The 71,837-nt window shown below is 42.8% G+C and overlaps 3 protein-coding genes across 8 annotated transcripts in view; all 3 read left to right on the top strand.

The window, feature by feature from the left end:
* LOC311028785 (uncharacterized protein) overlaps positions 1–2,712 on the top strand; it is a 5,471-nt gene extending 2,759 nt beyond the window's left edge. The window contains exons 2-5 of the mRNA XM_084033548.1: positions 157–374; positions 766–978; positions 1,161–1,367; positions 1,824–2,712. Of these exons, the coding sequence (XP_083889674.1) occupies positions 167–374; positions 766–978; positions 1,161–1,367; positions 1,824–2,203 (1,008 nt within the window). The 5' untranslated portion in view covers positions 157–166 and the 3' untranslated portion in view covers positions 2,204–2,712. The remainder of the gene's footprint in view (positions 1–156; positions 375–765; positions 979–1,160; positions 1,368–1,823) is intronic.
* A 10,750-nt stretch (positions 2,713–13,462) lies between these two features.
* myo3a (myosin IIIA) lies at positions 13,463–55,458 on the top strand. 6 transcript variants are annotated; one of them, XM_084034234.1, is made up of 37 exons: positions 13,463–13,571; positions 14,349–14,532; positions 15,917–16,051; positions 24,940–25,044; positions 25,212–25,311; positions 28,776–28,852; positions 30,908–31,053; positions 32,821–32,886; positions 33,029–33,184; positions 33,559–33,600; positions 34,715–34,817; positions 35,671–35,787; positions 35,918–36,022; positions 36,214–36,297; positions 36,499–36,701; positions 37,429–37,527; positions 37,624–37,738; positions 38,273–38,399; positions 38,725–38,935; positions 39,619–39,766; positions 41,099–41,252; positions 41,496–41,584; positions 41,673–41,802; positions 42,270–42,352; positions 42,532–42,573; positions 44,387–44,467; positions 44,718–44,923; positions 45,006–45,117; positions 45,340–45,502; positions 45,574–45,660; positions 45,740–45,863; positions 45,945–47,187; positions 47,267–47,411; positions 50,400–50,491; positions 51,758–51,798; positions 53,341–53,586; positions 54,802–55,458. In XM_084034234.1, coding segments are annotated over exons 1-37 (5,478 nt in total). In that variant the 5' UTR covers positions 13,463–13,569; the 3' UTR covers positions 54,917–55,458. The 6 variants fall into 6 exon arrangements, with proteins under 6 accessions (XP_083890360.1, XP_083890359.1, XP_083890362.1 ...); XM_084034233.1 differs by lacking the exon at positions 13,463–13,571 and having other exon boundaries at positions 34,721–34,817; XM_084034236.1 differs by lacking the exons at positions 13,463–13,571; positions 33,559–33,600 and having other exon boundaries at positions 34,721–34,817.
* Positions 55,459–56,897: 1,439 nt separating this feature from the next.
* gad2 (glutamate decarboxylase 2) lies at positions 56,898–70,203 on the top strand. Its single transcript, XM_084033141.1, has 16 exons — positions 56,898–57,132; positions 57,324–57,386; positions 57,508–57,654; positions 58,308–58,541; positions 59,738–59,828; positions 60,686–60,798; positions 61,308–61,423; positions 61,841–61,920; positions 62,214–62,268; positions 62,434–62,550; positions 63,100–63,164; positions 63,265–63,343; positions 63,430–63,579; positions 64,353–64,460; positions 65,190–65,279; positions 66,752–70,203. Exons 1-16 carry the CDS (start codon positions 57,057–57,059, stop codon positions 66,923–66,925), a joined length of 1,758 nt encoding a protein of 585 aa, XP_083889267.1. The 5' UTR covers positions 56,898–57,056; the 3' UTR covers positions 66,926–70,203.
* Positions 70,204–71,837: the final 1,634 nt, after the last annotated feature.

The raw sequence follows: 71,837 nt of genomic DNA, 5'->3' as shown, positions 1-71,837 counted from the left end.
ATCCATGTTTCATAATTATGAGATCTTTATCTCTTAATTATAAGATTCAGGTCTGTGTGTCCGCAAATGCTTTTCCACGTGATGTCTGGCTATACCAACGAACAGCATTCCTATATTACAGAACCCGTACTAACGGCCCTTCTGGTCCGCTCCCAGGTCTGAAGCGATGGCGTCCGTGTGGCAGCAGGAGCCGTCAGGTTATTCCTCCTGCTTAGAGATCGACTCCAGCTCCGTGAGGTGCAAAGACCGGCTCACCTCTCCGCTCTGGTTGAAGCAGGAACAGGACGACCTCCGCATCATCAAGTGGGAGAACTTTCAAACGGGAGCCTCGGCCGATGCTGTCCAGGACAACACGCCCAGCAGTGCCATGTCGGGTTAGAGCACTTTATCTGCTGCCTGATGCAGACGTTTTATCAGTTGGTGCAATGACACAATGAGGGAGTGATTGTGTGGCCTCGGCCTTAGTCGGGGTGTAACCTTCAGTAGATGGCGGTCGGCACACGCCCAGTTTGGAGAAAGTTACCACAACTAATGTACTTCTGTGGAGCAGCAAAACATATTTTAGACACCTATTAAGACAACCCATATATTTAGAATATTTTAACCCGTCTCTTTGGTATTGCATTTGTGATTTATTAATGTTTTAATACGTTGTAGGTTTTCTTTTCATTCACCACCAGATCGTAAACTGATGCCAGTGTAATTTGAAGTTATTCTTCACATAACGGAGCGATCAGCTGTGTGTTTAAATGTCTTTTTCTCTAGCTGCCTCACATGCAGAAACCCTGCCCCCGCGGGTGCTGCTGACCATCACCAAGCTGCAGTGCATGCTGGAGAGCAAACAGGAGCGCATCACCGCACTGGAGAGGCAGGTGGAGGACCTGATGCAGGACCGCAAGTTCCTGAGGAGCCAGATCGAAAACCTCACGAGTAACCGCTCCATGCCGACCTTTGCATCACCCAGTCCTCCAACGGAAGGTCAGAGTCTGAAGTAGGGCTTCTTTCTCTTAGTTGATTAGTAGACTAATGGGTCGCTGTGGTCTGAAGGTACTTTACTTGTTCAATTAGTCGACAAAATAAAGTGTCATGGAAGAATCTCCGCCCCTCAGCTGTGTTCGATTCATAATAAATACACGTCGTATTTTGTTGTTCCTACGCAGCTCCTAAACCCAGCAAAGTGCAGCACTCGGAGAACAAGTCTCGGAAGAGAGAAAGAGGGTCTTCTTGTTCGTCCGACAGCAGCGGCAGCGGCTCCGAAGCGTCCGAATCGTCAGAAGTGTCGGCGGCCTCGAGTGAACACAGAAGGAAGAAACACCACAAGGACAAGAAGAGGTCGAAGAAAGGGAAGGACTACAGCAGGAAGAGAGGTAATAATCCTGTCCTGTATTATGAAGGGGCTAAATGTTTGTTTTAATGCTCACTGACCGTCTGTAAATGCACATTCATGATAATTCAAGTCAATATCTGCTCTATTTTTGAAAATATGTCAGTTGTTGTGACAAAGAAACATTAGATGGATGTAGATTACCTCTTCAAAATGTGTAAGAAATACAGACACAAATAGTTGATACTTCGATTGACCAGTGAATTAGAGCAGGAAATTGGCTAAATTCCTATTTATATATTCACATTATGTTCATTTTTTAAAAGGTTTTTCTGACCTTTTGCTTATTTTTTATGCATTTCGTCATATATATTCTACATTATAAACGGTGGAAAAGTGAGTTGTTGGTGTTGTGTTTGTTGTGTTGAGTACAGGAAGCGTATATCAGTGTCATCTTAAAGATTTCTGTAACAACATGCCTTGTCATTCCTTCCACCAGCCACAGGCGTCCAGTACGTCATCCACCGCTACAAACAAGTCCTGTCAGCCTTCATCAAGAAGAAGAGCATGAGCGAAGCCTTCCGTCACCTGGGAATCGACCGGAACACCATCGCCAACACAGCTTCCATCGCAGAGCTCCACCTGGCCGGCAAAGACATGGTCCCCCTGGTGGGCTTGTTCCGCCAGGGAGAGGAGACTCTGGTCAGCTACGCCCACAGGTGCACCCTGGTCATCGACAGCGACGCCGACCTGTCCCGGAAAATAGACCATATGAAAGCTAGTGGCGAGCTCCTGCCCATCTCAGGGAAAAGGCAGAGGGTGATGCATTCTCACCTGCAGCAGCTGGGGGGCGCTGCGGAGAGCATTTTAATAGGTTGATGATTATTTTTATTGCATGGAGCAGGGTAAAACATAATGCCTTCAAAAAAAAGATTTTGCTTTGTTTTTATCTGAACTGCTGGGTTTTTAATTTTTGATTTATGTCCCAAAGGGAACAAAATGTTTATTATTATTATTATAATAATTATTATTATTATTATTATTATTATTATTATTTCCAGTATATGTATTTCAGTATATATGAATACACATTTAGGACATATATTTTCTACTTGATTATAGACATAAAAAAAGGTTTTTATGACGCTGCTGTCACTGATTTGTTTGAATTGTTTCAGAGCAGAAGTGGGTGTAGTGTTCATTACAACCACAAGATGGCAGTGCATTCATATTGGATTATTTACTAATAACACCTCTTGTCATTCACTCCAAAATGGTGGATAGTCAATTTTCCATTTTCCAGCAGCATATTTTTGTTGGTGCTGTTAAGTTCCTGTTCATAGAAAATAATTTGGATGACATGATCCCGTGTTTTTTTTTATGCTGTAAATGTTAACGTTTCTGAACTGCCAACAAATGAAGACACTGTTTGATCATAGAGGTTCCAGTGAGTTATGTTGCATTTGTTTTTAAGAACAGCTGCATCGCATCAACAACCAATCATATCACATCATAATGCAATTCAGCACAACTGCTCTGGGAGGCATGTTCTTACTCCGTCTCTCGACCAGAGGAGAGGGCCGCACCAGTTGTGCAGACAGATGGAAACGCTTGCCAAGACATCCTTGGGCGATGGTAAGTGTCAGCGCAAAGTGTTGCCATTGCCTACCCTGCTGTTTGCTTTCCACATGGAGTGACAAATTACTCGTGCAAAGCCATTACAGGGGGGGGCTGCACCCAGGCTGTTTGTCTTTGCATGGGACTCTGTCACTGTCACTCCCATTCACACGCTGGCTATCTGCTATCACTATTACATCCCAATCTGTCCGTCCATAACCCCCCGCCCTCTCCTGTAGTGAACTCATTCAGTTATTTCTCTTTTTCCATCACTTCTCCGTCATTCTTTCTGTCTGTCTCATCTGCCCACCCCAAACTAACAAACCCCCCCCCAAAAAAGCTGGGTTCCATGCCAGCAGAAGCCACCTCAAGTTCCTCTCAGCCTGTTTGCAGCCTGAGGGGGCAGGTGCATGCTGGTCCGCTCGGCTGCATGAGGTAGAAAAGGGCGGGGTGCATAGCTCTCTGCCAGCACTCGCGTCTTCCCGCCTCCTCAGGCATGAAAACGTCAGTTCTGTTCTCGTCGTCTCCCGGCACGAACCTTTTCTGCAAATCCAAAACAGAAAATGGATGCTGGGAGTAATACAGGATGTTATCAAGGTATATAAGTTAAAAAAAAAAGGGCAGCAAAAAGCAGCCCACTTGCTAATACTCAGTGGCAGCTGTGGATTTGGTGTTAATGACTCAGGGTGATGGAGCTCAGAGCTGAGGATGGAGATAGGATGAGGGCCTAATCGAGCCTGAAGCATTCTCTCCTCCTCCCCCGGCCTTTTGACTCACACTGGTTTGGGGCCAGCTGGGACTCCATTTTGGAGCGTTGCTGGGTGCAGGTGACACGTCATTGCGGAGGCTCCAAGTGCCTGACTGGTACAAAATCAGCCCCCTCCTCCTCCTCCTCCTCCTCCCCTCTGTCCAGCTTTGATCCCGACCTTGACAAAAAGAGCATCTGGATGTTCTCACAGAGAGGAGCTTGTAATAACCACCCATCAGCCTCTTAATGATGCAAGTCAAATGAGCTTGAACTGGTGAGGCAAATGGGCCGGGGTCACGTTTTGTTACACTACCTGCTGCCTCAGACACATTATATAAAGGATTACAAGGCCGGCAATGGAGCAAAAGACCTCCGACTTGAGCAGTTGATTGTATGCTCTCTGCGGGAAAATAGTTAGCTTGAAAAAGTGTAATGTCACTTTTTCCACAATTATTGATGTTGAGGAACCAGTTTCGTTGGCATCTCTTTAGGTTTGTTTGCCCTGCAGATTTTTATTTTAGTGCCGTATCATTTGGCATTTCTGTTGATGTGACTTCACCTTTCTTTCGCCCTTGGTCTTCCAGCTAATGAAATCTTAAAATAACCTGCTCGCTGCTGGGTGGGGAAAAAAGTGGGTCAGAGCACTGGTCACAGCACACCAGTTCAGTACAAAAGCATCAAGTGGTGCATTATGGGTATTTCCCCCTGTGGTAGAATTGAGGCGGGGGGCTGGCATCTGCGTACTGGTGGGCGTCTATTCTTGTCCTTTTTTTTTCTGCAGATGACCGTCAACAACAGCCTTTGTGTACGCGGCAGCGTGGTTTCGTACTCTGGGAATGAAAACACACTCTGACATGTTTTCGGTCTTCGAGCTGCTGTCTGATCCACGTGCTCATTTACTGCACGAGACCGCTGGATAACAGCAGGGCTGCGTCTGCGTGGAGCTGCCCAGAGCTGCTCGCGGTGAGCGGCACTAGAGGACAGTGTTGCATCCAGTTCACTCTCGTCGTGTACTATTGTTTGTGGCCAGACGCATCATGCACCCCCCCTCCCCCGGATGCACAGTGTGCTGATTAGATCCGGTCTGATGGGTTAACAGGCTTCCACTCCAGTGTAAGTCTTAACATAGATGTTTAAACAAAATGTTGACCAATTAAATAATACTCATTGATGAGACTTTTTTCCTGGCAATTATAAAAATGGAGTCGATGCTAATCTGGAACCACAGAACCTCCCTACAATGACAGCGTTTCTGCCAGCACAGCTCCATCAACAAGTCTTGAGGTATTGCTGGTGTGCTCTCCATCTGGCTGCCACTGATAAGAACTTACTGGGGGGCTGCTGGATAATAGTCTCAAGCTTAAATGTAGGAGGGAGGGGAGGAGGGGGGGCATAATGTATTCTGGTGGGGGAATCCAGCAAACAGGACCCTATAAACCAAACCTCATCTCCCCCCCTTTTGAGCACAAACCCAGCAAAGACGGTGAGATCCAGCGGGGGTGGGGGGGACATCATGTCGTCCATAGTCATGATTTGCCGTCATGGTGATTTAGTTCTTGGAAAGACAAGATGGCTGCACTCGGCCACGACGCATGAGCCACATCCCCGAGCAAGTGCTATCACGTTCACAGCGTCTGCACTAGAGTTGATCCATCGCTCTGTACCTGCGTGGCCTCGTCTCTCTGCAGGTTGGAAATATGTAAAGCTGGTGCAACCTCTATTTTCAGGGTCAGAGGAACTGACTGTTTTTTTTTGCTTTGTGCCCCCCAGGTGTCCTCAGACTGACAGTGGTGTCTTGTGGGAGATGAAAGAGCAAAAAGAAATGATGAATGGTTCTGGTGTAGGCTGGTAAATGTTGTATAATATCTGACCAACTTGTATTGTATATATTTTGTGGAAATATTCCAAATCTTAATATTTTCTGACAACCTCCAAGGCAACCAGTGGAGAGAGGGAGAAAAAAAAGAAAAATAACTCCATCTGTGAAAACGTGTCTTTGTCTGTCTCCTCCCCAGAAACGAGCAAACTCATGTGACAGCTATGTCCATGAACGCAGCATTTGGTCACAGAGGAGATGATGGGATGTGACGAGGAAGGATACGCAAGATGACAGCATGAAGCACCCCCTCCCCAACCCCCCAACCCCCCCGAACCCACCCTCAAATCCTGTTGGTTAGTCGGTTGGTGACGCAGGACAAATCAGACATCTTTGGCACAAAAAAAGGAAAAATCATTTGAAGGGGACTGGAGGTAGAAGAACGCCTCACAATGTGTTCCAGAGTATTCGCCAACAACCAGGGATGAATTGTTTAATTGTGACCCAAACACCTAAGTATTTATGCGTATGCATCGTCACAGCGGTGGTGTCTATTTCCTGATTCAGTCATGAAAGTAAAGAGGGGGGAAACTGGGAGAGTGGAGGAGCGAAATGACTAAAATGCTACTGGACATTAACTGATAATGTGACAACAGAGCTGTCGCATTATCAGTGTGCAGACTGATGGGAGGTTTGGCAGAAATGCTTTTACTGTCTGCCATAATAATAATAATAATAATAATAATAATAATAATAATAATAATAATCTAGGAGCTGGAGCTTATGCGTTGGAATGTTTCTAAAAATGATCTGAGGTCTGGTCTGGTTGTATTTCTGTTTAAATTCTGGGAAGGAGGGATTCTGGGAGATTAAGGGATGCTGGGGTTTTCTGTGTACTCTCTTCTATGACCTCTATTACGATAACCGACGTTAATTACACCGTGCTGGGTTTCCCAATGACTCTGTCAGTCCTCACGCTTTGCTCGTCCCTCCTCCTTTAGCTCAACTTTGCAAACCATGTACTGCAGCCGTATGGAGCCAAAGCCGATTCAGTTTAATCAGAGTGTTCAATATGGGAATTCCAGCACGACAGACTAAAGCTGAGGAAAGGGAAACTCAAGAGGAAGCACTTAAAGTCAACACGTATTTAAGTATTTTGCATCGGTTGTTGATCCAGCACAAGCTGAGGCAGTCTACAGTTTTTGACCGTGAACTCTCCTATTTTAAGCCCCTGAAAAACACCACATCTTTTACAAGGACGAGGCTGAAAACACACGGACGTACGTACTCATAAAATCCGTGCAGAGAAATGAACACTGAAGAGCAACAGAGGGCATTTCGAGCAGCATGTTATACAACTCCTCTCCACTGGGGGGGGAGGACAAACTCTTTGATGGTGAGTCACTGTTGGGACGGTTCAGTCTCATGTGATGAGTCGTGATTGTACTTGATGTGGGCCGGCAGGGGAGGAGGCGGGAAAAGGTCAAAATCAGATTGTTCATGTGTTTCATGCACTTACTGACTGGATTACCTGTGCAAGAGGTATTCTTTAAAAACAATCTCCAGGGCCAGACGCAAATATTTCATTCTTTGCCACGAAACTTTGTTATCATGTTCACGGTTCCCAGATGATGCATCCTAATGATGTAAGGTTAACATGTAACAAGGTTAAATGTGTTCGACTGTATGGTCCTCTGCTCAAAAGAAGAAAAAAAGGGAAAATAGACGAGAATACAAATGATTGACTTTTTATTTAACTGCTCCACCAAACAGCAGTAAAGTGCAGCGAAAAATGTCCCAAAATGCTCTTTTAAACGTGAAAAAAAGGTGTTGTGAGTGTTGTGCATGTATACGGTCGAGCCACTGATATCCTAATGACCCTTCTATCAGCTGCACAATCCCAACGCTCATTTAAGTGGCTCGTGATATGCTACACACACCCCAGCTGGGGAAGTCACGGCCCAGCGGATCGCCACAATGGCAGCCAGTCATTGACGACGGCCGCAGTCCTGTCAGGCATTCACGCCACGTACCTACAGCCACAATAGCCTCATCAGTAGCCTTATTCAATCAGTCTTCCGGGTGCTGCAGGGGCCCAGCCAGCCGTCCGCCGATCTGCATCACGGAGGCATCAACAATCAGTCAAAATCTCCTTGAAAATCTCTGATTTGGCCTGATTGTGCCCCCACACTTTGCTGTTATTCCACTCTCCAGTACGAGGACACACACGTACTGTGTGTATGGATTGTTTTAACAGCATTGAGGGCTGTGATTGACAACATTCAGCCCACGTAGGTCAGTCTAGGACATGCACGGTATTTACATGTGGTTTTGAAGACTGCAGGATAAGATGAGGAAGATAAAACCACAGTGAAGTAATTCAGGCTAGAATTAACCTTGTGATGGCGGTAAGGGCAGAGCGGCGTCCAGTCGGTTGGGGCTGATTGGAGGCGGGGTATCGATTCCCACATGTGCACACACTCACAGAGGGAGAGAGAGACTGTGTGAATCAATTCCCTTATCAATCAAATCAATCAACCTTCATGAACTGCAGCTTGGCCTTCAAAGCCAGTGTATCACCACTGCAGCAGATTGTTCATCCGCTTTCTAAAGCAAACCGGCTCGGCCCGAAGGAATACAGGAAGTGCCAATCTGTCTTTCTCTGTGCAGTGTGAAGCCAATTCCGCCAAGAAAATTGATTCTCGAGCGTACATTTCGTAGCCTTTTGATGAAATGTAATGCAATTATACCACCCGGGTTTATGCTTTTCATGTGGATTGTTAATTACTTTTCTCCAAATTCCGAGAAGATTTACTTAGTTTATGACACAATGCAGAGATGTTGATAATAACAACACAGGCAGGGCATCAGCGAGTGGGCGAGAAGAGGCTGAATGACTTGTCATTCCAGTGCCACTTAATTTTCAACAACATAATTGTCCTTCAACCACTTACATTGTTCTGAATCCTCACACATTTTCACAAATGAGTCGTCGGTGGAGTTGCGTTTGAAAACAGCCACTTTAATTTCAGGTAAGACAGCTAAAGGTAACCTTTTATATTTAAGCATCTGGCTTTTTGATTTGATGTTCATCTGGGAAATTATTATTATTATTATTATTATTATTATTATTAACAACAAAATCCGTGTCACTCCGATAGATATGTTACCAAAAGGAAAGGAAACCAGCTTCTATGCTCCCAGATTGTATTTGTTTTTGTGTTTGACCAAAGTTTGTTGAGATTTCCATCATAATTATCACCAACAAAACGTATTCTTTTATTTATACTCTATGTAAATAGATAACATTATCTAGCCACAAATCCACTGCTCTTGATTCGGTAGAAAACGCTGTGAATTATTGGGCTTTTATTCGGTCAACATGCATGAAATGAGAAGACTAAAATAAGCACATCAAAGCAGGAGGATGTACGGAATGTGAGGAGGATTATTCGATCACGCAGCCATCTCATGTGGTTCATAAGATGAGATATCTCATGGGTAGTGTCAGTCGGAGAGGATGATTCTTCAGTGTTGAGACTGTAGCGGCTGATCGGTGCGGTGCAGCACTATGTAGGTTACCTGTCAGGAAATTAAGCCTATTAACTGCTTATGGAACACGTCACACATTTTGCACGTGGGGGTTCTCATCCAGTATTTCATATGTGGCAAAGAGAGGCAGACTTTTCTCAATTGTGTGCAGGAAGCAGCAAGGCCAAGAGGCTACAGTTTGCATGAATTTTGAGCAATTTTGAGAATGAAAGAGGACAAAAAAAGCAATAATTTTGAAAATGATCATTTTGTTTTTGCAGAAATCTTCCATCATTTGTATTTTTCTGTTCACAATCTGGTCTAAATAGCGAGGCAGGGAGTGGGGAGGTGTGTCCAGTCTGCACGCTGAGCTGGACCTTTGCCCGCTCTAATCATACGGCTATTATGGCCATCAGTGCATCCCCCCCCTCCACGGTCTTGGTTCAGCTTCCACGAGCCATTTGTAAAGCAGCGGAGCAGGAAATGAGGTTGGTTTGCCGCCGCCGTTTCAAGCCTGGAGGACGAGCTCGAGGGAGCCACACTTAAGTCTCCACGTTGACCACGCAGGGTCCCTCCCAGATGGAGAGCGAGGGGGGGGTTATTGGTAGGAGGCGGGGGTGAAGAGAGAGAGCGGAGATTCACAGGGTGTCTGTAATGGACAGAGACATCAATGGCCCCCAGATTTATTATTGACTAACACCAGGGGCCCCAAAGCCAGCTGATTGATGAGGCTGTATACGGCCAAAGCTACTGGAACTATTGCAGTTCCTATTTTATAAATGAAAAATTACATTCTTCTCCTCTTTCTTCTTCTTTTCATCGAAAATAAAAACTCATTCTGAGTTTAAAAAAAATAGACAAACACAATAAAACTGTGTGTTAGCTCTTCCTGTCACAGTCTGGTGGTAAAGGGCAAAAAGCACAGCAGGGGCAGTCATATTAGTTATCCTGAGGTGATAATCAAGCAGCTGCCATCAATATTTCAGCTGAGTTCTCCATAAGAGTTCAACTTGCTACCCTTTCTGGCAAATTGGAGTCATGTTCCACCGTACTGTACAGACCTGAAAGGTGACTTCAACAGACTGACCAACTGGAGTGGGGTTGGCTTTCAGTGGAAGGGACTGGACTGTCTCAGCAAGAGAGATCTGAGAGGTTCAGTGCATGTCTGACAATAATCACTGCATATTAATACTTATAGTAAACAACAGAAAATGACTAAATGTACCTTTTCATTTTTAATTCTAAAGAATAACATCAAGTACCCTGAGTTTTGTTATTATTATACATATATGAATAGTTTTTACTGCTTTTTTATACAACATTTCTCTCTCTCTCTCTTTCTCTCTGATGGATACATGCCTCTGAGTATTTAGGGGAAAACAATCACTGCGCCATCTGTTCCTTTGCATGATAAAATTAACAGCTTCACTGCTTGAGCAATTCGTTTCTGACAGTTTGAGTAGAATCAATAATGTGCAGTGAAAGTTACAGCAGCATAAAATATCACTTTTCAACATGAAGAGGTGGATAGAGGATGCATTTTTTTTTAGATTATGTTATAAGTATTAATAATCTTAAAATTATAGACGACAACATCCCTTACTTACATTATATTATATATATTATATTTTTTAGTTAAATGCACCGTTTTTTCACTTAACTTGTATAGAGACATTTTATTCATGTTATAATTGTCATTAGTAAATGCATAGTACAAGGTGTTGAAACGCAGTTTAGCTGGTGGTGAAATAATGCTAGTGGTTTAGCTAGCAGGTTAGCATGCTAACGGCTCGCGCGAAGCTAAATGGTGCGGAAACAGCGGTTTGTCTTGCTAATAGCTCGCGTGTTAGCATGCTAAACGGATGTGGGTGTAGTTCAGATTAATAACAGCTCGTTTGTTAGCATACTAAACGGATGTAGATGTAGTTCAGATTAATAACAGCTCGTGTGTTAGCATGCTAAACGGAAGTGGATGTAGTTCAGATTAATAACAGCTCGTGTGTTAGCATGCTAAACAGGTGTATGGTGGTTTTAGAGCGCGTTTAGCTTGCTAACAGCTCTTATGTGTGGATATAGTGGTTAGCTTGTCAATAGTTTCCATGTTAGCAAGCTAAACAGATGTGGAAATAGTATATGTTGGGGAAATGCAACACGTTTTTTTGGATGTAGGGATGACATTTCATCCAATCATCAGATATTGTTCTTTAGGGAGAGTGCCAGGCTTGTTTACAAATACCTCAAAGCTAGTGGCAATGATTTATTGATGTAAAAAAATAAATAATAAATAATTTGAGCCGAGCTTCGGACGCCATCATACGGGCCTCTGAACTGAACTCTCAGTCCAGCTCTGGCTCCGGCCCCACAGCGTCTCTCTCTCCCGGCCGTGGCCGTGTAATGGGACACCGCTGAACGATGCCGAGAGGCCGAGCACTCCGGCGCAGTCACGGCCTGTTGCACATGATCGCTCCTCGCTGCGCCCGCCGCCCGCTGTTAGCTCGTCTTCTGCGGGCGAATTCATGACACCATCAGTCTCTCTCTCAAACTAAATACTCAAACAAGTTATCTGAGCACATCAACTTTTGGTTTGCTCTGCGACATAGCGCTGCTTGTGCTTAATGTATAACACATAGCAGAGAGGGGGGTTACTTGGAGGAACTACACTTTGCTCCTGCTCGCTAATGCTGTCATCCACGACTGATCCCCCAGCATGTCAATGCACACAGTAAGTATGACGGCGACTATTGGTTGACCTATTGATGTGCATATTCTACTGGCTTCTCTGGGTGAAAGCATGGCTGCTTCATTTGGATTCATTATTTGCACACGTTGGGAGTGGCTCTTTGCAAGTGTGTGTTTACCTGTGCATACAGCACGTGTGTGTGTGTGTGTGTGTGTGTGTGTCTGTCCATGTTTCTATGTGTCTGAGTCTATGCTTTGTACCATCCATGTTTCTCTGTTCGTTCACCTCCCTCTCACCATCATCCATCAAAGGTCAGTAAATATAAACAATGAAATAATTATTGAGCATTGCAATCATTTGCCAAGATTTAAATCCATACAGAGCGGTGTGGCTTATAGTTACTATGACTTTTTTGGCAGCAGTAAAATCCTAACCAGATTTGTCTGGTGAGGTTTGTTGTTGCCTTTTAAGGTTGTTGTTTTTTTTTTTTTATCTGAAACATGACTTTTCCTAGATCTGAAGTGCGATGTTGTAGAAATACTTAAATGATTGTTTTTACCAAAACAATAGATAGGATTTTGTGCTTGAGGTATTTTTATCTTCTATTAGAAACCAACAGTTTTTTTTGTTGTTGTTTTTTTTTTTTTTTTTACAAAAGTCATGCACTCCAAGTGAAAGTATTTTTCACTCTGCTGTGTCCAGCGAGCCAGATTATCCTGGCTTGTAGACCAGCAGCCTTCTTGTGCCAAGGTTAAGCCGAAACCTTAACCCACTCATCAGCGTCACAGATTAGTCCACGCCGGTGTCCCCTTTTGCAAAAAGGATCTTCTGTTTCCTCAAAGAGCTTCGAGTGGCCAAACCTCCACTTACACGTCAGTAACGTGGAGTACATTTCCAGTTTTGCATGTAATTCTTTGCTTGTTTTCAAGGTAAACAATGACGTTTTTTCAGAGATTCATATACTCTACATCAGTAACTACATATAAAGATACATCTACATCATTCTACTTCTGTTAACGCCACATCCCTAAACAGCTAACAGAAAGTGACAAGCAGCCAGTGCTCCCGGCTGGACAAGGTTAGATAACCCAGCGCAGGCAGGCACACACTGTCTGTCCGCCGGGGTCACTTCCTTGTAGCCCGCGCTCCCGTTGGAGGTGTCCAATGTGAGTCCTTAGGTTTCGCCCTGCCGTCTCATGTGTCACAGTCTGTTTTCACATATAGAGGCAGCGATGTTTTATTGAAGATGTCTGCAGGTTACTTAGGCACCGTACATTAGGCGAACACGAGTGCAATTACCTACACATCGATGCACATGTAGAGGAGTCCAATTGCTCTGCATGGATAATGACTGATAATATCTCTGCAAAAATACTGTACGTGTGCCGGCTTTATGTTCCTCTGCTGTGATTTTTGTTCACAGTGACTCAAACAGATTTATATCATGGCAATAATCACAACTAATTTAGATAAATAACCTTGAAAATAAATAAAGTGACAACTGCTAATAATAAAAGGAGTGGCCCGCTGCAGCTCTGTGCACTTAGGCCCTCTAACCAGCTTTCCTTGTGTATGAATGGGCGTCTATTTGGAGAAAGGCTCACGCTGCAACAGTGGCTAATTCCTGCTAATCCCATCGTATCTCCGATCGCTTAGAGATGGTTTCCAATGGCAGGCCCTGGTGCAGGGGGGGGGGGAATTGCTAGTGAGATTAGCTCGCGTTAGCTCCTCCTCTGTGGTTTACACTCACAGTCCAGGCCAGGCTGGACCAACACCGCTTCCATGCTAACCTTTTGCACAGATATGGATCAGCTATTTCCCCCCCAAATGCTTCAGGTCTCATTTAGAGAGAAATGTAAGTTTCTTTCAATTTATTCTGCTTTTATTGTGGTTTTAGTTTTCTGTGTTTTCAGTTTTAATGTACAATTGTGAGCAACAGGCACCCTTATGTCGTTTATGAACTGTGTGTTTAGAGGTGTTTTTATGTAGGATATAGCAGTGCTTTCCTTTACTTGAAAGGTTTGTTGGCTATGACTAACTTTACTTTGCACATTTCCATGCAAAGAAACAATCTTGCTTCATCTAATTGCATTTAATAACCCCTGAATACAATTCTCATGGTTTATATGCCAGATATAGAAAGCTAGTGGTTACTATATACACCATAATGCGTCAGTGATTAATATGCTTTTTAAATATCCCAATAATGAAACCACATGTCACCATGACATCAAGTCCTGCTCCAAAAAGTTCAAATCCAGCACCTAGTTCCAGTGTGTTAAATCCAAATGATCCATCCCAAAAATAACTATTTACCCAGTCTTTTGAGCCGCAGATGAGCTCTTTCACATAAAGCCATTGCTGAGAGTTGGTTGTGTCTTTTGTTGTCAAGAATCCAGTGCAACATAACACTCTCTGTCAGGGATTTATTGACTTTGAGCTCAAACCAGCCTTTGAAATGTACATAATATCCGGTTACACGTCTGTTCAGTGTAACCAAGGTTGTTTATTTAATTGAGAATCCAAAGAAAGGTAGGTTTTTGTGTCCTGACAGATGTTACTGTTTCAGGTAATGCTGCAGGTTCTCCACCAGCTCTTTTCTAACTGTGACCCGTGTGCTTTTCCCTCATAGGAGAACCCTCCTGAAGATGTTTCCAAAATCAGGGAAATCGCTGGTCTTTGACAACTTTCCAGATCCCACCGACTCCTGGGACATCATCGAGACGATCGGGAAAGGGACCTACGGAAAAGTCTACAAGGTCCTCAACAAACTTGATGGGAGTAAAGCGGCTGTAAAAATACTGGATCCCATCCATGTAAGTTGGCTTTTCTTATCTGGGACTTGAATGCATTAGTTAAAATGACTTATGCTGCCCCTCCATATATTGGTGTAGTCTATCACTGCATGACTGCGCGTCTTATAGCAAAGACTTGTGTTTATGCCTTTGGTGGAGGAACGGGGCCGACAAGTTACTGTCTTGTGGCCCCTCTGTCACATTTATAGCATCTGTATATTAGAGACGGAGACACCGACACAGATTAGATCCTCCCCAGATTAGCTGTTTGTTAACTTAACGGTTTGCTTTCAGTCGCTACGTCAGGATATCTTTGTACTGAGAAGATTTATTTAGCATTAATTATGCTGTTTTGACATGTCGTGAACGCGATATCTGTGGTAGTTCTGATAGAGCCGACATCATCAGCTCAGTGAGTGACTCATCAGCTCAGTCATTCACAAGATTATCATCATGCTGCTCTTCTTTATTCCTGCACAGGATATTTAGAAAAGCAACTACAAGTGTTGCCTCAGCAAAGGGCCTCTGATGAATTTACATTACATTTGGCCTAAAGTAAGAACTTTTTGACGCCTAGGGATACATGACGGCATGCCGTGCCATGTGGGTCTCATCCGTCCTACAAAGCAGAGATCATTTTGTACAGTGACAGAATTTGACCATTAGGAAAGGTCATTATTTTCAGATAAAAGCAAAATAATAGAGACTAATGAACGTTTTTTAGAAAGAATCACTGAGTTCATGTTGTGGCACCATTATAACTCCTCTGGGGTTCCTTTTAGGTACAGTGAACTATATGGCTTATTTAACAGCTGTAATGAGCAGCCATTTTCTATTACATCCAGCCTTCATGCTAATAAAAGTTTCATTAGTCTTTTGTGAATTTGTTGCCCTTTCTCATTATTGAGAAATGATTATCCTCGGTCCACCAGCCTGTGAGCAACATCATTACCATCATTTTAATCACTGGAAAAACATGTTTCTTTACACGCATTTATATATATAGTATATACACACACACACACACACACACACTAATACTTCCCCTGAAATACTGGAGGATTTTATGGTGTCAACAAATCTATTTGAGAAGCGAAAATCACTTTGGACTCAGGTATTTAAAGGTGTGATGAAAGGTGACACGTAGACATCGCTTTGTTTTAAGGGAATGGAATAAAAATCGACGCAGCAGAGTACCCGACGTGATGTCACTGCTGATATTTTATGTTTTTACTCGACCCTTGCAAAAACCGAAACTCCTAAAAATCTCACACTACCTTATAATGCTGTGTTATCATGTTCCATTTGCATCCTGCAGCGAGAACAGTTCCTATAAAATGAATGTAAAGTGCTAAATAATGTCAAAACAAGTGTCTTTTAGCTCCTCTTTGTGCTTGTTTTCCAGGATATCGATGAGGAAATCGAAGCAGAGTACAACATCCTCAAAGCTCTCTCTGACCACGCCAATGTCGTCAAATTCTACGGGATGTACTACAAGAAGGATGTGAAATGTGGAGACCAGCTGTGGCTCGTACTGGAGGTAGGAACACATATTTGTATTTGAATAGAAAAGCCACTATGGGTTTTGCCACATGCAGTATATTTGACTGAGACCTGAAATAGCATTCACCTGTGTGTGCATGCGGCCGACCCGTGCAGACAAACAGAGTATACGTGCAGATTAAAGGTCTGGCTGTACATCACGCAGCGTGTCTCGCCAGGTAAATGCAGCGGTCACCAAACATGGTCAGGGATTATGTAACACTTTTAGCCATCCAGGGCAGTCTAGGAGTTTACTTATAGGCCACCTGGGGGATTTGGACGCAGCCGAGCAACATGGATGTGTTGTGGGGGTGGAGGTGAGCCTGCGTGTCGTGGGCTCCCTGCTGAGAGCTGTAGAGCAGGGATTTCTGTTCACTAGGGCAGCTGCAGTGCATTAGTTTGAATGTCTACTGTAGCAGGTGGAAACACAGCCACAAGCATCTTCTCTGGATAATTTCTGTTGTTTATATTCTGGGCAAACTCTGCTGAATGTAAAAAAAAGAATTTTCAGACCACAATAAAATGCTGCATTTGGCATTTTATTGTGGTCTGAATCTTTACTGAAACCCATGCCAATGGCTTTTCAGATGGCCAGAGTGTCTGTATGGGAATAAAAAGGACTGAAAAGTTGAATTGCTTTGTATTGAACAGCCAAATCTGATTTGAATAAATAAAAAAAATCCAGTTCCCGGGTTAACTCTACATTTGTGGAAAGTCAAGGGGACCTTGCTGCCTCTGTACAGCTCCCCGCCTCTCTGCCTTTAATATTTCATTGCCTGCTGTAGCCCTTTCAAATGTCAAACTGCAGACAGAGATGTAATGGAGGTCAACCTGGAGGGAAAGGATCTACGGGGCCCAACATGGTGGCGTGTGTGGGGTTTTCTTTGCCTTTTGATTTTCCTGACCACGTCATCTGTGTCCCTGCTCTGATAGAGAGCAAACCTGGCAACCATGGTGGACAAACATGAGGAGGGTTGATAAGACAGAGCGCTGGTAAAGTGTCAAAGCTGTGATGCTAATGTGAAAGCTGTTGGTTGATCCGCCACACTAGTCTAACAGCTGTTTTCATGAGATGTTGTACAGACAGTCAGTCCCCAGACTAGAATGAATCCAGATCACTTTGGGGGTCTAGCATGGGCCTGTCACCATAATAACAATAATATTGACTTATTGTTCGAGGACATGACCTTGATTGCTGACCTCTGTTTTGTCCGTTGTGTTTAAATGCACGTTTGTTTACAAAAGTTGCCAACATGAGGCCAGAGTAAACAGCAGGATTTAGGAGTCTATTATTATTTATTCTATTTATGTTTTATTTATTTTGGATGGATTTTGGATTTAAGAATTTAAAGTGCATTGCTTTTTTAATAAGGTGTATTTGTATTATTATTTTTTTTTATAATCATTATATCAGGGATATAAAATGGTCCTATAATGACGATAATATCCTTTTATCACAATTATTTCTGGGAGTATATCATCTAACAAAAGTAGATGCTGTGACAGGTCTACACCTGCACTATCATGCAGTTGGCCTTTTTGGATTTAAGTTTAATGTCTGGCAACAGTTATTGCCATGAACTTTGGTACTGATCCTGTATCCATGGTGACCGGAGGTCGAATTGGTGATGCCTTGACTTTGCGTCTGTTACAACCATCTGATTGTTACTTTTGGTTCAGTGTCTATTATAAATTCACATTTCACACTTGACACATTGAGAACTTTCGTCACTTGACTTTTCCTTTAGCATCGTCATGTCTGTGTTTAGTGCTACTCAAGTTTAGCATGCTGACATGCTAAACTATAATAGCGACCAAGGTGAACATTCGCTGTTGAAAATTAGCATGTTAGCTTGCTGATGAAAGTATTTGGTTCAAAGCACAGCTTTGCCTAAGTATTGAATTTGCACCAATGCATTTAAAAATTTAATTTGAAAAATATAAAAAATCAATGACCTGTGCTGTTCCTTGCTAAAACAGTGTCCATATTTCTGTAATCCAAGCTCTTTGCATCAACAGCAGCAGTGTTACGCTAACCCAGTAGATAGTTTTCACCCCTCCAGCTTGTGTTTCTTTCCCTTTTCATCGCTGTCCTCCCACCTGACCTTTGCAGAGGACCCTGCAATTACTCTGCACGGCTATCAAGCCCAATCTAAGATGTTGAATAATCAGGAAAATAAAGACCGTTATCTGATAACACGGTTCTTCATTTTGCATTAAAATGATTGTTGGTTTTGATCTGTTGGGACTCATTTCCTTTGAGTAAAAAGTACAAACCTGGTTAGAGGAGTTCACTCAGCTTTGCTCCTTTGTTTACTCCTCGGGTGGTTTGCATAACCATATTGAGAATTTCCCTTGCAAAAATCTGCAACCGGCAGTACAAATCTGTGGGCTAATCCTGAGGCTGAAATCACTGCCTGACAGTTTAGTGTGTGTGTGTGTGTGTGTGTGTGTGTGTGTGTGTGTGTGTGTGTGTGTGTGTGTGTGTGTGTGTGTGTGTGTGTGTGTGTGTGTGTGTGTGTGTGTGTGTGTGTGTGTGTGTGTGTGTGTGTGTGTGTTCACACTCTGAAGTAGATGCACATGGGGTTTTAGCAGTGAAGGGACAGGAAAGCAGGCAGTGAGGTGGTCATTCACCATGGTTACTGCCCTCTTTTTTTTCTGAACTGTAATTTTCCATCCTTTAGCTCTGAGAGGAGCCTTTTCTCTGCTCCGCTCTGACTGCAGACTGCTCATTATGAACAGAATACATACAAATTGCATCCTTTACTTTATTAGCCTCTCATCAGGGTCTGGAGCTCTTGGCTTCGCCTCTGTAGTGCAGCTCCTTTATGACGGCGGATGTGGGCCGAGACGAGCGAGCTTTCATGTGTGTCGGTCTAATTTTGCTGCCGCAGAGCCCAAACGTACTTCAAAGAATAGCGACGACGGAGCGACTTTTATTCTCTAACTGGAAATAAAAACCTGATTTGGATGTGCATATCATTTGCGACCTCCAGTGTTTCATCCAACGGCCCCGTTAAATTAAGGCTAACGATAAGTGCAACTTTTAAAAGCCCTTCTTAAAGATGCGTCCCATCTTCCATAACGCAAAAATAAAATAATAATACATTGAAATTGCATTTTGTCTGAAAAGAGTTGTTTGCAGAATTAAACTGCTAATTCTTCGGCTTCGATTTGTTGCTACCATTTCTAAAAAAATAACGCATGGAAACATGGAAAAGCTGATGTTTATATTTGTCCAAAAGCTACTGATCTCTACTTTGACTTATCATAATAACTCCACATAATGATAATAATGACTCAGGACACATATATCATCTTTTTCTGTAGGTTATCACACCTCACATCAGCTTCATCACCATTTTTAACAAATCATTTGTAAATATATCACTATTTTATTTTTAAAATGTATACATCAGAGTTATAGAGACAGCATATGTGTGTGTGTGTGTGTGTGTGTGTGTGTGTAAAACTGGGGCTCAGTCATTGGAAATGGAGGAAGTAACTGGGCATGAAGGGCTTTTATCAGGGCCAAAATTGCATCTTTAGGAGTTTCCGTTTCCCTGCAGAGATGGAAGCACTTGTTAAACGGCCTCCGTAGCACTACATTAAACATGGCTTTATGGAAGAGTGGCTGTAAAGAATCGTTCCCGAATAACAAGCCATATGACAGCACACTCAGAGTTTGTCAAATGGCACTTAAAGCTCAAGTGCGGAACTTTTGTCTCCCCCTCTGGCAGTGCGAGTAATTATGGGAGAGGCCATAGGAGTATGGCGGAAGATAAGTTTGTGCAGTGGTTGCTCCAGATAAAAAGACTTCAAAAAGAGCACTCCCGGGGGGGCGGGGAGATGCAGCGAGCTCACCCGTGGCGTACGTTCTATGGAGTTAGTTGTACAGGTCGCCGCCTCGGTTGGTGCACGCGTGAGAACGTCCGCTCGGGTCCTGGCCTTGCATCCTCATGTCGCTCTGTCCCTGTTGCACATGTGCATAATCTATTTGGCCGTATCGTCCAGCAGTATTTCACCATGACAGTGATTAAAGGTTGCAAAGCTGGTAGAGTAGACGTCAACATATTATCTACCGTATATTGTTTTTCCTTAAATCTCCATCTAAACCAGAGACATTGGTTCTTTTTTAATCCTAATCCACATTGATTTTTGATGTTTCTGAAGTAAAACATTAACCACAGCGGCCTTCATTAGTCTCTGTCCTGACTCGTCTCGCGCTCGCACCCCAACCTTTACACTACGTTAATTGACAATGAGGTTTAAATTGTTATTCAGTGTTCGGACTTTTCAGTGAACGGTGTCGGAAAGTAGACACCTCAGCTATTGTGTCTGTGAAAACGATAACCCCACACTAACAAAAGGAGTGTCTTTCTCTGGAGACGATCCAGTGTGTAACACACACACACACACACACACACACACACACATACCATTGTTCAATGCTGCAGACATGATGCAACCACATCCGTCCAACACTCTGCCAATAACTTAGAAATACAATTTATATTTCCATTAAGGAAACGTGCATCAAAGGTAGTGACTAAAAAGTCAGCACCTGTGTGTATTAACGGCCGCGGTGGTTTCTCTTTACTGAGGCAGTTTGTTTCATCTTTGCATTTGTTTCATCCGCTTCTTTTGCCCTTCTTTGATCGACTACTTTCATTTCCATCACTAAACAAGCACCTGACCTCATTTGTAATGGAGAGTATCCCACTCAGTTATCGGTCTGTTCAGTGGTTTTTCTTTGAAAATTAATATTTATTGTGGAAGTTCAAGATTAAGATGTAAGACATGGATCTTAAAGTAGAAATAGTAGCTGAAATAGAAAAATGTATTTTTAAACCCTTTTTATATCTAATCACCAAGCATATTGTGCACAAGCTTAACAATATCTGCCGTAAAAATGACAAAGAATCTTAAGATTTTAAGTAGATTGGTGGCGGGAAATAGAAATTGAGCAGCTCTAAGAATCATGTTAAGCAACAGTCAGTTATTTGTGTGATTTGTTGCATTGTACAGGTTTTCAGCAACAATTTTGCAGCCTATATTTGGAATATTATCTAATAGTTTGGGAATGGCAACCCGTGAATTTGGCTTTGACTTTCCATATTTGACGTTGTTGTGTTTACTGCTACCATAATCTGAAGTTTCATTTATCGTTTTCACTCTGCAGAGGTTTGAGTCTTCACCACATCTCAAATAATTAATGCTGACGTTGAGCATCACTTTCCTGAAGTGGGCACTGTGGCTGAGGTGAGGGCGCTAGCGTTTAGCTCTGCTAAATCTAGGACGCTGCACATCTCATTAATATGCATTCGTCTGTCTGCCCCGTGTAATTTAATGATGACAGGTGATATGGCAGCAGTGATATGTGGACTGACGTCAGGGGCGGCTCGTTGTCAGAACGCCGTGCTGTCTGTGGGAGCCTCGGCGGTATTCTCTACTTAACTGCAGTTTGTCTGCACGTCTGACAGTGGGGAGAAGGAGTGATTAAGCTTCCGCGTGGCAGCTGAGATACCTGCCATCCATCCTGCACCAGCCCTCTGGCCTCCTGATGGATGGTAGATTGATAGGCAGCTAGAGATCACATACAAAGCATGGCAGTGGAAACTTATTCAATTGCTTAGTCAAGGTCAAAGACTTGCTTCACTCCAGTTGCCGAATGGGTCTACAGGTCTACGCTGGACCTGAGTGCTCATGGGGCCCTGGGGCAATGGTGTTTCAAGTGACTGTAAATATTTCTTGTTGGGAAGTCAAAGTAATGACAAGAGAAAAAAACAGCACGACCACACACAGATGGAAAACTACTACAACAATAGACAAAACCACTGCAAATGGACACAAAACTACTTCTACTAGCCGTAAAACAAGATACAAAACAACCATGAAGAGATACAAAACAAGCACGAAGAGATACAAAACATCCACGAAGAGATACAAAACATCCACGAAGAGATACAAAACAACCACGAAGAGATACAAAACAACCACGAAGAGATACAAAACAAGCACGAAGAGATACAAAGCAAGCACGAAGAGATACAAAACAAGCACGAAGAGATACAAAACAACCACGAAGAGATACAAAACAAGCACGAAGAGATACAAAACATCCACGAAGAGATACAAAACATCCACGAAGAGATACAAAGCAAGCACGAAGAGATACAAAACATCCACGAAGAGATACAAAGCAAGCACGAAGAGATACAAAACATCCACGAAGAGATACAAAACAACCACAAAGAGGTACAAAACAACCACGAAGAGATACAAAACATCCACGAAGAGATACAAAGCAAGCACGAAGAGTAACAAAACAACCACGAAGAGATACAAAACAAGCACGAAGAGATACAAAACATCCACGAAGAGATACAAAACAAGCACGAAGAGATACAAAACAAGCACGAAGAGATACAAAACAAGCACGAAGAGATACAAAACAAGCACGAAGAGATACAAAACAAGCACAAAGAGACACAAAACTACTACAACTAGCCGTAAAATAACCAAGAAGAGATACAAAACAAGCACGAAGAGATACAAAACAAGCACGTAGAGATACAAAACAAGCACGAAGAGATACAAAACAAGCACGTAGAGATACAAAACAAGCACGAAGAGATACAAAACAAGCACGGAGAGATACAAAACAAGCACGGAGAGATACAAAACAAGCACGAAGAGATACAAAACAAGCACGGAGAGATACAAAACAAGCACGGAGAGATACAAAACAAGCACGAAGAGATACAAAACAAGCACGAAGAGATACAAAACAAGCACGGAGAGATACAAAACAAGCACGTAGAGATACAAAACAAGCACGTAGAGATACAAAACAAGCACGAAGAGATACAAAACAAGCACGAAGAGATACAAAACAACCACGAAGAGATACAAAGCAAGTATGAAGAGATACAAAACATCCACGAAGAGATACAAAACACAAGGAGGAACAAATTGACTACCAAGAGACATAAATCAATAACAATGAGATGTAAAACGACTGTGAATAGACACACTACAAAGAAATGGGGTGTTGGTCTTTTTCATATTTGTGCATGTAAAAGGGGCCTCATAATCCATCTATGATCTAATGTTGAATATTTTAGTATTTTCTGATGAAGAAAATAAATCATTAGTGCCTTTTTAAAATCAATTACAGCTGAAAAAAGTCACAGAGTACACATAATATAATTCTACATATTTCTTTGTAGTTTTTTAAGTAAAAATGCCAAACACTTGCTCAGTCCAGCTTGTCAAACGTGATGATGTGCTGCTTTGATCTGTTTATAATTGTTGTAAATGAAATCTGTGATATTTTTCATGATTTAGATGGAACAAACAATCCGAGGACGTCCCATTGGGCTCTGAGAAACTGTGATGTATTTTTTTTTTTTGCTATTTTCTGATCAAGAGTTCACTGTTAGGGGGAAGAAGCCATGCTGTAGCTTCCCGTGGTCAGCTCACTTAGCTACAGTGAGTAGCATAGAAACACTTGATGTTCAAGGCAATCAAGCCCTGTTGGTGGAAGTATAATGAAATGATAAAATGGTTCCCTAACTGAAGATTTAGCCACACAGCCGCAGATATTGCAGGATGTGCATTTGATGATGCTGCTATTGTCCCAGTCAGCAAGTTTTTTCCCTGGGATTGCAGTGGAAGATATTCATAAATGTCATAACGCATCGTTTATCTGTCTAGTGCCACGATACGACATTTTTGTCAAAATGTACTGTTTCCCTTACAATCTTAGGGAAATAAATATTGCATCATTATCTTGTACCCTGTCATTTCGAAGGCGCGTTGCAAAAATCGTATAGATTTCTTAATGACGTTTATTATTGGTAACCTTTTTCTGATACATGCTCTCTTTAGTGCGATCGCTGCAGGGGACTGATTCTTATCCCAAATAACCACGCACCACCGAATGTCTACTGCCTAATTAAGCCTTCATTTTACAAGTGTGGGGAAATTAGTGTAATCATACAAGAACACAAGTTCAATACATAAAAGGAATACGATGGAAACTTCCTGTCGACGGGAATTGAAATGCTAAATATTCGCTAGTTATGATGAATGACAAAAAAATGCGTTTGTGTGTTTAATGCATGTGTAGATGATATCTTTTACCACAAAGACGTCCCTGTTTACAAACAGAATCTACCATTTCTGTTCCCTAGCAGCCCCCCCCCCCCCCCCCAGCGCTGCAATCTTAGAGCGTCTCATTTTCTGTGTACCTCCGGCCTCTACCTCTGGCATCTCCCAAAGAAAGGCCCAAATTAAGGGTTATTATTGTTGCCAAGGCAACCCACTGGGCTGTAATCTTCTGTCATTTTCCAAGAGGGACTGCTATTGAAGTCCACACATAGACGCCGTATACCATAAGAAGACGCATACAAACACATTTTTTTTTCGCTATGAGAAGGAGAAAGCTGATTTTAATCTTGTTCCGTTTCCAGTGTGAAATTCTCCGCTATGGTGGCATTTCATTTCTAATCGAAATGTTGGCATTGTCTGAAAACATAAGAGGATGTACTCCATTTGAAGATAATGTGTGCATGTTAAATATTTACCCTGCTTAGTCATCGCAGCGTAGATTAAACCCTGCACACATTCTCCTCGTGGGCACGATTTCTCTTTTTTTTTTTTCATGTCTCACTAAGCTGCTTCAGAAAGATAAGCTGCTACAGATTGACAGAATTACTTCCAAGCATCTCTTTTCTCACAGTGAAATCTCAGGATCGAAACTTTTTCATCCTCTGAAACTGTGAATATCATCAGATGTCGCAGATTTGGACGTATTATATAAGCTCCGCTATAAGTGCTGACTCATGTTGAGTTTTTCCTCTTCTTCTTTGTCTGCCGCAGCTCTGCAATGGCGGCTCTGTGACCGATCTGGCGAAGGGCATGCTGAAGAGAGGGGACAGAATGGATGAAGCCATTATTGCCTACATCTTGCATGAGGCTCTCATGGTAAGTCAGGCCTCTTGAATGAGCACGGAGGGAGACAATGATGTACTGTAGAGCTCAATAGGACAACCTCCCCCTGAATATGAAAGGAGCTCGTACAGGATAATTTTCAAGGCAGGTGCTTGCCAGAAAAAGCTGTTAACCATCTTCCCCCCCCCCTCCATCCACAGGGCCTCCAGCACCTGCACATCAACAAGACCATCCACCGTGACGTCAAAGGCAACAACATCCTGTTGACGACGTATGCAGGGGTCAAACTCGTGGATTTTGGTAAGCATCCTTTTGGGAGCTTTAGCACCACGTCGTGTTGTTTTTTTTTTGTCCCGTCCAATCAATGAAAATCATGTTATGGCTTTAACACAAGAGGGTCAAATCCATTACCCGCGGACGCTTGCCAGATAAATTGTACCACTAATTTATTTCCTCGAGAGGTTGGAATACAAACCCACCGACAAGGCGGCAGACGATTATACTTTTCCATTACCGCCCCGGCGTTTGCGTTCTCCGGCAGACGGCGGCGGACAATGTGGCCATTCACTCTGTGTTTGCACGGATTTCGTCCGTGTGGGTTTTTCTTAACCAAATGAGAGCAGCACAACTATAGTTCTGGGATTGGTGGCTCACATTAGGCAAAGTGATTCTGACTATTTCCAGGGGATGACTCACCCCTGCTGGAAAAAAAATACCGGCTGCGTGTTTTCATTACAAATAAAATCCCCACTCAACACGTGTGTAGGTTTGCATTAAGTCTGCTAATTGTGGGGCTTCTCTTAAAAGCCTTTTTCTAACCATGAAGCACAAAGTGCACAGCTCTTATGTGAGGAGGAGGAGGAGGAGGAGTGGATGAGGGCTGTATTAATGGATTGGTTTGCCTTCGGAGCAGCTTCTTCATCCTCCACGAGGCTGTGAGAGATTCTCAACACCTGTTTGTTGCACCTGTTTTGAAGAATCCTCAAACCTGGAGGACTTTGGGAATTAAAAAGTTAGAGATGCAATTCAAACTGTGCTTTCCAAATCATTCCATGAATATATAGTGATGTCTACATTAGAGGTGGGAGAAATCATCCATTCTATGATGCATATGATGCTTTGTTGAACGATTCTGCATCGATGCAGTAAAGTCTACAATATATATATATATATATATATATATATATATATATCAAATTTGGAGGTGACTGATGATTCCCTACACTAGTCTACATCTAATAGTAGTACCATTGTAGGTTAAAAAAAAGAATAACAGACATGGGGGAGGGAGGTAAAGTTCTGAGAAAAAACTCCATGTGTTCCTAAAAGTGTGTTAGAAGGAATTTAATTCACTAATTTCAAAATAAAATCAATCTTTGAAACGTTTTTATGGATCGTTTTTTCTGACCTTGCTATCTAAAATCTCAAAAAGAAATGGTAACATCTATTTTTTTTAAAGCATTTATATGTCTAATTTTGTGGATGTGATGCTCATTGTTAAACATTAGCACGTTAGCATTGTCATTGTGAACATGTGAACGTTAGCATTTAGAAAAGTGGGGAAAAAAAGCGTTAGAGATATGAGAGATATATGTGTGAAATAACTGGCTGCTGTGAAGTAAGATGCTAGATAGCTTTTGGGGGGAAATTGGAACATCAAGCATGCAACACATGTGTGACTTGCATTTAAGTGGAAAAATCTGACTGACTTTCTGCGACTCCGAGTAAATGCCATGTCATCCACCTGAGACCAAGCTGGCAGCGAACTGAGCAGATAAGACTCGGACGTCTGTCTGTTATCATCTACCCAATTAAGTATTTGCCAACTCAAGAATATGAACAATCTGACGTCCATAGTGGAATCTCTCCTCGTGCAAACAACATCTTTTGTTACAGCTTGTTCGCAAACGCTGACAGCTGAGATTTCTATCAGAAACCGGTTGTGACGCCATCCGAAAAAAGGAAGAGCAAAATAGGAGCAGCGGTTTAGAAATAGCCGGACACACACAAAAATAAAAACTTGCAGAGTGACGAAAACGGCGACTCGTTCTTGCCTCGGTGCTCGGCGCAGGCACTGCGTCACGCTGGGATTAATGGTTTTTCATGTGGAGGGGTGCACGCCACACTAAGCAGCTGAAGAGATAAAGCCCCCGCAGTGACTCATCACCGACGAGGAAACAAAATAGCGAAGAGATGGCCCCCTCCCACCCCCCCCCACCCCCCCAAAAAAAAGCAGCGGAAGAACGAGAGGCGCTGTTCGTTCATGGGTCTCTCATGAATATTCTAATTGATGGCGTTATCTTTGTGATGATTATTAAGTGTGGCCCACCAGGCTCCTCTCCGGGCTAATGTAGTGGAAAGAGAGCGGCTGTGAAAGCTTTAATAGGGGTCCCTTTGTGTTTCTGTATCCGCACACGTTCATATACCTTATATATATACTGTAGCACACGTGTGTGTCTGATTGGACGACGGCTTTGTTCTCACTAACGTGGAGTGAAGTGTCACCGTGTGGTGGTTTGGTGACAGCATGTGACGGTCCCTGTGTGTGTGATGCATATATCCCCTCCTGCACATGTTTCTAATCCCTTTTGATGTTTGCAACAGAACTGTTTTTTTTCTCCCCCCCGCTGCATCGCTGATCTCCGCCTTCTGGCTTCAACCTACCAGCAGCACCGTATCACTCTACTACACCGCCGAAACACACGGCGTAAAACGTGCACACGATTTGAACAGTCGTGGGTATTTGAGCGCGTCCTGAAAGCTCACGTTCTGCAGACTGATTTTTTTCACATGAAATAATGCAGATACTGTTCTGCAGCAGTACGTCGTGCATCAGTAGATCCCTCGGTAGCCGCTTTTGTCTTGGGGCTCTGCTTTTTGGTCCTGTTTGCTGCTTCAGCTGAGCCAGCCCTGGGATACATTACAGTGAGGCGTAACGTTGATTTGTCTGGACTGGACTGAAGTCACGATTGTGGGTCAGCGTGTTCCTTGTCAGGCTTCATACCGCACATTAACAGACAAACATGCCCTCTCGTTCTCCACAGTCTTTATGCTGAATTTATCCACCTCTGACTCCATTGTCACATTGCATTTGTCCTATTTTGTCTTTGCGTGTAGATAAAGTGAACACATTGCTACATTGTTTGCTCGCTAAAAAGGCAATTAGTTAGCCTAAAATTGCTCAAATGGACTTGTGAGACGTTCTAATTTCTTCTCCTTTAAGAAAAATTGAATTAATGGAGTTAAAAGAGACACATTTATTTTCTTCTGTCTTCATTTTAAACTAGTTTCTAAGTAGTTTTAGTTGTAAAAAAAACAATCCCTTGTTTTTGCAATCTAGCATTGGTATTGTAATATCTTGTCCTGACGGAGACGGTGAAATGTCTCCAGCTGCCGAAGCCTGTTTACAGCTGAGTTGTATTCAAATGTTGTTCTTGAGACGCCTGGCAAAACATCACCTGCAGTCACATAAGAATTTGTAATTCAAAGCAATCTATCATTTGAGGCGGAAAGAAATATGTTGTGTGTGATGCTTGTGTGTGTGTGAGTGTTGTTTTCCCTTGTTGTCACTATAGTGACAGCTCTATCAGTGTGATACGAGAGAGATCCATTCAGGCCGGTATCAGCTGAGCAGCCCCCCCGCTGTTCGCTGTTCAGCGTCCCCCTCTTCACAGATCATCTCTTCCACCAGCCGGGCCGACATCACCGAGATTGTCTCCACTGAGTGCTGGTCCTGGTTAAAGTGTGTATTCTCCTCCCCGCAGGTGTTTCAGCCCAGCTGACAAATACCCGTCTGAGGAGGAACACCTCTGTGGGGACTCCCTTCTGGATGGCTCCAGAGGTACAGTAAAAGTATCCCATAAACGCTCCCGCAGCCTCGTCTCTTTACGCTACATTAGCCTGGAGCAGGTCCCAGTGGGCCACAGTTAATAATCATCGAAGAGATAACACTGTCAAATACAATGTGCATGAATAAAAAGGAATGGACAGCCTCCATCACAGCATCTGATCAGATCTCAGATCTCCTCCACGCAGACACCAGGAAGTCATACAATAGTGGAAGTAGCTGCCGTGTTTGTGTGTTGTTTAACATCTTTTGTTTTTCAAAAGGTACATTATCTGCTAGTAGCATAACACACCCAGAGTTGGCTGCATTGTGGGTAATGTAGGCACTTGGGTTTGACAAGAAGAATGTGTAGAATAAAGACAAAAGAAAACAAAGACCATGGGGTCAACAAAACAATGTTTAACAACTGTAACAATTTCATGTACTTAAATGAAATGAAAGGAATTTGCTAAGCGTTTTTCCACATATTGAATTTCCCCTTTTTGGGCTGTAATAATTTGCATTTTTGGGGCCTTTTATGCCTTTTAATTGATAGGGGTGGGGTCAGAGTCCGAACCACTCAGCTATCACTTCACCGTATCTCACAAGCACCTGCTAATTGTAGAAAGTTGTGCTATAGAAGTTAAAGGACTTCAGGTGACGCCTTGACTGTGAAGAAGGTCCAGCAGCATCTTGTAACGGTAACAACACACGACTGAGAGCTGACTTTAAGGTGAGGGCAGAGTGTTCAGCAGGAGCAGAGGTGTTGTCTCACAGGCGACTTTCATTTATATTTCATTGAGCAGAACCCAAAACAGTGCAGGAAAACCTTGACATGTAACTGGCATCCCGTAACCACTCATCTGCACACTTAACCTCGGCGGCGATCAAGATGTGATCAGATGAACCGTTAGCAGCCTCTGATAAGATGCGTAAGGCTATCCTCTGCTACAACCACTGAACCTGCTTCCTGCCGGTGTGGATGCTGCCCCCCCTGATCAGCAGATTCACTTGTCAAATCAAAGTGGACATTTCTTTACATGAGGTTTGCATGCCGTGCAAATTGTGCATTAGAGTATGCATGACGTGTTCTGGCAGGATTTTAATCTCATTTGTGTAAAATGTTCGTCAGGTGGACTCTCTAGACTGCAAAGTCTTCGCTCGAAAGGTTTATTGGTGCCAGCGCTGAGATTTGTAAACAAGGATAGAACTTCTTTTCACCAGAACCAAAGATTTTTCTGCCGTTTTTAAGGGGTTATGTTATAATATACAGTATCACATTAACACAAACGCTGTGTTACCTACGTTCTGGAGGAGATCTGGTTATGTCACTTTGAGTTGTGGGGTAAGTTGAGACTTATTTTTGATCATTTAAAGTAATGTATTTTACTCATTAATCTTCATTAGAACTGATTTATCATATTTTTTCCCATGTTTTTCTGCTGGTGTGTGCGTGTGCACGGACAAATTTGTTGTTTAGGATGTGTTATTATTAGTGATCTGGTAAAGATTTGTCTGTGTACGTACTACGTAGGTACATGCCTGTTGGGGGGGATTGGCAATACAAATAAAATGGATTTCAGACAATTGACAATAAGTGTGTGTGTGTGTGTGTGTGTGTGTGTGTGTGTGTGTGTGTGTGTGTGTGTGTGTGTGTGTGTGTGTGTGTGTGTGTGTGTGTGTGTGTGTGTGTGTGTGTGTGTGTGTGTGTGTGTGTGTGTGTGTGTGTTGGTGTGTTGGTGTGTGTGTGTTGTCGTGTGTGTTGGTGTTGTGTGTGCGCACGCATTAGGTTTACACATGCCTCCCACTCAGAAATGATTCATATTGTTGATTGGGTGCCATGTTGCCCTAAGGACAAAGATGATTGTGTGTGTGTGTGTGTGTGTGTGTGTGTGTGTGTATTGCCATGGCACAAGATGATGGACTGCAGCTTTGGTTCTGTTAAACTCTATTAGTTTCCTTGGTTATTTATGTATTTTATTTATGTATTTTGCTTACTGGCTTATTAAATTTGAATTTCTGTAATTCTGCAATATGTTTGTGCTTTTCTTATTGTTTCCCCTGCTGTAGGTAATAGCATGTGAGCAGCAGCTGGACTCAACCTACGATGCTCGTTGTGACGTCTGGTCGCTCGGCATCACCGCCATAGAGCTGGGAGATGGAGACCCACCCCTCTCCGAACTCCACCCAATGAGAGCCCTTTTCAAAATACCCAGGTGGGCCTCCGACACGCCGACACAGCAATTTATCATCATTATCTGAAGGCTGTGAGGTCTTTTACCCATCAATGTAGGCATGTTCTACTGTTCTGAGTCAATACTGCTGGTCGGGTTCTAGCTTTAAAGCTGCTATAAGGAACTTTAATGTTGTGGCATGACCACGCCTTCTTAGACAGGGTGCATGCTATTGGTGGATCTTGTAATGCAACGTCATTGCTATGAAGTAACTTTATTAATATTCCACCACTGTTCCCCCCAAAAAATAGTGCTTTAAACTTTCACGTTTTTTCAACAGCAAAAAGAGCTTAAACAGGTAGATTTTTTTAATCACCTCACTGATGGAGAATTTAAAGACAGTCAATCCTGCAGAGAAGCCATCTCCTCCTCACCAAAGCAGTGCTTTTATTTTCCATACAGACTGTCACCAGACGAAGTATAGTCTTTTCATTTCAAATGGCATTTTTTTCCTCTTCTGCTCGGAGGGGCTCATCCATAAACCGCTATTCTCATGCATCCTGTGGGTGGAGGCTGAGAGCACAGCCGCCCTGTTTCTCATCTGTGTGTTTTGTGGGCTGAAGGTGAAAAAGTAATTGTTTATCGTCTCCTGATTCTAGTGTGAGAGCTGCATAAGCACTTACCGTCACCGTCATCTTACCGCCACAGCACTTTGTCCGTCACTGCCCCTGAAACGGTGTCCCCCCTTTGTCCCTTTGTCCTCCCACACACACGCACACACACACACACACACACACACACACACACACACCAGGCAGCTCCTGTGACATGGCTGTCCCGTGTGTTTGCTCTGGGGGTCATGCTCCACGGGAGACATCACACAGCTTCCCCACATTCTAAGTGACTGCTGTAGCCGGAGCTGCAGGCTGTCTGTTCACACTCCTCACTTCCCGCCTCTCACTGGTCTGGGTTTCATTCGACAGGCAGGTCTTGGAAAAAGCCTCGCTGAGGGCATCGATCCCTACACACCCTGTCTTATTTAATTTATTGTAACAACACCAAATGGAAGCAGAGGATCATCAAGGACGACCCTCATTTCGATGTTTTCTACAGTGCTTAAATGCATCCCGCGTTGCTGCTGAATTTGCAAAGTATTAAAATAAATCTGCATATTTATATCCAGGGAATTAAAACGGTAAATAATAATTTCTTCAGTGTGATCCTCTCTAAGTCTTTGGGATAAGAAAACCCCTTTTTATAGTCACCGCATCAGCAGGACAGACTCCAAATAAATTGTGCATTTGCCGTCTATATTGGGTGTGCCGTGTGATAAACAGGAGATGCATGTCCTCTCATTAAACCAATTTATCGCTGTCGGAGCCGACGTGGAAGAGGAGCCCGCGCATTAGCAGCATTAGTGACAACGACGTCCCCGCCGTTCCCCAGGAGCCCTCTTGTAAAAAGGTACTCGAAGCAGAATTACAGCAATTAGCTCAGTTGTTTGCCAGCTGCGAGGCTCGACCCCTGAACGACGTGCGTCTCTGGCTATATATATATATGTGATGCCGAGTGTGACCGACTATTGCTTTTATATCATCAAATCAGCTGAATCAATACAGCCCAGCTGCACAGGTGGCAGCGTCATTTGTTAGTGCCTCACGCCACGGCAGAAACGCCTCTGGACGTCCTCGATGATGAATAGTTAAGATTTCACTCCGCCGCTCCACTTTTTTTGTTCTCCGGCCCGCCTGCGTAAATCCCATCTCATCTTATCTTTCCATTTATCTTTTTCATTCCCTCCATGAACAGAAATCCTCCGCCTACCCTGCACCAGCCGGAGCTCTGGTCAGACGACTTTAATAACTTCATCTGCAAGTGAGTGTGTTCCTCTCGCCTGGGTGAAGACTAAATATTTACTCTGATGCTACATAACCACGCGCACTTTGAATATATATCTGAGAAATATCATTCCCCTCCTCCTCCTTTACCTTTTCTTCTTCCCCCCCCCCCTCCTCAGATGTCTGATTAAGGACTTTGAGCTGAGACCAAACGTGCTCGACCTTCTCCAGCATGTGTTCATCAAACAGATGGTCGGCCGGGAGAAAATACTGCAGAAACAACTGATTGAACTCATTGATCTCAACCAACAAATAGGAGTCGTTGATAAAACCAGGTACTGTCTTAACTGTAGTTGTATATTTCATGCCTTTCCAAAATGTCCGTGTGTGTGTTAGTGATTGCACACTCGCACACCATCAAGTGTTTGGTAGATTTTGCTATAAAACCAGAGAAAGAAAACTTTAAAAAGTCTTCCTGTCAGTGGGTTTTATATGGTAGGCTGCAGCTCAGCTTTTGCAGACAGTATAATCCAAATTACCCTCCTTGCTGGATGTTTTACAAGCCCTGTCACTCCAGCATAAACAACGGCTCTATCCGGCTCCGCTCTGCAGGCTGCACCGTGTGTCTCACATGAGTCAAATGCTGGCCCAGAAAGTGTGTATTGCCCGTGCGGTTCATGACATGTTAATCCCGTTTATGTCATTTAAGCCATCATGGAAAGACAGACAGAAGCGCAGACAGTAATGACAGGTAACAAATGCCTATATGACCTTCTATGCCACAGTAGGAGTAGATGATAATTGGCTTTGTTTTTTCCCCTTTTTTTGTTCAGTCAGCTTTTCGTAGTTGTGATCACGCATGTATTTGCAGTCAAGTACATGGGCTGATTTCAGAGTGGTTACATGCTGCCCACCTGAATTGTGTTGTTGTTGTTGCTTTTTCTACCTTTTCGTTTTGTGTCATCCTGTCATTTGATGCTGTAGTAGTGGAACCCAGGTTGTGAGCTTGTGAGCGACAGGAAAAACAACCATCAGAATAGGTTTTAGCACTTATTCTGGCATCACATTATGTGACAAAACAATAGACTGTAATCAGGTATTCCTAGAAACCTTTTTTCTAAAAAGTTAGCCGGTGAAGCTAAAACTATAATTAGATTTTTTTAAGCTAGTAAAGATTAAATATTTAGAGGGAGAATTCACCACTTATGTGGATGAATCGGTGTTGATGGTAAATGTAGGCGATTGTGTGGAATGTATTGCTTCAATGGACTACATTTACCATCAACACTGACACATATAGACATCCACATAAAAAGGTGGCACATTTTCCCTTTCATTGCTTAAAATGACAAAAGTCTAAAACATCTTTCCCAGAATGAGGGAATAAATGACTTCCATAAAATGCTTCTTTATAAAAGAAAAATAGATATTTATATAACTGTACACCTAATCTATACAGCATAAAGACAGGGAGAAGGAAGAAGGGAAATGATCTCCAGATGTCCAGAAATAAGGTTGATTCTGGCTCCTAGCACCCATATCCCTCCAACGCACCCTCCACGGTACAATTCCCCTGTAAAGTTTGAACATACATCAGCTTGGGCCGTGGGGAGGAAGGGGACTTGTGGCTCTGAGGCGGCTGTAAAAAGATGAAGATGTGGTTCAAGGTTTATTTTAGTCTGCTTCTGGCTTCCTACACCTGGTAAAACCACCAGTCAGTCTCTTGGTTTAAAGTGAAGAGGTGTACCACCGTCGTGCACTGATAACGTTTGTGCTACTGCATTGAATTTGAATTCAGATGACTTCTAGTGTCATGTGTACGTTACATACATAGCTCAGTGAAAGTGGGCTGCGGGTTCTGTGAGTTCTAGGCATGAACGCATCCACACTAAAAGAGGAGGCCACATGAAGACGCAGACCGACCCAGATGAGGTGGACGACCTCGCCACCCTCGAAGTTCTGGATGAGGTGAGGTTGAAAAAAATGTTGCTGGTCCATTTCCTAAGTCTGAAAAAAATGTTTTCTCTTCTGTGTTTATGTAGAAGAGGTTTTGCCAGGATAATTCTTTTTTTTTTCATTGTGTGAAACAGCTGATTCCAGCAAGAGTTTGTTGTTGTAATGCTCAATTTGGCCACAATAGGCTGTAGAACAAACCCCATCTCATAATTATTTACACTAAAGGGAGATTTGCACCAATTGAAATAAATGTCCAGCTTAAGGAACGACATGACGGTAATGTTAAATTGTTGAATTTGCTTCAATGATTATATTTACGTTTGTGGTATACTTTGAAAAATATGTATTTTCATGCATTTTACAAATATATTTAGTGATATAAAGTAGTGATAGTTTAAAACATATATAAAGATACAATCCGAGGCCAGTCACATTTGTTTTTTTCCCCCTCCCCATTGTCAACTACAACATTCAGCATATTTCCCCCCTGATGCTGCGACTGAGAAATGTACAGCAGCAGCTTTTGCACAAATAACATTCGGTGCAATTTATCACGTCTGAGCGCTGCATTGACATATTGAATGATACAATCAGTCTCAGTTGCCAGCGGATATTTCCACCCATCCCTCAAGATGAGGTGCTCTGCTGGTATGAGGGAGGCAGTGTCGCCCTGCTGATGTTGATGTACCCGTCCTGGAAGTGTAAATACAGGAGAATAAATCATTGCGTGACACCAAGATAATACATCGGCGTCACAGGCCTTGACTTGAGTCAGGACGCTAAAGTGCTGCTTGTTATCTATCATATCACCGTTCTGACTATGAATTTGCTCAGAAAACATATTATACTTGAATTCTTTTTGCAGAACACGGTCACAGAGCAGCTTCAGAATCGCTACGGGCGAGATCAAATCTACACGTATGTGGGAGACATCCTCATCGCAGTCAATCCTTTCCACGCCATGGAGATATACACTCCTCAGGTCCGTGCTTATAGGCCTCTTACGCTGGCACATGTGGTCAATAATGCACTGAAATGTAGTCGAGCGTTTCCCTCTTCAGTCTGATGCATCCTATTAAACCTCACTGGCTGTATTTTCCTTCTCCTTGTAGTACACCAAGATGTACATAGGCGCTAAGCGTACGGCTAACCCACCACACATCTTCGCCGTGGCTGATGTCGCCTACCAGTCCATGGTGTCGTACAATACAGACCAGGTAATGTAGCAGCACTCAGTTATTAGTTAACCAGCTCCCTGCACTAATGGAGTCAGATGTATTAGTGGAGGTGTAGGTAGATTAATATGGAGTAGCATCATTGGGGATATTATTTTACAACTTGTATTTTTAATGTCAGTTAGAGGTTATGAATATTTTTTTTAACAATCTTTGTAACTTCCTGTGTCCAGTGTGTTGTGATCAGTGGAGAAAGTGGAGCCGGGAAAACGGAGAGCGCTCATCTGTTGGTCCAGCAGCTGACTGTTCTTGGAAAGGTCGGTCATAGCAGAGCTTAAATACAACGTTTGAACGTTTGAAAAGGAAGATCCCTTTCGGTTCACTGTTCACAGAATTAACTAAGCAGTCACTTATGATGGAAATAGCATGAACAGAAAGGCACATGGCAGAATCATTTCTTGACAATATGATTATTACTTTCACTATATTGATTCCCCCGTTACTAATGTGTGATTCAGGCCAATAACCGGACGCTCCAGGAGAAGATCCTGCTGGTCAACAGCCTGGTGGAAGCATTTGGCAACGCCTGCACCGTCATCAACGACAACTCCAGTCGCTTCGGCAAGTACCTGGAGATGAAGTTCACCTGCGGCGGGACGGTGGTGGGAGCGCAGATATCCGAGTACCTGCTGGAGAAGTCCAGGGTCATCCACCAGGCAGTGTAAATATCACTTACTTACCCTTTTCTCTCTCTGTCTGCAAGCAGCCTCATGTTTTTCCCTTCACTCGACAGCGACGTTCATAGAAATGTTAATCACGTTGGCTGGACGTTTTCTGAGAGAACATTTCCAAGGTTATTTTTCTGCCTGCTGACCAGGGATTAATGTGTAATAGACTCCGTCACTCTCCCTCTCACCTCTGCTTCTCCATCTGAAACCCGTGGCATTTGCCTCCAACCGGCACTTCAGTCAATCCATCTTTCCTTCTTATCGTGTGTCTGGGGAGCGGGCCGGGTCAAGTGGAGGGGCTAGCTTATTTCCTGTTTGATCAAAGATTGTGGTCTTGCAAGTTACCTTTAGTGGAGCTTCAAAGGCAGACCTGAGTATTTCATTAGAAAACAGACGCGCGGTCCAGAGGGTTTGATTCGGCTGCCAGCATTGTGTGCAGCTACACTTTTGTGCAGCCGGGGGATTGGATGCTAATTCTGGGGGAAATAGAAAACGAGGTGAATTCATGTTGGTGAACAAAGCGATCTAAAGGAGACATTATAGCTCTGTTATCACGGGCAATATAGTTAAAGATTAAAAACATTGCTGAAGTTTGAAGTTTTTTAATGTGCTCTTAAGAGCTGTGCATACGGTCTGTGCTTTTTAGCTTTTTGCATGATTTGTTCCATCTTCCTATATTTACAAAACAGAGGCTCTGTCTTTTGTTTTCTTCCTCTACAGCGGGGAGAGGAACTTCCACATCTTCTACTACATTTACGCCGGCCTGGCTGACAGGAAGAAACTGGCCCACTACCGGCTCTCAGACAGCAAAACGCCTAAGTAGGTTTGACATTTCCTTCCTCAGCCCATCTCTCAAACATTCGTCATTTTCTTTGTCACGCTGCCAACTTCCTACTTCTACCACTCCAACTGCAGGTATCTGTGTAACGAGCACGTTAAATTAGGGCCCGACATCGTGAGCAACACCTTCTACAAGGAGCAGTTTGATGCAGTGGAGCAGTGTTTCAAAGTCATTGGATTCAGCCTGGAGGTAAAAGACTACTGCATTCATCACTGGGCCCCAAAAAGGTTTCACGGCATAACCTTGATCCTGACATGCTCTCCCTGTATTAGATATGTAATGTATGAATCAGTGTAGTGACTAAAAGACGTACTTACCACTGAACACACATTTAAAATGCATGGGATGGAGCATGAAGATGCAGTGAGTTGGCGTTTTGAGGGCTAATGAGGCCCCAAACAAGTGATTGCCTCTGGGATCCACACGTCAATAGTACTTATCCTGTAATCACTCGGCAGCAGCGGAGGAACAACCTTCTCTCCTACAGTACGTCTCGTCTTGCATGAACTCTCAAAGTGTGAATGAAGACGACCTTTGAGGAAATGTTATCTACTTTAAGATAGATGGAGACCTTTTCCCCCCCTCTCATTCCAATGTGAGGTTTCTTTTTAATAATATACATGAGTTTGCACCTGACCTTATTTAATATCAAGGTAACATCATACCGTCTCCGACCCTCTGGGACGGTTTTCTGCATTAAATCACTGTCTGTCGTTTCTGCAGGAGCTGGGCAGCGTTTACAGCACTCTCGCTGCGATCCTCAACTCCGGCGATATCGAGTTTTCTCCCGTCGCCTCGGAGCACCAGACGGACAAAAGCAACATCTCCAACATTTCTGTGCTGGAGAACGGTGAGAGGAAATTAGAACAGGCGAGGTGTACGACGACGGCAAACCAAACATGAGTCTGAATATCCTCCACTTCTCACCCTCGACTCGTCTCCAGCAAACTGTTCTGAAATAAATTAGCAGCGCAGACAATCATTACCAGACACGTCTGCATTGTTGCCCTTCAGTAATATATTTTCTAAATTTAGACATCAGTGCTGACTGGTGATTTACAGAGCTGTCTAGATGAGGTTTATTCATTTGGTGTGATTGATGATCAAGAGGATATGAGAGGTCTTCATCACATCCCTGCATGTATTTTTCATGCACTCATCTCATGTCCCTTTAGTGGCATCGCTGCTGTGCATCCGCTCAGACGAGCTCCAGGAAGCGCTGACCTCCCACTGCGTGGTGGCCCGGGGCGAGACCATCGTCAGGCCCAACACGGTGGAGAAGGCGGCGGAGGTGAGGGACGCCATGGGCAAGGCTCTCTACGGCCGCCTCTTCAGCTGGATTGTCAACCGCATCAACGCGCTGCTGCGGCCCGACAGCCACCTGGGGTGAGATCAGGAGCAGAAAAAATGGGATGTGTTGGGCTGTCATGAAAGCAGAAGGAGGTCATCTCGGAAAGTTTTTTTTATTGTACGCACAGTGAATTCATCATTGCCCGCCCTTGAAAGTGGTGGAATTTGCTGGAAAACCGTGTTGCTAGCAGCTCTGGGGATGGCAATGTCCTGAAATATCTTAACAGCCATTAGATTGCCTTGACATGTTGTACGGATCTTCATGGTCCCCAGAAGATTAACCCTAATGACTTTTCTGATCCTCTGACATTTTCTCCAGCACCGCCAACTGAAATGTACAGCTGTTTCTCTTGGCATGAATATAAATGTGTCTGATACCTTTAGCCAAAGCTGTACTGTGTGTTAAGAGCTAATTAGTAACATATTAGCATGCTAATGTGCTAATGTGGTGATAGATTGGCACATTAGCATTTTTCATTGTGAGCATGCTAGCAAGCTGACGTTAGCATTCAGCTTTTTTTAGCCTTTTTAGCTACGGACTGAATTTTGACATAACTAGAAATTCTTTATAGTGGGGGATGGACAAAAAACGTTTATTGGTGCATCTGTGTTATGTCCAGCCACTTTCTTTACTGATAATATTTATTGATATGTTATTTTTGACTTAAATTACAAAAAAACAGACTTTTTAAAAGCAGCTAAATGACGTGACTTTTCAGAGAGGAGGAGAAGGGCTTGAACATCGGCATCCTGGACATCTTCGGTTTTGAGAACTTCAAGAAGAACTCTTTCGAGCAGCTCTGCATCAACATCGCCAACGAGCAGATCCAGTTCTACTTCAACCAGCACATATTCGCTTGGGAACAGGTAAAGCCTTTCGACGTCCGCCCTAAACTATCACTGGAGCTTTGTGAGTGCTCCAGTGCCTCCTGGGAAGCACTTTGTATGCATTCTTCACCTTGGTACTACCTCATTTCCATCTAAATTGTGATAACATGCCGTCATTTGTCACTCTGCGCTGCAAGAGAGATGGCAAGGGTAAAATGTGCTGCGTCTTTATTTACGGGGAGGATGAGGTTCGCCATTCTCCCTTTGTGCACTCTCGTGGGTGCGTTTTGCCTTGAGGGCGTGCTGAATGGCTCGCTAATGTTAAATGATTTGGTCTCACCCATGGAGAGGAGCTATTAATCATCCCCAACGAGGGTCAATTAGGAGTTGTAGACAGTTAGCATTTGACTTAATCTCACTCTCGGGGCATTGTTGGCGGCGGGCCCAGTAATACATTTGTCCTATACCGCCACCGTATATACAGAGCATAGGGGGACGTAACGGGCTGTGGCGTTAATAAGCATCACCTCACCGATTCAGCAGATTCACCTCAGTGTTACATAATGTCCCAATCTGTCTCCCCCCGCGGGTCTCCTGATTGGTTTAGCTCAAAGTGTGAACGTCAAGGCAGAATAAGCACGCTGATTTCATGATGTTTGTTCCTATTTTGTCCTCTCCTCCTTTGAATAAAGTCTCCAATAATGTTGAGTCATACCAGGGGCTCTGAGAGTCAGTCAACCTGATGTGATCGGGTTAGCAGAATATAAAGTGGCGGAGGCCTGAGCTCACTTTGCCCTGTGGACCAGATTTATCTGAAGGGGAGGGGGGGTACAATACGACGAGAGGCAACACATTTTGGGATTCATTTTGGCTTGTTACTGTTCGGCTGAGGTGGCTCATGATGTCAGATTTCTCTGACTAACTCTTGAGTTTAGCTGAGAACTTAATCTGACCCAGGAAGTGAACCAAAATGCATTCATTGTTGAGATGGACACAGGTAAAACAGGAGAAAAGAACAACAACATGCAAAATAACGCCCACAAAAATAGTTCAGAATGAATAACGTTTCTAAAGTTATTTGAGATGAACTAGAAGAAGGGATTTGTGTGCACTGTAGATCTGTATCGTGTTGGCTCTCCAGACGAAAAAGATAATTTTGATCTGCTTTAGTTTGTGCAATGAGAAACCAAACCAGACAAAATAGAAAACGAACCCAAATAATTAATTTCACGCTGGTTCGAACGAGCCAAACAGGCTATGGCTTGTAATAAAAGCCCTTTGTATTCCTGCATCTGACATCTTAACAGTCCAAACAAAGCTAGTAGAATTCTCCCCTGAGAACGCTCAACTATTCACGGCATTCCTGTCCAGGATGAGTACCTGAACGAGGAGGTGGACGCCCGGATGATCGAGTACGAGGACAACCGGCCCCTCCTGGACCTGTTCTTGCAGAAGCCCATGGGGATGCTGTCCCTCCTGGACGAGGAGAGTCGCTTCCCGCAGGCCACCGACCAGACCCTCGTAGGTGAGTCGTCTTCAGCTGCTCGGAGGACATCTGTCTTAGGGTGGATTCACTGTTTACAACCTCTACATATCTTTTAATGTTTAGCACTTATCTCGTTATTTTGGAGCTTTTATTGTAGCAATAAAGCACCGGAGAGAACGGGGTGTTTAATTTAATTAATAAGAGGTTTAATTTGCTCATGAGCTTCAGAGAACATACTGTTGAGGTGAGATTGTTAACCTGCATTTCTTTGGACATTTTTAGAGAAATTTGATGATAACCTGAAGACCAAAAGCTTCTGGAGACCAAAGAGGGTCGACCTCGGCTTTGGTATTCACCACTACGCCGGAAAGGTAATTGATAAATCCGTTTTATTTCAACCTGAAGCTACTCCACGGCCTTTCGCATAAGTATTCCTCCCTCTGTGCCCGACTCTAAAAGGTGATTTACAGCGCTGCAGGCTTCCTGTCCAAGAACAGGGACATGCTGCCGGCCGACATCGTCCTGCTGCTGAGGTCGTCGGAGAACGAGCTCACTCGCAAACTCGTCACCCATCCCCTCACCAAAACGGGTAAAGAGGAGAGAAACTCCCTCTTAGAAAATTTAGGGGAAGTTTTGTTGGCTTTAACTTTTCTAATTAAACAGTTTAGCAGCACTAAATAGGTACTTAAAGTAAAACAACAGGCTGTTGTTGATTATTTTAGCAAGGCTTCCTCTTCTCTGCCAGACTTTTGTTGTAATAAGCTCGACTTGGCAGCGGGAGTACCCTTTGTTGGTTCTGGCTCTGTCACAATCGAATCCCAAAGCCAATAATCACATAATCACTCTTAAAGTAGTCTTAAAGCTGTCCTGTTTCTTTCCTACAACTCGGTATCTGCTCCGTTGAGTTCATTTATTCAACTGTATTGCTATGTTTCAGTATAACAGTGCTGTAATAACTGATCCCAAACGATAGGGAGCATGCAGCCCTGCTCCTGTGGACGATTCCTGCATGAACGACTCACTCTCCGGCTCCCGTCCTCTTTGTTTATTCCACAGGCAACCTTGCCCACACCAAGGGTAAAGGCATAAACACAATGCGCAGCCCGCGGACCCCGACACGCACCATCACCTTCGCTAAGGTACTTACAGCGCCGTCTACATTATCGCTGCTTTATCGTCTTCATCATGCACTTCCCCAGAGAGTTAACTTACTGTCACGACCAGAGCCAGAAACCCAATTACAGCTTCCTCTATTCTAACCTTTTTTTTTTTCCTTCTTTTCTCCACATCTCTGTCTCTGCGTTTCTGTCGTAAAAAGATGGGCGTGTTAACCTTATACAGTTCTTTTTCTGTCAGTGAGGTAATCAAAAGTATTATATATTTATATTTTTTGAGTTTTATTTTACCAGTCTAGTACACCCCCCTTCCTCAGTCTAGATCTCCCTAAATGTGCAACTAGATGTGTGTGTTGTATTTCTATTAGAGTCACAGCTCTGTAGAATATATATATATATTATATATCTTTTACAGAAGGGTATTATGAGCAAGATCTAATTACATTTCAGAATAAAGTTGAAGTGTGAATTAAGAAAAAATACATTTCAGCATATGCTCTTTTTTTCCTCATAAGTTTAATAATTCTTGAAATTTTGTAATTTATTCTAAACGTTTTGACTTTATTCTCAAAAAGCATTAAAAAAAAGTATTGCCCTTTTACTCTTCTGTAAACATGCATACAGTCTTGTGTGCATGTCAGTGTGTTTATGCACGTGTTGAACCTGTAGAATGCTAAATGCATAAACACCCCATTAAATCCCATGAATATGCGAGTTAGAACCCGCTGGCTTCCATATCCATTGCTGCAGTTGATTGTCTGTTTATAGCACCAGGCCGACGCTGATAACTACATGGAGTAGAATGACACATGGAATCAAAGGTTTAAGGGGAGACACTGCAGTTGAACAGGGTAAAAATTAAAGCTTACAGAGATCACCATTAACCCTCCTCAGGTGATTGCTTCCATTTCAAGACACTGCAGGTGAACAGGGTAAAATTGAACTATAATAATATACATTATATATAATAACATAATTATTATTTTTATATCACATGTTTTTTTTATTGTGTGGCATTATCTATTGCTAACGTTTGGTGAATTTAGCAGAAATCTACGGATGCAAAGGGACTAAGTAATCAAAATAAACAGTTAAATGTGTATTTTGGATGTTCTCCTTCCACTTTCCTGCAAGAAGACACGTTATAGAAGCAAGAAATCACAAAATTGACCAGTGCTGTTTTTCCCTGGGTTGTCTCGTGAAAATATTCCATCAGAAAGTATTTAAATGTAAACGTTTGCATTCGATAATCAGAGCGTTTGTTGCCAACGGGCAAATAAAAACTCACTTTGGGTTATTTGTTCAAACTGTGTTAGTACACGATGGCGGTTCCTGAAGCGATTCGCACACCTAAAAGCAATCGACAGTAGCCTCATTTAAATGAACTGTGTTTGATGAGTTCTTGAATCCATTTCCATTCATCTGCATAAGTTAAAGGAAAAAGCTCATCAAAGGCCTCACTCTTAACAGGCACAATGAGCATTCACAATGCCACACACAGTATCGGGCTGATGGCTCGCTATAAACCGGTTCCCCCCGAGGTCATAGTGCTGAGCATTCGATGTGGGAATTTAAAGCACTGTAAGTTTAGTGCATGGTTAATTAGTTTAATTTAAAATGTGTCTGATTTAATAAGACTTTTTGAAGTAATAGCTTCAGCAGAGATGTATTTGCAGACAGCACAGGTGTTTTTTTTAATACATTTTTGGATGTCTTTTGCAGCCTTCTCAGGGATTAAAGCCCGCCCCTGAAAAAAAAAGCTTGCTTCCTGTGCCTCTCGATGACACAGTGCAAATGCAAACGGTGATTTGGCGATTTTACAAAGGAAGCTTAAAATATGAGCTCATTCCACTTTAAAAAAGACTAGTGAATCACCTACAGGTGCATTGACTTCGTCAGAGTCCTCATTTTCTTTTATGCTCAAGCACTACCTGCTGGGCTTCTGTGCTCAAATGCCTCCTCGCATCACGTGTATATAAAGGCATCAGTCGTTAGAGAGACCAATAGTATGTCATGAATTATTTTGATTTTTGACCAGCTTTATGTGTGTCTGTCCAGCCGGGTGAACCCGCAGACACGCCTTACCACCCGAGAGAAACCACCAACATGAGAACACAGACAGTGGCCTCCTACTTCAGAGTAAGATTGTTCTTCTCTCTTCATTGCTGATATTCAAATTTGTGTTTCAGATCCTTTAATTTATATAAAAATTGTTATCTGAAAAAAAACTAAAGTTGTCAGAAGAAAGTAGTGAAAACTACAAAATGTACCTATGAGACGACATGGAGTATAAGTATAAAGTTACAGAAATGGAAACACTTAGATAAAAGTAAAGTATGTCAAAAGTGTCCTTTTTTTTTTACCTGCGCTCTTCTTTAACTCTTTCTAGTACTCTCTAATGGATCTGCTGTCCAAGATGGTGGCAGGGCAGCCTCACTTTGTGCGCTGCATCAAGCCAAACAACGATCGGCAAGCCAACAAGTTCGACCGGGAGAAGGTCCTAGTCCAGCTGCGGTACACTGGGGTTCTGGAGACCGCCAAGATCAGGCGGCAGGGCTACTCCCACCGCATCCTGTTTGCTAACTTCATCAAGAGGTCAGCAGGCTTCACTTCACAAATCAGGAGGGAATGTATCATTGTACATTGTCCTCCAGCTGATGACACTGACTGGTCACAGGTACTACATCTTGGCTTTCCACGCTCACGAGGAGCCGGCTTTGACTCAAGGAACGTGTGCTGCAATACTGGAAAAGGCCAAGCTGGAGAACTGGGCAATGGGGAAGACCAAGGTAAGTGAGTGGATGTCATGTTGCAGAGCGCAGGAAGCTTTTATTTTGTTCTCAAATTCATTAACACTCAGACATCTTGATTCACGTTTCATATGATGAAGGTTCAAACCTTTATCCAAAGCCACAGAGAGGGGAAAAATGCAATTTTCTGTTCCAATGCAGTATTAATTAAAGAAATACACAGATTTGATATGTTAGTCTTTTCTGTGTGCCTATTCTCAGGTGTTCTTGAAGTACTACCACGTGGAGCACCTGAACCTGATGGTGCAGCAGGCCACGCAGCGGATCATCCTGCTCCAGGCTTATGTCCGAGGCTGGATGGGAGCCAAGCGATACCGGCGGATATTAAAAGGCCGAGAGCAGAGCGCTCTGGTGCTGCAGTCAGGTAAATAAACTGTACACCTCTGTCGAGGAGAACACGAAGCAGGTGTCATATAGCATGATTTGATTTTACAGCGTACAGAGGTCATAAAGTTCGGAAGAGGGTGGCCGACGACAAGAGCAAAGCAAAGTTTGAGGCCTTTATCGTCCAGTTTCAGGCTGGTAAGAACAATCGGAGATGGAATCCATTATCCAACGCAATCTGAGGCGTGTGTCCCATTGGTTTACATTTTGCCTTCAGTTTGCAGGGGCTATCTGGCAAAAAAGAACTACAAGGCGTTGGTGGATGAGAAGAACAAAGCTGCAACCAAGATTCAGGCTCGCTACAGAGGACACAAGGAAAGGAAAAGCTTCAAAAGAAAACGGTATGAGAGAGAGGCAATTTACACAATAAAGCATTGAAAATATATATATTTTGTTGTTACAAAGATGCTTTTTGCTTGTAGGGAAGCCAAAGAGAAAGAGAAAGCAGAGAAGGACCTTCAAGAAAAAGAAGCAGAGAAGCTCGCCAATGAAGAGAGTCTCCCACCTCCTGTCCAGGAGGCAGATGACGAGGAAAATGAAGCCAAGGCTGCTGTGGTTCTGCAAAGCAACTTCAGGGGCTACAAAGAGAGGAAAAAGTTCAGGGAGAGAAAAAAGACGATGGCCGGAGCTGAATTAGAGATACCGACAAATGCAGAGGCGGAACAAGGAGATGAAGCGACAAAAAAAGAGGAAACTACAGCTAATAAACAAGGGGAAAGTTACGAGGATGACGATGAGAGTACGTATGAGGCAGAAGAGAACGATGACAGCGATCACACACAGGTGCCGGAAGACGACGAGCACACAGAAGTCGCAGACGAGGCAGTGATCGAGGATGTGCTGGTGGTAGATGCTGGAAAAGAAGGGCAGGAGGAGACCATGCAAGACAAGGCTGCAGGGGAAGAGGTTGTCAACGTGGAAGAGGAAACCAAGGCTGCCACCGTGCTACAGAGCAATTTCCGAGGTCACAAAGAGAGGAAGAGGTTGCAGGATGAAGGCAAGATCCCCGCAAAGAAACCCAAAGCAGAGAGTCCTTCTGGTGAAGAAGAGGTGAGGAGCCCGATGCAGGAAGAACAAATGCCAGCAGAGGAAGTGACAGAAAAGGTAGAACAACCGACGGAGGCTCAGAAAGCTGAAGACCCAGACGAGGCCAAAGCAGCCGTGGTGCTGCAGAGCAACTTTCGTGGCCACAAAGAGCGCAAACGACTCGAGGAGGAAGGAAAGATCCCCAAGAAGAAGAAGAAGGAGAAAGAACCTCCAAGAAAAGAAGAGGAAGAAGAATCGGTAACACAGACGGAAGAATCGGTTCCAGGATCACAGCCGACTGCGTCTACGGAGAACTCTGGCCTGGACGAGGAAAAAGCAGCCACTGTCCTTCAGAGCAACTTCCGAGGCCACCGGGACCGAAAGAAGCTGAAAGCAGAGAGAGAAACGCAAATAAAGGAGGCAGAAGCTGAAGAGGAGGCAGAGGAGGAGGCCCTGGATGTGACCGACGTGACGATAGAATATAAAGAGACGGATGATGAAAGGGAGAGGATGGAGGAGGAGCAGGCTGCGGTGAAGATCCAGAGCAACTTCCGGGGTTACAAGGACAGGAAGAACCTCAAGGCTAACAAGCAAACGGCGCAGACGGAAGCCGCGCAGCTAGAGAGCTTCTCCCGACAGGTAATATCATTAAACACATTTTATTTTGTTCCCAATAACATCCTTTTTTTTATAGCTCATATTGTTTTTTCTCAAACAGCTCACAGAGACGTCTCAGGACTTTGTGGCCCTGCAGCAGAAGTTGAATGAGATCATCCAGGCCCATCAATCAAACCCCGAGGACCACGGCATGTTCGTGAGAGGAAAAGCAATCAATGGCTACGCTCCTCAGAATCACCAATCAGGTGAGATCATTTCAGATGGAAATACATAGAATTCATAATGTTGGCACGGATTGACCGGAGGTTAATCTAAGGAGGACATGTATCCATTATTCTGGTCTGTCCATCCTTCACTCTGCTGCTTTTTTGTTTTGGTTTTGCTGCACTGAGGTTATCGCTCACAGACACAAACATCCTCCCAAATAAGTCAGAGTGGGACTGTCATTTCCTGCCACGCTGAACAGAAAACAAAGGATTATTCTCAAGCATTGCAAATATCCAGGATTTGATGCATGAATTGCTGCTTTATTATTCTAAAAAAGTATGTGTGGGTTTTTTCCTCACTGTTCTCGTTTTCTTTACGTAACAAAAATGAAAGACACAGATTTTTATTACCGCAGAAGGTGACGTTATCAACGCTGACGCTCGATTAGATCGGCAAACCCGGGAAAGTCAAGTGTCACCACAGGAAGCGCTTCTCTCAACGTCATCAAAAATAAAATTTGATTTGCTCAGGTGATAGATGTAATTGCTTTCAGGGGGGGAGGGGGAGCAAATTGAAAGTTCACAGTCTGAGCAAAGTGGAGCTGGCAGCTGAAATGTCACTGTCGTCATGGTGATGATGATGATGATGATGATGATGATGATGATGATGTAATAATACCAGTGATCGCCTTTTCTTAGCTGGCATTATTTTGCTCTTTGGTGGACTTTTGTGTTTTGTAACAACATATGTTGAAGTTTAGTCTCCGCTGATCCTGCTCAGCCATGTTGAGAGCCGTGTAGAAGCAACCCCTCAATCAATAGATATGGTCAGAATTTCATATTAAAGCACTTTTAAAACAAACTGTAATTAACAGTATTTCCAGATATTGTCTAAATATGATCTTTTATTGTACACCATTAATTTGAGAATTTGCAGAATAAGGTAGATTTTGTAAACTTTGAACAGGACTTAATTAGCTGTTCCCCCTGTTTCCAGTCTTTATGTTAATCTAAGCCAATCAGCTGCTGGCTCTAACTCATCCAACAATAATCACGCTTCCTAAACTTTCTTTACGTGAAATTCATCTACATGCAGTGGCAGGTGAGCTTTCAGCTCTTTTTTATTTTGGCGGTAAATAAAGATGTCAAAGTGAAACATTATATGCACATTTCTCCACAGAGAGTTTCCAGTTAGACTCCTGTGTTCCTTTAATCCAGGCATGTTTGCCCTTTACAGGCTTTTCTTAGCACAGCATGATGCCTGAGGTACAGCAGAATAAATTAGCTGTGTTATTTCCTATGGCTACTGCAACTCTCTATTAAGTTATGCTTTTTTTTAGATCATTTCTCCATCAATGCTATGACATTGATTGCTAATAAACGTCATCAGAGTCATCTATGACACACACACATATTGAAAGTCACATTGTTCTTCATGGGAAATGGTCGTCAAATGTCAGCCGCGTTTCGCGAGCGGGCGTTTCCGACAAATTACGGCAGAAATTAATAAGAGGCCGTGTGAAATCGGCTAAAGTTGTCCGAGCAATACGGAATGACCTTCCGATGAAGTTGTTCAATAATATTACAAACTTTTCACCTCCGCTACCTTTGAGCTGCCGCGTGTGATGGATTGCCGTGTGTTCTCGCCTCGCATGAGCAGCGATTTAATAACGAGCAACAAGCAAAGGTCGTTGTAATATGTTAATAATTGCAATTACAATCACATGCCCAGAGAGGAATATTGTTACAGTCATGACAAATATGATAGATTGCCAACGCCCCCACTACAGTACGGAAGATGTTATGCATGAAATGCCGCCCAGCTGTTCTGGATCTGGATCTCTCTCTCTCTCTCTGTTCAATACGGCGCCGGGAATCAACAATGGATCGTTACAAAGTTGTTTGTTTGTGTCAAAAGGATGTTTCACATAATCTCTGTTGGAAAATTCCAACGGGCCAAAGGGCCTTGGGGTTAAATTGCAGCATGTGTGGAGGGCAGTTCAATAAGCGCTCCAGTCAAAGGTCAGCATCGGTGCCACATCGCACCCGATAGTCTCTCTCTGACCAACCATGGATGTAATTCATCATGATGCTCAGCCACAAGTGTGATGACAAAGAGGGCACGCTCTTTGCAACTCCCAATTGGCTTCTTTTTCTAGATCGGCACTTGTTTTCGAAGTTTCATCGTCCTTTTCTCCGTCTATGATCTAGTCTGTTGCTTTAACTGACGTCTTTTTGAACACGAGTATCTGTATTTCTACTTGAGTTTAGAATGTCTATACTTTTGACGCCTCTGCTCACCTCATTTGGTGAAAGTAAGCTACTTAACAGACCTCTCTTTCAATGAAAATCTTTTAGATTATTACTTGAAGGTCACAGCTTTCTGCAGACCTCATTACCTCTTTCACTTAAATTCAAACTAATATCGATGGATGGACTGACAAAAAAAAGGGGCAAAAAGGAGTTTAACACAGAGAAATGGAAGAAAGTTATTTTTGCTCAAACCTGAAAAGGCAAAAGGCTGTTTTTCTTTCAAGAATCAATGTTTTTAAGATGAATCTTTGGGGTTTAAGGCGCCATGAATATATCCAAACGTCCACTGAACCTTTGTTTAATGTCATTCCCCTTCTCTCTCCCCTCATTTTGTGTCTACTCTAATAGAATATGTAACATTCCTTCTGTAATAAGCCATAAAAAAGGACTTCTAAAAATCCCTTTGATAATTTTTCTCACACCTTTGATAAATGCAAACATAAATGCAGATGTACATGTTACCTGAATGTTGTAGTGCAGCTCTAGTAGAGTTTATAAAGAGAATGTGACATCATGAATAAACTGTAGCTCTTACTGGGAGAAATCCATCACAGAAAAGGTGGAAAAACATTTTACCCTCCTTAACATAAACAAGTACGGTAATGCCATACAGATACAGGCCAATCAGAAACTCATAGACTCGTTTTGTCTAGTTTAAATTGCTCAGTTGAAATCAACATGACACCACAGTCTGATGCTTTTGTTGCTTTCCAGCTGACAAGAGACAGTCGAGGACCCCCCGCAGGACCCAGCAGCCAAAGACCCTGAACACACCGGAGGACTCCACCTATTACAACCTGATCCATGTGAGTCACAAAGAGAGGACGGGCGATTTCAGATACTCGCTACAACAAAGCTTTGCTGTCGGCCGACACGTGACATTGTAACTACTTCCCCAGCTATCGGCTTCCACAATGCTTTATTGATCGGCAATTTTCTTTTTCTTTCTGTCGTACTCTTTACTTCATATGTTCGCCAGGCAAGAAATATAGAAGTATCAGCCTTTTGCAAAAGTAATTTCAGAGTTTCTTTATCAATCAATGGAACTTTTTATTTGTATAGCACCTTTCATAAATGTAAGTGCACTTCATAGTGCTTCACAGATGTACAGTACATTTGACAAGTAGTTTTCTTCAGCTGTATTTGCTTTTTTTAATGCTTTTTGTTGAATGTTTGCCTTGTGTAATTATTTTTAATGTTTCATGATTTCAGAGAGCAATAGCTCTGCGCAAAGTAGCTCTTTTTGCAGCAATTAAGGTTTGTTTATAATGTTGTCGTGCTATTTAGACCTAGATATATTCTGTATGATGCATCTAATCAGTAATTTAATCAATAAACAGTGACGACTAGACAGTCAACATTTGATAAAGAGTAACAAACATAAGCAAAAAACTTGCCAATTTAAAAAAAAAATGTAAGCACTATAGTTTAAATTTATGATTGAGCAGATTATACCTCGACTACTCGCTTCCAAGTTTGATCACATGCATTAAGGCAATGAAATTGAATATGAAAAAATGCTTTTATTGATTGAAAATGTACCAAAAGATCCAAAGCAGAGGTTCCCAACATGGGGTCATAACCCTCCAAGGCATGAAAAACATCAGACTGGGTCAAACAGGATAGGACTAAAACCTATATGCAGTATCTGTAAGACAATATCACATGTTTTCTAGACTTATAACTAGAAAAAGCTCAAATTTCACCAACTAAAAGCAAGAGAGCTGTGTTTCGTGGTGTCAGGAGACGAAGGCAAGCCTCGATGCGTGACAGCAGAAACAGCAGATCAGTCATGTGAGTTAAATTTTCGCTCCATACTGACCATTGCCATCTCCCATTTACATGTCAACTTTTTGGGGGGAAAAAAACCAGATCACCTGATCCAAGCGTAAAAGAAGTTTTATCAAACTTTTCCGTTTCCATGTAACACGCAGCCTTTTGCTTCGTATTCAAGGGTTACAAGCCAAAAGGTTGGGAACCGCTGCTCTAAAACCACTTCATTTTGCCTGAAACACAAAGTGGGAGTGTTTGGTTGACATGTTGTTATCTCTGCTCTGTTTCCCTCCACCCAGCGGTCTGTCCAGGATGATAAACGCAAGCCCAGGAAAGAGGAGTAAGTGTGGAAGTTCTCATTTCAACCTGCTTTTAACAAGCTAGCGTTTTAAGAGGTTGGCCCGCTGCCCGCTTGCTTGGCACGCCGGGGTCAGGAGCGATGATTGTAGCCGAGCACCGACATAAGGACGGTGCCTGGGTCCAAACTTCACCATCATTAGCTTCATCACCTTGGTTACATTCACTAAACACACTGATATTTTCACTCAGGCACCAGAAATACATACTATATAGAGGTATGTAAGGTGTTTGATAAGTATCTCCTGTGTTCATGCATATGTATGTGTCATATAGGCCACAAGGTGAACGTACCACCCAGAGTGGGGGGGTGAAGATGAACAAGAAAGGGGGCCGGGTGCTTTATCACAGCAGTCTGTAGACACACACACACACACAGCACGACACAGAGCTAAACATCAAGGCTAATAATTTGTTGGCAGATAAATAAAGCCGGCGATGGACAGGAGCAGTTTACATGCATCATTAAGGATGAGAAGGTCAGCAGGAGAGATAGCATCTCTGGCTGAAGCTGACAGCAGAGGAGGATGGGAGGCGGGAGGGAGAGCGTGGGCGGTGAGAGGAGCTAACGCTGAAGGGAGTAAACGGGAGTGAAGAGAAATAGGGAGGCAGAGTAAATCAGAAACAGCGATGGCAAACAACAGATATCTGTAATTCATTGCCAATAGTGAAGCGATGATGTATACGGCGTTGGACACTTCATCTAAAGATGTGACATAATAGTGATTCAACCTATTGGAACGCCACTCAAAGTCCGAGTTCCTACTTGTAAACTGTCCATGGACGTTGTCTGAAATGGAAGCACACATTGTAAATGGTAAACTATCAACTAAAAGACAACGTGAAGTGTATATGCCCATATTTAAGGAAAATAATATATATTATTCCGGTAGCGATACCTGTGATTTGGGTATCGGCCGATACAGAGAGCCGATCCTTTCCTGCTGTTGAATTAATAAGCTTTATGCCTGACTGTGTGGAAGTGCCTGCAATCATTCTTTTACATGTAAGGCAACATCAGACCTGCCTTTAATAGATTACTGAGTTATTATCTACATATCAGCACTTCAATTAGTGTACCAGACCATCAAAATATGGCATTTTATTGTCCAAAACTTGTAATGTCACTTATCAAAAGATCAATTCTTGGCCCACTTTACCCTACAAGCTGTACTTCAGTGTCCCTTAGTACAACGTTTACAGTATTGATCCAGATCTGGCTAGAGCTCTTTAAATCAAATCATTCAGCCAGAGAACGTGGAGGAAATCACAGGGTTAGAATGAAAGCATCAAGAGTTTGCTGGAAAGGAAAGTTTGCAGCAGTGTAGTCATGGAGACACCGATTTCCAATAGCGACCATCACGTATGTTGATAATGTGAGACTTATTGATCTGTGCATGGAAACTCTTTTTCTCACTTCTGCTCATATGTAGGTCAGACTGAAGGTTCGTGACACTGTGTCCTAAAGATTTCCTATCTGGCCACCTCCTCACATCCATGCAATCCCTTCTGTTTGTGCATCCAGCCCAGGGAAGCTGCTGGACGTGGACGACCACTACTACCGGACCCTGTCCACCAGCAGGTCTGAGCCCTGCGTGTCCACAATGGAAACGTCGGCCAGCAGCACGCCTGAGAGGAGGCGGTCGATAGAGAGGAGAGGGTCCATGGACCGGAGGCAGTCAGCGGAGCAGACGCCAGCTGCTGCCAGTAGACCGACCAGAGAGAGGGCCGTCACTGAGCCGGAGCCTCCCAAACCTGTCGGTGACAACAGGTTTGTCCTTGAGAGGATCGGCTTCATAACTGATGTTGACCTCCCTGTTGGTGTGTCTGGCAACAGCCATACATCCTGTCCAAATGTCAAAGTCCAGAAAAGAGCAACTATTCAGAGCTCTACTGTGCAGCTAAGCTAACTTAAGCTAACGGTTGCTAAGTGCCATTTTGTCGTCACAAGAGAAACCTGACCTTCAAGGGCAATATAGCCAATCATAGGAGCTCCTCTAATCATTTCAAAAAGCAGCCTGAGTGAACTTCCTGTTTAAGAAGAACACTGTTCAGGACCCAGAATATATATTCATACAGTATAAAAGCAGACGCTACATTTCCCATTATTGTGTTTTCCATTTGAATGATTTTGAGAACATGTTTACTTTAAAGTTACTAGATTTTTTGGACCTTTTTTAAACAAACAAAAAAAGTAGTGGTTAAGGTTGTGAATGGCCTCCTTGATGTATTGTCTGTGTACACTGAATATATGAAACAATATACTTTTAAACCTCCACTCCACTTCTGAGATTGAGACCATAAACTCACGTTTACGATGTTTACTGAGATAATAAGTCAAGTGAGAAGTAATTTCCTCATAGACTCTCATGCTATCAGACTTATTTTTGCAACCAGAGGAGTCGCCCCCTGATGGCCAGCAGGGAGAATGCAACTTTAAGGCACTTCGGCTTCACTTTGCAGAAGTGGAGATTGACGCCTGGCTAAAAAGAAGAACATTAACATGAATAACTTTTTTAAAAAGTAATTGTGAGTGGCGTTTTAATTTGAAAATACTGACTTGAAAGACTGCAGCTTGAGAAAACAAACCTGCTGTCAAATGATGGCAACACAGGTAAGGATCTTAGACTTCCTACAAATCGAATTTCAGCTGGTTAGCATTTGTGTGGCAACCTCGATGTATTTTAAGCTGACAGGGTCAGACTTTACGGATGGGCTTATTTTTCTCCCCAGAAAACGCCACACTTCCACGTAAAAACCTCCCCTGTTTTACAGTCCTCCCAGGCCGCTGCCTCCGACAGCCCACGCTCATGATAAATGAACGCTGGAGATGATAAACAATATGAAACGTTTCTCCTGGACGGGAATCTTTTCATCTCCGTTCTGCTTTTTGCTTTAAATCTCTCAAACCATCTCTTGTTGTTTTTCCATTTCTTTCTATTTTTTGTCTTTATGTTCACCGTCGTCTCTTGTGTTACGTCGACAGGCGCTCGGTTCCCAGGATGGCCTCCACAGACAGTCGGGGTGACGACAACCCGTTTGACTTCAGACATCTACTGAGGAAGACCTCCCAGAGACGAAGGCTCATCAAACAGTACTGAACACACGACTGGACTTTTCTTTTTTAACCGTTTGGCACATAATCTATTAAAAATCCAACTGTGGCAATGTATTTTAATATATCATGCTTTTTGAGGGTTTTACTCATAACATCTTCTTAAAAGACATAAGTTATTAAATATTCACCACCAGTCTTATTAATAAATGCACAGGATGGAGGAACATGTACATAATACAATACTACACTCTTAAAAACTGCTGTGATTAACATTTTATTCATGTCATTTGTAAACTAGACATTATTGCTTGTATCAATTTCCCGGCTGGTTGGTCAAATATCGAGATTGTTCGTACCCATTTTTAAAAAAGCAAATAGAATTGTATAAAACATATCTATGCATCATGTAAATACAAAAGCCATGCTGTTACACTTAAATATCTGTTTCGGAAGGATGCATCTTTTTAAAGTATGTCACGTTGAAGGAAATGTACATTGTCTGCTCTGCTGTAACATGTTTTGTTCATTTAAACGTAAAATATATCCAACTTCTTGTGATGTTCAGTTCATGTTACATTTGACTTTTTTATTTTATTACTGTTCATACCTGCAGATATTTGGTGGTTTACAAAAAAAAAACGTATAAGATATCAGATATCTTTCATGTCGTCTCCATATTGGATTCAGTGTTTCTTTAGGATTTAACCACTGACCTTTTCTGTGACATTTTAGAGGAGGAAACCCCCACAGGGAGTGTTAGTGAATCCCCAACAACATGCTGACTGAACACGCACTGGTACAAAACACTATACAGCCAGAACAACAAGAACCAGACTCACCCGTCCAACCGTTACTACGGTTACATGTGGATCATATGTAAGAAGACTGAATATATTGCTGTATTTGAAAATAAAATATACACTTTAAGAATCTAACTTTCAGGGAAGCTATGATCAGAAAATAATCTAATTCATTTTTTTTAAATCAGTGTAAGATCCACATACTTCCATACACAAATATAACATGTCTTTGCCAAAGGGTTACGTTTATTTTAATGAGTCTTTTGTGGCATTAAATGGTTGTTGGTGATTTGCATTCATAAATCATAACAGATGCGGCTCACCCTGTAGGTTTGATGCCCGGAGGCTCTGTTTGCTCGTGTTTAAACGGTGCAGCTTGTTATTTCTAATAGATGTGTGGAATTAGGCTTTTATGTTCTGTTTTACTCAAGCCTAACCAGGAATCTACAAATCAGTGCTCATTCCTTTTTAAATCTTGTTTTAGGGTGACAAAAGTTTGGATGTTTATCATGCTTCCCCCTTAGCTTTAGATATGTGCAGATAATACAAAAATATAATAAAAAAAAAGCTAAATTCATTAAGTAAACAAGTAATGAATACTTTTGGAGTAACGAGCCCCGACACTGACGGGAGAAAGGAGGGACCCACGTGCACGCTCTTGTATGGGAAGAAGGCTCCTCGCCGCCCCGCTGCTTCCTCCGCCGGAGGCGCGCAATTAGGCCAGCCGGTCTCCGAGAAATAGGTCCGCGGTCGCCGGGCGGATGAATTAGTTGGCGTTCACTGTGTGGAGGGTAAGTTGAGCGCGCTTAGGGGGGCGTGGATGGAGTCAAAACGCGACGCCCGTTCGTCATGACTTGAAGCGAATGACGACGGGATGTCGTTTCAGTGACGTGAAACTGAGGTTGGACGCAATTAGGCATGGCTCGCACGCGCCGCATATGTACCCGCAGCAGTGGCGCGTGAGTGCTGAGCGACGCCGCAGTTTCCTTTCTGAAACTCGCGCTACAATATTAAACGCATGTATTTCCTATGAAGTTGTGACGGCGTGCTGCGCTGAGTGAAGCCGAGCGTTTTTGCGGATTTCTCCGGGAGGACGCCGCTCTTTATCCTTCGTTCACCTGTGGACACCAAAAAAAAAAAAAAAAAAAAAAAGCACCGTGGACGGGTTTGAAACAAAATATTTTTTATACCACACGCTTTTTCTTTTTTTTTCTTTTTATGAGAGGCTTTCTTGCAGCGTAACGCGTCTATCGGATGCACGGCTGGGTCCCCAGCAGTCGGAGAGGTGTGCTCAGATTCAGCGCCACATCAGCTCCGGGTGGTCGCGTGTGGATGGGCTCCGTCGGTCTCCGCGTCTCCAGCAGCTCCTAACGACCGGCAACGATGGCATCGCAGGGTTTCTGGTCCCTCGGCGCGGATAATGCGGGGGCCAACCCCGGGAGTCAGAGCCCCAGTACGCGTGAGTGGCTTTTTCTTTTTGTTGTCTCCGATGGACGAGGGGTGCAGCTCCTAATCCCAGTGCGCTGCATCACACATTGCCACATTTTTTTCTTGTTCCCCCCCCCATTTTATCTTCTATTTTATTTTAACTTAAAGTTGGAGATTATCCTGTTACCCAGTTTATTTGATGTATCCTTTTGTGTCTTCCAGCCAGGGCTTGGTGCCAAGCGGCGGCCCAGAAATTATCCGGAGGAATTGGATCGAAATTATGTGGTAGGCTATGTTAGTGGAGGAGGGAGGGGGGTAGGACGCTATTTCTCTCGTTATTAACGGCCTGGCCTCGTCGTCTGGGTAATAAAAGACACGCCGATGTTGTTTTTGTGGTGTCCAAAAGCGCTGCTGAACGTCGGGGAGGTGGAGAAACCCGCCGAGGCGGCCGCCAAGCAGCCGCCGGGGACGGAGGCTGCAGGCACCTGCGGCTGCAACAAATCCTGCAACTGCACCAAAGGCTCCGTGGTCTTCTCCGACCTCTATTCAACAGGTACAGCATGCTGGAAACCTGGATATTAAACACCGTCGGACTCCCGATGTGTCTCATTGAGTCGCAGCTTGGCCTCGCTTTGGATTTATCCCCGTTTATTCAGTGTACCGAGTTATTTCCATTCTTTATTATAAAATGAATGGAAAAACATCCAGGAATATATGTATTGGCATTTTTTGCTAATCGACTTTATTTAAATGATGATTAATTGCCATTTATTGATCTTCAAAGAGGTGATCAGTTTGGTTCTTTGTTCCCATCGTCATTAAAAAAAAGGCTGCACATGAAAATTAAAATTAAAACAAAAGGCAGAACATGTTTATTTCGATTCAATATCTCATCCTCTGTCTGCATACATCTATATTTCATAGTGGGTTATGGTGGGCATTCTTTTTGCAGTTTTTCGGAGAGGTCACCTTCAACACGATCAGCTGTTTTGAGGTGTACTTAAAAACTCCCTCAAATTTTTCGAAAAATATTACGATTTGTGGTTTTTGTGTGTGTTTTTCCCCTTTGCAGATCTGCAGGACCGTTTAACAGCAAAACGGCCTCCACATCTTAATGTTGCATGAGGGGAAAAAAAAAAAAAAAAAAAATCTCCCCAGAAATATCACAAAATGTCTCCCCTGCTGCTGCTCATCTTCTGTTCCCAGATCTGCTTCCCGCCCTGGACGGCGACGCCAAAACCTTGACCTTCCTGCAGGAAGTCGTGGATATTTTAATGGCTTACATCGTGGAGTCTTTCGACCGGGAAACGAAAGTTATTGATTTCCATTATCCAAACGAGCTGCTTCAGATGAACAACTGGGAGCTGCAGGGCGAGCCGGCCACGCTGGATGATATCTTGATCAGCTGTCGCGCCACTCTCAAATACGCCATCAAAACAGGTCAGGCCTGCTCTGAACGTCGGACACCTGCTCGATTAATAGCCTGCTTTATTTCGGACCGTTTCACTTTGGCATTTGAGATAATAACCCTCGCTTTAAAGCTGCACTTTTTTTTCTTCTTTTTTTATCTAGGCCTAAAATCCGGCCTGCTGCGTGTCTACCTTTTAGAGATGTCACAATAACCATTTAATATCTAGTGCAATGAACAGGATTATAAAACGGAAATAGAAATAGAGGGATGTACAAAAAGATTGAAATAACAAATAACAAATAATCTGTTTAAAATAAATAAATAAATGTTGTCTATTACAAAAAAAATTAATAAATAAACCTGGAAGTTGTCCTCCTCCTCCTCCTCCTCCTCCTCCTCCTCCTGGCCCACCAGACCGATAAATGCAGTGACGCAGTAAATCTGGTTCAGCAAGTAGGAGATAATAGGCTAATAACCGGACTTCATGGGCCAAGTCCATTATTCTGTCCTCACTGACATACACAGGGGAACGTTTACAGCACGAGACAGATTTAACCCCCCCCCTCCCTCCAAAATAAATTATAGCTTATATTTTACAACCCTTTACATTGAGCCCAATTTAAGCAGCTGGGAAGCATCTAAACATTTGCATATAATTGAAATAAGGACATTTTGTGTTTTTTGATAATAATAATGGATATAATAATAAGGATGTAAGGCCTTTTTCTCTGAGACTACAGTTTATCATGTGTTTTAAACCCCTTATCTTATTAAATGTGTATATTCCCTTATATAAATGCAAAATCAGAACTATTAAAGTGAAGTGTTACATTACATGATTATAATACAGAATAAACAGTGTGTTTAACCTCATCACAAATCAGGCTTTTACATCACCTTGTTTAGTATTTCTTGTTTAGAAAATCACATGTTTAATTAGCATGTGTGATGTGACCTGTATTATAAAACAGTTTGGATTTCCACTAAACTCCCACACGACACCAAATGCATTCATCACTCCTCAAGATGATTTAAAAAACGTCACGCAGCTGCATTTCCAACCTGCAATTAAAGCATTTAGAAGACGACAGCTCCTGTATGCTTTTTTTTTTTACACAAACTCAGCATAAAACGCACATATTTAAATGTTCCTGACAGATAAAATGCTAAACTTGCAGCCACCTCACACCCTTCCCTTCTCTCTCTCTGCTGCTGTTCCCCTCAGCTCATCCCAGGTACTTCAATCAGCTCTCCACAGGATTAGACATGGTTGGCCTGGCAGCCGATTGGCTAACGTCCACCGCCAACACCAACATGTGAGTATGTGGCCCACGCTCCATCGTGATTTTAAATGGCGATAATGATAATGACAATGAATTCCATTTCCGCTCCATCTGTATGCCGTCTGCACGGGCTGATAGCGGCCTCTTCTTTTTTTTTCCCCCTCCACTCAATCACGGCAAATGAAAAGGGTGAAATGAAAGGCAGATCCCCCCCCCCCCCCCCCCCCCTCCTCCCCATCCTTACTCCCCCTCCTCCTGCACCCCTCCCACCTCTGCCTTTTCATCCCTCCCCCTCACCTCTGATCTCCATGGGGGATTCAAGGGGAGAAAATTAGCCCTGAAATTAAATTCAGACTAATCTGGAGCTAATTTTGGTGTGTGTTTTTGGGGTGATAAACTCTGCAAGAGTCAGCCTTGGCAAGTGTGTGCTGCTGCAAAAAAACCCTGCTGTTGACATGGGAGGGGGGTTAAAATTAGCAGCTAATGCATTTATTAGTAGGAAAATAGGAGGCACATACTGGTAGTTTTAGTGCAGCAATAAAACAGACGTGGATGTGCGAAATGGAAAAAAATGGATGCTCGTACATTTTGTTCTAAAAGCATCAGTGCAAATTAATTTTGCCTCTTCAGAAAGCCTGTACAATCAAAAATAAATGGACATGTTTACTGGGCAAAATATAGATTTATACCCTTCAACAATGAAGGATTTAGTGTTTTATCCACCTCTGCAGGAGCCCTCAGTTCCACCTCTGAATATGTCCTGAAACACCCAAACTGCAGGGAGGGAGGAGAAAAATGTCCGCTTACTGGCTATTTTTTCAGGGGGGGTGAGTCATGGCACGTTTTGTGGAACCAACCGGCACCATGTGATGTCACCTTGTGTAACACAGGTTCACCTATGAGGTGGCGCCTGTCTTTGTGCTGCTCGAGTACGTCACTCTGAAGAAGATGAGGGAGATCATTGGCTGGTCGGATGGGCGAGGAGATGGCATTTTCTCTCCTGGTATGTACATGTGTGAGGCGACGCCAAATCCCACCACCCCTCTGGTTCCCTGAAGGTGGAACCGCCTGTGTGTGTGTGTGTGTGTGTGTGTGCGTGTGTGTGTGTGTGTGTGTGTGTGTGTGTGTGTGTGTGTGTGTGTGTGTGTGTGTGGGCGCCGACATGTGACAATTTGCATTTTGATGATATAAATGGAACTCGTTTCGAAGCCAATTAGCATAAAATGACTTTTCCAATTTAAGCCCCCACGTCGTCGCCCTCCAATCTGCCTCTCAAGCGTTTCTGTTTGACACGTGACGAGGAGCAATCATTGGAGGAAAAGAATGTGATTGACTTTGTGGACAGCCAGATGCTGTTTCATCCATCGATACACTGTAAACAAAGGGTTTTTGTTGTTTGAGGTTTGTTTTTGAGCATTTGTTTTTGTTTTTTTGAACTGTGTTCTGAAAACCCCCTGCATCATTCCCAGGAGACTATTGGCTGTAAATCACAGAGCCCTTTCTGTCCTCTAGGTGGTGCTATTTCCAACATGTATGCCATGCTGCTGGCCCGCTTCAAGATGTTCCCTGAAGTGAAGGAGAAAGGAATGTCATCCGTTCCCAGACTGGTGGCCTTCACATCTGAACATGTAGGCATTTATGTTTCCATTCAGTTGATAAATTGGATCAAATAATGAGACTTGATTAATATTTCAATTCCCCCCACTGTGGGATTAATACAATCTTATTTTCTTTATTGAATCATAAGTCAAAGACCTTCCCTTCTGATGTGGGAATAACTTCAAATAATTGTTTTTGCTGCGTCTGTGCTTGATGTGTTCATAAAAGTGACTTTGTGTGGCGCTGGTATAAAGGTGACATTATAACATGCAGTACACAAGGTGACTGTCATTGTATATGTCACCTCTTTAAAAGACATTTGAAAGATGCCACAAGCAAAAAAACACATACAAACTTGCCATTTGAACATTTTTATCAGATGTATTTCCAGATGTTCTTTACATAAACATCTTTCTTTCATTTTTTCCCCCCCTGTTATCCTTCAGAGCCATTTCTCAATCAAAAAAGGTGCAGCAGCTCTCGGCATCGGGACGGAGAGTGTGATCTGCATCAAAGCAGATCAAAGGTAAAGTCGGCCTCGGGTTTCAGCCGTACAGCTGAAAGGAAGTATATTAGAAGTTAGCGTTTCAATTCCACTGGTGGAAAGGAACTACAGTTACTCAAGGACATGCACACTTTGAAGTACTTTGTTAAAGTTTTCCATTTTCTGCTACTATATATATATATATAATATCCATATCCATATCCTGAGCCTTTGAGTGCCGTGTTCTCTCTTAACCCCTCAGATGATAAAATTTAAATAACCGTTTGAGGATTCACAAACAACTCCAGCAACTGAAGCTTGTTTTTCCTCTGCAGTGGTAAAATGATCCCGGCTGACCTTGAGAGGAGAATACTGGAGGCCAAACAGAAGGTAATGTGACGCACACTCACACAGCCATAGATGATGTCGACATTACTTCACACAGCAACCGTTTTCTGCTCCGCGGTCGACTGAAACCGCGATGGTGAAACACGTTTGTTACGTTTGCGTCAGCTGCGTTTTTTGTGCAACCGTTTCCTGTTTGTGCCTCTGCAGGGCTTCGTTCCTTTCTTTGTGAGCGCCACTGCTGGAACGACAGTGTACGGAGCCTTTGACCCTCTCATCGCCATCTCTGACGTCTGCAAAAAGTACAACGTCTGGATGCATGTGGATGTGAGTGACCTTTTTGCACCGAAATCTGCATAAAAATGCTCCTGTAGCCTAAAACGTCTACGATGCACAAAATCTCTCCGGAGCGGTGACTCCAGTGAAGGAAAACACGGAGAATACCGAGCTCACCGGTGGCTTTGACAAATCTATTATGTCTGTCTTGCCTCTAACTGCCTGCCGTTGACCCAGATAGGAGCCAGCCCATTTCCTATCTAACACTGGGGATTAGAAAAACTGGAACAGAGGCTGTAAATCATCTCCTCCCCTGACTTTGCCATCATGGGCCCTCTCACTGAAGGAACTCTATCTATTAATGAAGGTGATTTAGTCCTGACAGGGGGACGCCTCTATTAAGAGACATAAATGGCCTTATCTATCATTCTCCGACTGGCTGAGATTGGGGGGAAAAACAACATCCTGTTTTGTAGCTGGCGCTTTTTGTCGGGATGTGTGCTGTTGTGGATGCAGCTCCCTGTGGAATGAGTGTGTTTGGAGGCCGTATTAACTCTCAGGAGTAGGATGCTTGAAACATGTATGATGTCGTCCCTGCAGGGCGCGTGGGGAGGAAGTCTCCTCATGTCCCGGAGACACAGGTGGAAGCTGGATGGAGTTGATCGGCAAGTTAAACATTTTGTCGTTTTGTCGAAGGTGACACAAACTGACAAGAAGCTAATGAGCATTTAAAGTCACACGGCGGTTGTTTTCCGTTAACTGCAGGGCCAATTCGGTGACATGGAACCCACACAAGATGATGTCGGTCCCTCTGCAGTGTTCGGCCCTGCTGGTCAGAGAGGAGGTAAAACACAAACACAGTGACAGTGCATGGGTGTATTTGCTTTTTGTTTTCTTGCAGTCTAATGCATTTTGGGTGTGATTTCACAGGGTCTGATGCAGAACTGCAACCAGATGCACGCCTGCTACCTGTTCCAGCAGGACAAACACTACGACCTCTCCTACGACACCGGGGACAAAGCGCTGCAGTGCGGACGCCACGTGGACATCTTCAAGCTGTGGCTCATGTGGAGAGCTAAGGTGATTTGCTCTCTCGCTGTTATTGGCATGCAATAGACGTCCTTAAGTGTACAAAAATACCAGAGGGTTCGGGAATTTTATACCCTAACTTTTTTCATCATTTAACCAAAGCAATTCCCAGGAAAGAGTTTGGAAAACTCGATATGACTGAAAAGTATTAAGCCATAATGTAAAAGTTTAACTAAGTTTGGTTCAAAGCAGCATGAAATAAATCCATATTTTGGGTTCTTATCAGCTCTTGAATGCTAATTTAATAGATGACATATAAGTGTCAAGAAACTGCAAATGCAAATTTTCCAACATGCAATTTTCCAGCAGAAAAAAAAGAACTTTAAACTCTATAAATGATTAGTCTTTTCTTATTTTCCTAAATACCTTCAGTTGTACAATAACATTGTAATATCCATTCGTCTAAATCAGGGCTGCCCACAGGCCACAGTTGACCCACCAAAAGATAGAAAGTGGAAAAAATTGGACAATAAATGATTGTATAGGCTGTTTTATGTTGTTTTTATGATTTAAATTTGTTGAAATGTCTATTTTTTTTATTACTGAGTATGAGTAGGAGGTCAGTTTGGTGCAAGTGAGGTAAAAATAAAAATTCAGAGAGGCAGAGACAGACAAAAGGCATCTTAACAATACAACACAACACAACACGATGTGTGCTTCGGCCCATTGCCCACCATTAAATGTAATTTTCAGCTCTCCAAGGGAAAAGTTTTGTCCACCCCTACATAAAGGCTGTTAAAGCTAACAGACGTTTTCTCCGACAGGGCACCATCGGGTTCGAGGCTCAGATTGACAAGTGTCTGGAGCTGTCGGAGTACCTCTACAACAAGATCAAAGACCGAGAAGGATACGAGATGGTCTTCGACGGGAAAGTACGTCCACATTTCATTTTGGCCCCACGTTGCCTCTTTTTATCTCTGCGGGTTCCTCGTCATTATGGGTGACTCGGCTGACACGCAGCGTGCTCTTGCATTGTGTTGGATGAATGCCATTTTTACCTCTGGCTGCCAGTATAATGTGCCGCTATTATGTCTAATGAATAGCACGGCGGCCTGTAATTGCTCATATGCATATGAATGGCGGCGTCTGATGTATCCTCGAAGAAAGCCACAACATATGCCCGTATGATGGGCTCATTTAGCTAAAACTCAGATTTATAGTGAAACGTCTTTGATACTTTAGGCGTATTGTTTTCCCCGCTGAGCCACAGAAAGACTATAAGACATCATAACCTGGAGAGTGGTGGTGGGAGGGGCAAGTCATCTGGGCATCGGCCCAGGTGTTCACTTGTCTGCTGCTCCCATTACATCAATCTGATGCTGAATGTACTATGGCTGTATAAATAAGGCTGGTGCATGCATGGCTAGTCTGTTGGTAATGAATGCATCCCCACTCGCAGGCAGGAAGGCAAATCAGATGCCAAAAAAATAGAGCCGTGTGTGGCTTTCAGACGTATAGAGAGTATCTGAGGGGTTACCTGTCTGATGTTTTCAAAATGTGTATTTATATACACAAAATCTGTCATATTGAGTGATTTCTCAGCCCTACGTGTGCTTGTTGTCGTTCCTCTAATGGTGTGTCGGCTCTGTGTGTCCCCACAGCCTCAGCACACCAACGTGTGCTTCTGGTACCTCCCTCCCGGGATCCGCTACATGGAGGACAAAGAGGAGAGGAAGAAACACTTGCACAAGGTGGGCGAGCGGAGATAAGAAGCCCGCCTATGATATCTACCAAAAACACCTTTTTTTCCTTTTGCCCTACAAGCCTGTCATTCGTATCCAGCTTGGTCATCACATGTCCTCCTCATTAGGGTCCACTTATACGCGGGATTAAAAAGAAAAACTACTTTCGCCATGCGCATGAGCTATACTTAGTAAATTGTGACATTCGTACTCACAGAGGGAGGATATCGCAGGGCCTGACTTAGAGGGAGTGAGGCTATTCAGTTAACTAAAGTGGCGGCAATTCAGAGGGTCCCACAGCAGCAGGGGTCTACTAATTGACAATTAGGACAAACAGATGGCGTACGTGCCCGCCATACAAAGAGCCCTCTTTCCCTGTAAAACCATCCGGCGTAAAATCGTTTATCACAGCACATCAAAGGGAGAGATTTCCTTTTTTTTGTTTTCCAAAGTTTGATTTAAAAAAAAAAAAAACATAAAAAAAAAAACGGCATGGTCGTGCCTCGCTGAAGCCGAGTGTTTGGACAGCTCGTTCTTTTCCACAGGCTCTGAGGCTGAGATTGAGGGATGATGTAATGTTGAGGTAAACGTCCGAAGTGGAGGAGCTCTCCTCGTTTTTGGGTTAACGACCACTTCTGAAGGACAACTGGAACGTTGTCAAGAGACTGATTTGAGGGAAATCTGCAGCTGCTGATTGAGTGTTTTTGCAGGAATTGCAATGGGACACCTGCAAGAGATTTAGAGGGAACGATGTGATGAGAGCTACATTAAAGCACTGGCACCAGTACTGCAGCCTTTATATACTGCAAGTCTAGTGGTGGGAGAAGTATTCTGAAGTAACAATACTCTAAAAATGTTACTTGAGTAATGTACTCAACGTAGTAAAACATTGGAGGTCCCATAATGACTTTTTGATGTCATTGTGGGGAAATTTATAACTTTATCATTAAGTACACGATGACCTCACATAATTAGTTGAAATCACCTCCAGGATATGTGGGGCCTTTAATCCAAAGGCATGCTTCATATTTAATGATCATGTGATTTGTATGTAAAATAACTAGTAACTAAAGTAGTTAAATACATGTAGTATATGTTCCTCTAAAATGTGTAGTAGAAGTACCATAAATTGGGTATAATTGTTGTAAATTACAGTAGGCAATTCGAGTGAATCACGGATTAAGCGGTTGACGATGATTGATTGATTGATTGAACATATAAATATAAATTATGTACATATACTAAAGCCTCTGCACAAATTGAACTGCTCCCACATATTAAAATTGCACGACAGTTAACACAAATTGCTTAATAAGTTGGTTAATTTCTCAAGTAATATCAAGTCCCAACATCAGTTCTCAAAATCTACTCTCAAAACTTGTTTTTACTTCTAAAACTTGACTCTACGACGAGCTAATATCATAAGCGATGTAGTCTATACAGAGTTTATTATAATGTACTGTATTTACCGGCTCCTCCAGGTGGCTCCGGTGATAAAAGCCAGGATGATGGAGTACGGGACCACCATGGTCAGCTACCAACCACAAGGTGACAAGGTCAACTTTTTCCGCATGGTGATCTCGAACCCCGCCGCGACCTTCGAGGACATCGACTTTCTTATCGAGGAGATCGAACGACTCGGCCAGGATCTATAAGACTCATCTCACCAAACCCTCCCGTACTTTTCCCCTTGACGGATGAATTGTTTGTCGTGAATGTACTGGTAAACTTTTTTTTTTCTTTCCTCCGAAGTCATATATTTAGAGTATAAAAAAAATCTACAGATATATCCATATATTATGTATTGTAGCTTTGCCGTAGACTAACTTGGTCCAAAGCTATGTAAAAGTGCTTCTGTCCGCCTTTCCTATAGTGTCGTAGAGCCCAGTAAGTGATGTAACTTTATATGTACTTTTTGTGATATGAAACGCTTGTGCAATAGGTCGATGAGGAAGGAGTTTTAATTTTTTTGGAATCATTTCTCATTTGCCGAGTATGTTGTTAAGTGCCAAATGTGATTGTGTTTTATTGTGACTCTATATTTTAAACTTCTGGTTTAAAAACAAAATAACAAAAAAAAAAAAGCACTTCACCTTACCTCAGCTTAATCAACTGCCTTTTACATCTACACATAGTACTCCGAGCGGTGATTTTGAACATTTTGACTGGTGATGTAAAGCAGCACCAGCATACGTTAGATGAATATCCCAACAACAGCAGGCGGAAATCTATATAGAAGGCGTTTCCATCAAAATCGCACAACAGCAATCACAGCAACCTCCGACAGTCCGCAGCTTATGATGCTCATTTAATATCGCAGCTTACGCTTTCTACGCTTTTTACGCACAAACTTCTTTGTAGTGTATTTAAGGTGGTGAAGGCTCGTTAAACCCATTTCGTGTGATGTCACCAGCTACATACATGCATATATGAAGCCAACCAGGCTGTAAACTTGGCTGCGCTTTACATGTAATGATCTCAAATTTGTCATTTTGATAATCAACATTTAAGAGTTTTTTTGGACTGGTTTTAAAAAAAAAACACGATATGTTTATTACGTAACACTGGTACGTTTGTTATGTAGCTGGTGTTCGTTAATTATGCAAGTTACATAACAAACATACAGAAAGTTAAGACTTGGTTTCACACGGGACATTAACAGCTGTCTCCTGGGTAAAAGTCCTGTGTTTGTTCTTTAAAAAGCGAGCACTGAGCATCACATGACCTGCAGTACCGACTGTGGCCACACGTGTCCTTGCAGTCCAGTATTGTTCCTAGCAGCTTTGTTCTGTTTATCACAATGACATTTTAAAGACTAGAACTTTAAAGAAAGCAGGACGAGAGGAGCTGTTTGTTGGTGGCTGAGCACTTAAGAAAGATTGAGAATCTTCTAAAAAAAATGTAGGAACGGGGCAATAATGGTATTTTGTCTGAATATAGGAACTTCACCAGACGTGCAGCTACTGCATGCCTGACATCACTTGCACTAAATCATCTGGGGGAGGAGGAGCCCCACCTTTGCATTGCAACTGAGATTTCTTCTTTAGTCGTCACAAGCAATATTCGAGAATGGGTCCAATCTATACACCCTGCAAAAGAAAATTCAAAAGAAACGTCAAATTCAATAGATAATCAAGTGTGGCTTCTAGTGAGCAAAATGTAAGCTGGGTTAGTTAAATGAACGTGGACCCTGATTTGAGGTTCTGTAGCATTTTCATTAGAACAAGTTAGAAAAGCACAATTTGCTCAACACGGTCGCTCAGTGTACAATCACTTTTGATCATAATTTGTAAATAGTATTTCAAGATGTCCTAAGTACATATCTTTGTGTATACATAAGTGTATATAAGACATATAACCAGAGACTATTTGTGAGGTAAAGCTATTCATATTTTCTCTATTTCCAATATAGATAACCTGTATTTTCATCCTGTTTGTCCAGAACGCTTTTTCTGTGTGTGTGTGAGTGTGTGTGTGCGTGTGCGTGTGTATGTGTGTGTGTGTGAGATACTTGGTTTGTGACTCTTCTAGCTATTTCAAAGAAAACGCGTTTCAGGGACTTGGCTTTAAAGAAAACCGACAGATTTCACCTCGATAAATACTTCCGAGTCTTGCTCGGCGACTCCGGCGTTGGGATTTTAAAATGAATATGCAAAGCCATTTTTGACTCTGAAGCCCTGTGTTTTTTCGTGCACAAGTGAATACTTGACGGCATGTGCCGACGTGTACCTTAGTGTGTTTGTAACTGTGTTGCCTTAGTATAAATTTGCCAGTATTGTCTAGTTTTTCCTCCGCGGTGGAGGTCGTGCACTTTAGAGTATACACCTGATAACGTGCAATGTCCGACGCTTGTTCATAAGTTGATGTTTAAAAGAAATACTGAAAAATGTAACGAATGTGACACGAATCAAGGGTCGGGTTGGAAATGATTCTGCTTTTTGTTTGTTCTGGAAGTTTTACTGTGTTACATCCCAACAGAGCTCAGCCTTTGACTTTAACATTTATTTTCCTTTTGTTTTTAATCCAGATTCTGTCCCCAGATTTAACAAAAAAAAAACTTGGCGTTCACACTGTGACACAGACAACATCGGATTTATTACAGCGACACAAGACTCTCACTGTGGCGGTCTTGGGAAGCCAGACATTTTCCTCTCTTGCTGCTGCTGCTGCTGCTAGACTTGCTTCCTTTGCACGTGCATGCAATGCCTTGCCTATCCAGCTTGTTTGATATCTCCTATCTATTTCTATATACATATATATATACATATATCCAGTATGTGTACCTCCTGTAATTAGCTCTAGTGTCTGACGTATAGCTTTAGCCTGTAGATTAGTGCACTGTCGCTCTAGCCTTTACGTGTGACTCTCTGTGTCTTGGGCTTCCTGTAAAGTTTCTCCGTGCCGCCAAAAGCATGCTAAACCTCGCCTAGCATTGTAATCCTCTCCGCGCTTGATCTGACTATCTCTATCCTCCATCTTTCTTCTTCTTCTTCTTCTTCTGCTTGAAGACTGTCGCAGCTCACAACGTAGCGTGTTCTATATCTATATCTATATCTGTATGTGTGTAGTCCCTAAGCATGTCTCTCGGAAAGCTCTTCTCTGCTCTGTACGACCTTTTTCTCTCTTTCTCTCACGCTTCCCTCCCCCCCTAGCAGTGACATCGTACCCTTTTGCGCTTTCCCTCCGACGTTTCTCGGCTGCCCCCCCCCCCGCGCTGTCTTTCTGTCTTGTGCGTCTGAGACAGGCGTGTTGACTCGTGTCACGGTGTCACCGCGTCACCGTTTTTCTGATTTTATTTAGTTTCGCCGGAAAAGGCCCCCTTGACTCTATGGGATGTATGAGGAACAGAATCAGTAGGATTTAGACTTGATTGTCCAAAAACTTGTCCGATGCAAGTGTTGTTAGCCTTTAACACAGAAGTGTAGAAAAAGAATATATATATATATACCCTGGTTTCTTGCTTGCAGGAATACATTGTTTGTTTATGAGAACAATTAAAATCCCTAGTAGTCCGAGTGCAGTTCACTTTCATGTATGGTTTTCGATCATATATTCGGCAAACTGCTGTGCTAGCGTCTCTCTCAAGCATCCATTAGTCCTGAACTATATGTTACTGTTGGGAAAATAGAAATAAATATTGTCAAATCAAAGATTATTGCGATCTTCTTTTCTCCTTTCTCCTATTTCTTAAGTCGCATTATCAAGGTGAACGTTGTTGTGCTTCATACTGAGTTTAATTACACACGTGTATGATTTCATACGATACAATAACCTTTTGAAAACTATATATTTATTGAGAAAATATTACCTTAAAAAGTGATTCATAATGTAATGCAATGTAATCATCCAACACCGTCCATTAAGTACACTTTTCTTACACAAAATACCCAAAATAATAATTAAAATAATATTCCACATGTATACTTTTTACTCGGGTTACACAAGTACAACTCTGTGAAAAGCTATAAATAGTAAATATAAAAATTAATAGAAAATATAATACAATAAAATATGAGAAGCAATACAATATATCCATTTAAGAAAAAGCTATTTTTTTAATTAGCATCAACACTCTCTAGATGGCACTGCTGCCCCACACTTTAGTCATGAGTGAGCACCGGGGAGTGAAGTTAATAATGGAGACATTTACTGCAAATGTAGCTGGAATGTTTGGCGGATAAAAATGATTTTCCGTAAGTCTCAATGAGCTGCTATTTTTACATTTTCCTCTCAATCATTTTGCATTACAACATCCTCTTATGTCTAAACAAAAGAAAGACCAGACATCCCAAACCATGTGAAAGGCTCCCAGATGGTTTACCTCATCTTTCCCTCTCATACACGGACCCACGCGAAGGAGATAAAGGGGGGAAACGGCCACATGGGAATAATCGACGTCTCATTTACAAAGACTCATAACCGGACGCAGAATTACCCTATTTGTTTATTTAAGTGATAAGATAAGAAAGTGAGATACACAGTATGTTTTACACGGAACATCTGGGCTGCACACTATCAGCTGGCGCTCACAGGAAGCGGATGGTTTCAGTTAACTGTTTCCACATAGGACGGTTTTGCATGATGAGGTCCAAGATAGTTCAATGGAGTCATTGATTGATTTTCAACACTTCAAGCTCCGGCTTCAGATGTTAATATTGTAATCTAATGTGTTAGTCTACTACCTGTTCTACAGCTAAATTAATAATTACATGTGTGGATATAAATGTCATTTATATGTATTTCTTGACTTATAATATTGTTTGTTTCTTACTGAATCTGTGCTAAAATGGTGGAGAGGCTGCAAATTGAATCTAATTTAACATTATGAAACCGTTGAAGAGATGCTGGTGATAATGTATGCATGGTTTGTTCTGATGCCCGTACTTAAGGGAAAGGTTCATCCCCTTGGAAGCATGAATATGTCCTGAAAGTTTTGATTGTTGTGTTTGTGATGCTGCTGAATTGTTTTACATTTTACAGAGGGTATTCACTCGATCCTTCATTATATAAATTGGGGCTGAAACATGCGTGTCCAAGTGGAAATGGTTCATCTTCTGGGGATGGCAG

Source organism: Eutrigla gurnardus, assembly GCF_963514095.1.
Source record: "Eutrigla gurnardus genome assembly, chromosome: 18".
Classification (NCBI taxonomy): Eukaryota; Metazoa; Chordata; class Actinopteri; order Perciformes; family Triglidae; genus Eutrigla; species Eutrigla gurnardus.
The sequence above is the reverse complement of the archived record's forward strand: the minus strand, read 5'-3'. Positions and strand labels throughout refer to the sequence as shown.

Coding starts and splice junctions, on each gene's coding strand:
- myo3a (XM_084034234.1), top strand. Junction 35,788..35,917: donor TGGAGATATACACTCCTCAG/GTCCGTGCTTAT, acceptor TTCTCCTTGTAG/TACACCAAGATGTACATAGG. Junction 47,188..47,266: donor TAGAGAGCTTCTCCCGACAG/GTAATATCATTA, acceptor TTTCTCAAACAG/CTCACAGAGACGTCTCAGGA.
- gad2 (XM_084033141.1), top strand. CDS start 57,057: ATGGCATCGCAGGGTTTCTGGTCCCTCGGCGCGGATAATGCGGGGGCC. Junction 64,461..65,189: donor AGATGGTCTTCGACGGGAAA/GTACGTCCACAT, acceptor GTGTCCCCACAG/CCTCAGCACACCAACGTGTG. Junction 65,280..66,751: donor GGAAGAAACACTTGCACAAG/GTGGGCGAGCGG, acceptor CGGCTCCTCCAG/GTGGCTCCGGTGATAAAAGC.